Below are 60,948 nucleotides of genomic sequence, written 5' to 3' on the forward strand. Positions count from 1 at the left end.
TTAGATTAATGGATTTATTCAATGGATTTGCTTAATCTTCAAATCAGTTTTAATGTAAAGATGTCGATCGTCTTCAATCCCTGTTTTCATCCGTACTTAAATGAAAACACTGGAAGCCATTTTCATTACTATGAGTTTAAAAAGCAAAGTAAAAAAATCATAAGTCTCTTGCTGAATATATTGTATCTATTTCTTCAGAAATAAGGACATTTATTTTCACATCCATGAAATCTGTGACATATTTCGCCAAACTTAGAAGAAACTTTAACGCACAAGTTTTATTTCATGACTTGAGATAAGATGACGTGTGAAAATTTCTTACTTGTTAGTTGATATCATAGTTACTGAGATCATCTAAACACTTGATATCAACGTTAAAAGAGATAACTAAATGGATATACAGACCTTTTCTGTTTCTGTTCACTGTTGTGACAGGTTGTAGAGAATCTAATCATGGAATGATGTTTTCTGTATGTGAACGTCCTCAGGATGAGATGGCTTGACTTAAAGAGAAGGTTGAGTTCTGGGAAGAGGTGAAACATAATTTGTGAGCGTTATCTTTCGTATTATGCAAGTGTGGAAGAGCATCATATAAGACATGTTCCCTAAAAAGCATGGCTCTTCAAATGCCTTTATACCCTAAATATTTCATGTAACATTGTAAAAATCCGGGTAGGATTTTTACGCCACGTGTTCGTGTAGTCCCTTATACATCTTTCCGTGTACAGTGTTTGTAACTTTACCAAGACTTGGCCAAATTTCTTATCATTTTGATGATTCCAGAACCTTGCAATACACACAAATTCTAAAATGCTAGATGATCAACCTTTCTGGTCGATTCCACACCGTTTCTTTCACAATGCAATCGCATGACCAGAACTCAACTTCATCTTTAAATTAAGAGGTTCCACGTGTCGTTACATGTGATGTTAGGGAGATGTGAGTTGGTCTGTCGGTACGTTCACTTGGTCAGCTCTCTGTCTCCGCCTACAAACTGGCTCAGGTGGACCCCGGTTCGAAACTGAGCCACGTCTTTCGGATGGTGACGTTATAGGTCGCCCCCAGACGTAAATAATCATATCTGATTGATACGCGTTTACACACACAACACACACACGCGCACGCACACAATCACACGCACGCCCACATACACACATTTATTTGCAAAGGCCATTTTGGAGATTGTTATTTCATTGTTCTATCATCTTTACTGTCGGCAAAAGGAAGCTTGGATACAGCTCAAGAGCAGGCCAGTAACAATATTCCTCCATCTCCCTCTATTGATAAAGCGCAGAGTGCGTATTTACATGCGTCGCAAACAACCATTATGTGTTTTTTTCTAGTATCATGACACCCGCGAAGATGTCGGCATGAATTTCAAATATTTGTCCATCAACCCAAAATGTACATATATTCAGTTTAATGTTCACAGAATTTAGTTACTTATCGGAATGAAACATATCGTTAAATGTCTCCATATAGACATACGATGTGTGCTTGTGATCACTCGGCCTGTTCATCGCCTCCATTTGTTTCCAAATGCCTACGTTACCAAGCCAATCGTATTTGCATGATTTCGAAATGCAAATACACTCTGCCAAATTGCAGCAAATGAATTCCATTAATCAAATTATAGGGTCTATTATTGGAATGACACTGTATTTCATGAAAAGGATTTGTCAATAACATTCTTGGGTCTATTGGGATATTTATAAGCACATCTGAACAAGATTAAATTGCGTATTGTACCTATGTTAGCAAGACATCCATCTATTTTGTTGCCATTTTTCACTCTCATTCATTGGAGAAACAGGAATGCTTTACCTAATTAATTAGTCAGTGACTAATCACTAGCGGAACACAGGGTCACATCGCATTCTGATATTTCCCTTGAACTATACATGAATAATGACTTTTTGGTTATTCATGAAAAGTAATTAAAAAAACGATAGTAATCTGTATTTTGTTATTAAATATATTTTCAAGGAGTTGCTATTGTACCCTGCAACGCAGGAGATTAATGATTTTGAAGCTCTAAAATTGATAAGACTATTGTCATCATCATGCATGACAAATTTCTACATATAAACTTGCAACCAAGTGAGGGTAGTCTTTTAAAGGGAACTTAAATCTTGATAAATATTTTAAAATTGTTATATGATAATACAATTATTGTTGATTTTTAATTTAGCACATTTTTGGTATTGTCAGTGTGATGTAAAAAAAGAAATGCTTGAAATCTAGAACATTGGTGGTTGCTTGTTAAGACGTAAAACAGATTAAAATGTTGAGAACTGTTATGTATAGGACGGGCCCCTTACCCACAACTGATGGTGTTTTTATGTTGATAAGATAGCGATGCTGTCGTATGGTGCCTTTCATTGACCTGGTCTCCCAGAGAGACACGGCATGTGATACCAGAGGACACACCCAGCTGTGACCTATACACCCCTACCTGCGTCATCTAGTATCGTGTGAAATAGTAAGCTCAAGTTAAGGTGTATAGATACCTTCTTCGTCTATTATTGGTTATCAGCGTCTTTACTATCAAGATGACAAGAGGTAGAGAGAAAGGGAGAGAGAGAGAGAGACTACTGGAAGACTCGCGAGAAGGAGAGAGAGAGATAAAGAGAAGAGAGGGGAGAGAGGGAAGGAGAAAGAGAGAGAGTAGGAAAGTAGGAGAGAAGGAGAAAGAGAGAGACGAAGAGGGGTCAATGATACAGAGAGAAGGTGATAAATTCTTTCTCCTCAGTAATGATGACACATAGAGGAGATAGAGAGGGAGATAGAGGGGGAATGGGTGGGAGGGGGTAAAGAAAACAACCTTGGATACAGACGAAAGTTTATCAATCCGCCTTAATGAGAAGTACAAAAAGAAAGAAAATTAGCAGTGATCATTCCTCTGTTCCAAAGAATACACAAAGAAAGTGACACTCAATAATGCAAAGGAAAGGAATTGGGATCATTGTATTTATTCTGCCAAACGAATATAATCTTGTATGCGAGAAAGCAACCGAAGAAAGGAACGTATAATTTTCACCAAGCAATAGTCGAGACATGTTTTGATATTAAAGTGAAGTGATAGTATGTGTTCTTTCTTTCTTATAAGGGGAAGTGATTAGGAAAAGAAGAATTTGGAAGGAAGGAAATTTCAATGAGAACGCAAACGTCAGAAGAGGACGGATAAGACTCATGCTTACGAGCATCGATTATTGTACAAGCACATATTAAAAATAGCACTTGGTTTCAAAACAATTTCTTCCCGAAGGGTAAGTATTCTTGAGAGTTTGGCTGAATCACTTCTTCTGTTGAAAGACATACACATGCCATATCTTGTAAACACTTAGATTTTCCTTTTGCAATAGCGACTACCCCCATTGTAATACAGAGTGCACTAACGTACTGTGGATCGAGATATTATTGACAAGAATGCATCATGCCGCTATTACTATGACGTTTCTGCAATCTTTTGTAGAAAGTAAACCTCAATGCATGTTGTTGAATCATGTAGCAGCGTAGACGATATGTATACCACAAATGGGGGAAACATTGTTTGAGACTCGCAACAAATACAAATTTAACAAAAAATAGCAAAACATCTTACAGGTGTAAACAAATCTGTAATACTTGGTCTGTGAATAAGATACATTTTCATTGTAAGAAGATGGAAGCTCGAATAAACTTGTTTGTGTAATGTGACTTTAAAATGTGACCGTAACTGAACGATAATGTATACACCGACCGTGCAGTATGATAAAAGAATACATTATTTTGAGAGAAAAAATGCTTAATACATAACACAGATGTAGAATGCAGTAGTCTATTATACAGGTAACGACTGCATAGTTTCGACACGAGAATTCTTTTCCTGATGAAAATGATTCACCTGATCGCGTAAACATGTCCGAGGTACGGCAAACAGACGACTGGTGTCATAACTAGGTCTGTTTTTAATAGAGACACCTATTCAGCCATCACGCAGATTCCGCTCTCGTGATGCAATCTAAGCATTGAAACCCCAAAGGATTGTGTATCATCCACTCACGCTACATAATGCATCCATCTCTTTCTGTACCAGGTAAACAGGGGAAATGTGCCGGATTTTAGAGAAACGCATCCTCTAATGATTAGAGGTATATAGCTAGGAAAAGAGAAAAGCCACATCGTCAATCATGTGTTATGATCAAGTGTACTGCAAGTGGTTAAATGACACTGTAGTGGTCAGTGGTAGATACTAATTCGGAAGATAAGGTATGCTTGGAGTACTTGGTGGTGGAATAACCACTAAAACCAATGAATCTAAACCATGAGATGGAGGCCGAGTAGCTTTGATGCGGTATCATTGTTAGACTAAGTCATTGTCTGCTTGAATGATGTAATTATCATGTATCTATATCAAGTAGTATCCTTGGTTTGCCATAGAATATCTTAACATTCGCTGACTGTATCTCGATTACTCCGAATTCAAAAATCCAATTTGTTTTACTTCAATATTTCTACTTCTCTTACTTGGTATAGCATTTTAGTGATTTCCATGTTTCTCTCTAGATAAGAGAAGTCATAATTGCGCTATAAATGCTATCCAAATTATGAGTGGAATAAAAAATCAACTGAACAAGGTTTTGGTGTTAAATTTTCTAACAATTGTTATTTCTTTATCTACTATATAACTATATTATGTTACATATGACAAAAACACTACGATGTATATCTGGGTGATTTATTTTAATTGATACCATCTAACCACGTACAACCAAATCAATTAGAACTAAGGAGAACCTTTTAAATCACTCCCAAGTTCAAGATGTAAGTACTGTTGGATGGGGATGATGATGTGTGTGTGTGTCAATATACATTCCATAGCATAGCTTAGGCAGGTGTCTTTCAGCCCGGGACACTCATGAAATTCATATGAAACCCTACGCACGTAAAGGTGAATTTCACTTCAACATTTAATGTGTAAACCTTGTACCATCTGTCCACTCAAATTATGCATTTTCAATAGCATTGTCAAGGCCGCGGGGTTATTTTTAGAGGTTCTTTTGCGGCTTACCGTCATAATCGTTTCTCATCTAAGCTTTCCTTCGAGACGACGAGCAAACCCTCCAGCAGATCGAGAAGATACCTACCTTGCGATTATTGAATTCAGGAATGGAGGCTAGAATGACTAACTAAATCATTCAATGTCTTCCCAAGTCACATGCTTGGCAAAATCTCTGCCATTTTCATTCGAGGCTAATCACATTTTTGAATGCTTATCGTCAGCCTGGTGTGGCGGTGATGTTTGTTTTCCAAATTTGGTTTCATTTATTAGGCTTTTTAATAATGTTTTGCTGCAACAGTCCGAAATGTAAAAGATGACCTGGAGATAAATTTAATGAAGAATGAGAGAATGAGAAAGACTGAGATGTGAAAGACAGGACCCCTTTTCTCTGCTCTACTCCTGATTCCGTTTAGAAACTATAATTCGATCATTCATTATCAAGAGTTCTCGTTATTTTTTGTACTGTTTTCAGAATACTCAAAATATTTTGTACACCCTTGTTTACATTTCAACATATTTTCTATAGAAGGTCCTAACCTAAGTAAACTTTTATACGAATCCCTTAACAGAAAACAAAAATAATTCCACATAAAGTTGTTACTGACAACTGGTTGCTTCTATTCTTAAAATTCGTATCACCATAGTAATAAATCATGAAATAATAGTTTAAATGTTGAAGTTCAAAATGGGTACATTTTTTATTTTGGTCCCATGGAATGGACCTCATGACCGATCGCATGAATGAAATTGGAATGTAAATTTAATAGTTGACTCTCAAATTATATATGTGAAAGCTGTTCATGCAATCAAGTGGCCCGAAAATGTTAAAGGTAATTCTCCATTGAATCTTACAATCTCATTTCTCATTCTTGCCTATAGCGTTAGATCAATGGTCCCCCAGAAAACATTTTTCGTATTCCATATTAACCCATAATATTAATGTTTTCGTGATAGCCCCCAATATCCCAAAGAAGAATTGTGAAAGCTGTATATTAACCTATTGTCTTTATGTTTATGTTTTTTCTGACAGGTTGGTATCGTATCTCTCACCTTCCGTCGTGTCTTCTCAACTTTCGGTCATGACGATATCATCGATGATTTCTTGTAAGTTCATTAACCTCTACTACAAATCATATTCTATCTAGTGATGCTATCTTTTACCAATGCGTATTCATGATTGCTGTATCATTACAATATTAAGCTATGTTATATGGCAGGTGAAATTGTTTAAATAAAAAATTTCCTACTTGAAGTTGTTAAGTCTTTTAAAATTATGCGACAAGAAAGCTTATTCGCTATAAACTTTCAAGTACTTTCTGCATGAGTTGTCATTGCGAGAACCTCGGGGATTCCTCGATGTAGCCCTACTCGCCTTTACTGTAGCCTGATCTGTGCATTATTCAAATATAATGCAGTGATCATGAAGCTTAAACAGAGATGTAATAGAAGCCCCTCTATTCTCCCGCCATCTTATTGATTTCATGTTGGAGAGGAAAGATCGCAAGATTTGCCCGCACACCCTGCACGGTGTCATGAGACTTCTTAACCCGTTCGAAACCGCCACCAAACCTATAGTATCAGTTTCGCGAATACGTCCGGCACAGTGTGCTCAAGACTGACCGGCGTTTCGCAGACAATGCTTCATATGGGTAATACCAATGTCAGTTACCCCCTTCCATCTCTTCTGATGTTGATTTCTACAACCATGATAAGCAGTGTGTGAGTTGATGGGAGGTGAAGGGTTAAAGTAAGATAGCGGATGATGATTGGTTGAGCGTGAATCCTGTAGAGGATTTACACGTCACCTATGAGGCGCCAGTTCACACCTAGTTTACCACGTCTTAACAGGTGTACATGATATTATCAGTCCCACGATGACCCGTTCACACTCGAGATATAATCACATATCAAATCCCGATTTAAGTTCTGGTAATGACAAAAAATCGAGTTCTTTCAGAATCTAGTGAAATTTACACATAATTGTTTAAACCGCCAATATACAACTGCGACAAAACTTTTACAAAGAAAAAAAAATGTTTAGCTTGGCACTATAGTTGGGACTATGATAGAAAACGTGATGTCATTACTTTTTTGCTTTTTGCGTAATTAATCTAGACTTTTTGGTTTGTTTGCAGATTATTATACGCTTCATACTTCCTGCATTGTCAAAAAAACAGAAAATGGACACGTTTTATTATTTAACAAAAGTTCTACACCTTCTACGTAACGATTTCAAAACACGTTCCTCACATTCTGAACATGTTGTGGTATAAGAGAACATTAATCCCACCGCCAAAATAGCAATATCTTCCTTTTTCTTTACAATGAAGAAGACTAAACCATTTGTTTTCTGAGCAGAACTGATGATATAATTCTCAAGGGAAATTATATTTTCTGTCCACACAAATATAAGCGAATTATTTTGTTCTTTCAAAGATATAAATGTATTCACAATAATCTAAGTCATTCAATATGCTATTTCATCAGTAAATAATTCAATATGTCGCTAATATAGTTTGGAACGATTTTTGGGGGAAGCACTCAGGTAAACACGAAAGTGAAAAGAGAGAAAAGTAATGTCTTGTTTGTTTCCGGTGCTAATATTGTCTCGCGTCTTTATCCTTTTTTCAAGTTTGGCCCAAAAACATTCATAAGTATTACATTTTACAAGATAAAAGCAAGAACGAACTAACGATTGGTGTATAGAAGATATCTATGAACCAAATGTTGTTTCCATTCGTTAAAAAAATAAAAAGAAAAGAGCAATAAAAATACAACCATGGTTTAGCAAAGGTTAATAAAGAAGTCTCTTGTCCCAAATAATGTTAGGGGTAGATTTTGTTCATCGAATCGTGAAATTCATGGGATAATCATTCCGCTTTAAACGATTTAATCACATCCCCTTATCCAAATTGTCTGACATTAATTCGTTAGTTGTCATGGTTTCATCGTTCAAGACTCATTCTCTATGAACCGAATCGAACAGATTTTCCCTATTGGTAATGAATCTTCTTATTGGCAATGAAACATGACATAAAGATCGATGAAGATGGTAGAGGTCTCTTTGAGGAGCAGACAGATTGATCTTAGGTTATATCCATTGCCAAAGCCGCTGTGAATCAATAATAGATTTAGAGTTATCACTGGGTGGCGATTGCCATCTTGGGTTGATTTGTTGGTAACCTGTCGAGTCATATATTCTCGTAACCTACATACTTTGCTTTGTATACCATTTCACTAGTAATGCTTGACGCTCAGTAAGATTTTAGTTGCAGCAGCTAAAATTTCGAAATTCAAAACATGAGGCTTCGGGCAACCGCAAAAAGTAAAACCCGTTTTAAGAATTCACTAATCAACTTCACTTGTGGTAAATCTGAAGTGTAAGATACAGTGTGGGGGAGGTTGGGGAGGGGATCGTAGCGAATCAATCGAAATATGTTGTTTCTTCACAGGAAAAAAGTAATTATATTCAATCGCTAATACTAACGTCAATTGTAGGTATGACCAGCCAAGTCAAATTAATACTGCAATGAATTAAAAGCACGTTAATCAATTATATAAATGAAGGTAATTATATATCTTAATTATAAGGACTCTTTTCTTCTTTCGCAGTGGGAGCACATTATGTTCATTGTGAAAATAATCAAAGTACTAGATTGATAATACCTTCGATAAGTACAGAAAAGGGTAATCGAGTTTCCTTTTTTGTGTTTTGAATTAAAGCAATTGCATTCATGAAAGAAAACTTTGCCTTCTATATTCATCATTGGGAAATGTTCGTTGCACGATTGCTCCCACGTATAACAGGATAGCCATACAACCGTACATATCCAGTTCCTGTTTTCTTTGTGGATATCGCATTTGAAAAGAAAAACACAATGCCTGAACGTTTAGCTTTCAATGTTATTGGAGCAAAGGAGGAAAAACAACATCTACCTTTTGGACGATTGTGACTTTTTTACAAAATGAGGGGTTTTCTTCTTCTGACGAAAGTGGAATCAATGACTCAGTAACGTGCTAAAGAGGGTAATCGATATGAGAATATCCAAAATGCCTGCTGTAAGGATACCCGCTGCTAGCGACAGAGCCGCAAGATGTGATTGCATTTCAAACGGATTGTATGAATTGTGTCAGAAGCTGTTATTGCAACTTGCTTTGATTTTAGATGTTCTCCAAATATGAGTGACCGTTAGAAGTTGCCTGGATCACTTAGCCTTTTTAACCATGATAACAAGGCATTCAATTAGCAATAAGTCTCGGGTTCGGAGTCAGATGATTCGAGTGTAGCGGGGCGCAGTATCTTGTAATGTGATTAGACGATATATGACACGGATCTGTGTCTAAACACCACGGTCCGCCCCAAAAAGAACGCGTTTTGAACGGTCGGCCTGGTGGATGAAAATATAAAAATACAAACACAATTCAACTGTCTACAATTCATTTCCCTCTTGTGCAGCTCTTCGTATTGACTAGACTGATTGAATTCTACTGCTTGTGTAGATTGCTATGTATGAGATTTGTTTTATTGTCTTTTCACGATTTCTTTTCCCGCTTAGAATAAGAATGGCAGCCCTTTATAGCGGCATACTCGAGAGTGCGCCTATCATTTATTCTGCAAGGTCATGCATAAGAGTTGATGATGTACATAATACGTGTTATTGCTCTCCAGTAACCGCTATCCAAATCTCTTTCTCTTGGCTCTTCTTATTTTCTTTACTGCCATTCATTCTTACTAAACTCTAGTGGAAAGCTAAATATCCGTAACTCTCTCGGTTGATTGATAATGATGAATACCATTTTAAATACGGAGATGCTGAATCAGAAGGGGTACTTTGTTTTTAAAATTACAACGCAAATGCTGAACACGCTTTCACGTTTGAGAGTCTTGATTCACTATTCTATATATTCCTGATAAAATTAGAGATAAAAGCCTAATATAAAAGGATGCATACCAAAAGATGTGGTCTCGTTGCTTTGCAAATGTGTTTTGTTTGTTTTTAAATCTCGTTGACATATTACAAGAAATGTAGTGTACCTTGAATATGGTACTAAAGTTATGGACTTGTTGTGACTGGAAAGTATGATTATTTACACTAATAGAGAACACATTTAAAAAAAAAAATTGTTTTGTTCTTTAATATATATATATATATATATATATATATATATATATATATATCCATATATTTTATGTTGTATACTATGTGACTGGTTTTGTTTTAGTTTAGACAAATTATTACAGTGTCTCATTTCATTAAACATTTACAACGATTAATATGGAAATAATAAACTCATTCATTATTCATTCTGTAAAATGAATGTAAAGGTAAAAATATATATTTACTTAATACTAAGTTTCCTTCGATTGTTGTCTTGGTCGTATATGTGTTTAATGTTTCTAACTTTGTTCTCTTTTTAAAACGATTCTTTATTACTGATACTAGATAATTATCAATATAATGGATTGAATCTAAGTGATTGATATTTTGTGTTTTCTTTTCTTTTCTAGGGATAATGAGGGGTTGGACAGTAAGTTTTCAATCGAGTCATTAACAAACTACTACGACTCGAGGCCCAACTCATGTCTAGAGGATCTCTTAATTCATGTCAGTACCAAAGGTGCCAAGATTTTAGGTAAGTCATGTGACACAGACTGAGTCATGCGTCAATGTTCTTCTTATTGTAATATATAAACGTTGAAAGAAGGGAGGTAGTAAATGCTGGTCTGAAAACTCATTACTTACAATTGTATTTTTGATGCTGCTTGTAAGTGTCGGCTTGCATGGTGATGTAGATATACAGTATGTTTGCGGGTGCACCATGTGAAAGAGAGAGAGAGAGGGTTGAGGAGTCCTGAAAGTCCAAGAAAGATTACCGAGTCAGAGTCCTTTTCAGGACTCCTCAACCCTCTCTCTCTCTCTCACATGGTGCACCCGCAAACCTACTGTATAATTGTATTTTTGTATCTATAAACGAAAAGGACATACACAAGGAAATATATGTACACTTGCTTTATATTTCCTTTGCCTGTGTGGAGGAAAGTTATTAAGTGTTCCCTTACCGTATATTCTGGATGTTAAAGTGATTTTGTCTATAAATGATCATATCATCTTGTTGTTTCCGTTTGCGTTAAACACATTCATTTTATCAGATTTTTTAAAAACCAAATAACCCAATCGTAAGGAAAACATGTTTAAAGATATAGGCTATTTGATCGTATACTCATCTGCACTGCATTTTGTTCTTACATAAAAGCGTTGTTCGTGATTTGATAGAGGACTCGTAATATTAAAGGTTGTAATTTCAAGTGTGCAAGGTATAGGTGTCATTCACCACTTGACGTGACTTCGTGACTCAAGAGGGTTTATATTCATTAAGATCTACATCCAATCTGAACATGCTGACAACCATACTATAGCCACTTGACGGAATTTAACACGCTTACACTTATTAAAACAAGGTATACAAACCTGGTTGATTTACAAACTCAATGATCAACAGCTTAAACTATAATTGTTGCTTTTAATTTTATGAGCAAAACAGAATTAGACCCTGGTTGTGGGTGTTAAAGTGATTTTTTAATGTTTATATCATTTCTTTTGTTTTCTATTTAAAAAGCGGTCAGTTTGATACACCAGGTATTATTAATTCTATATTGCAACCAAAACTTGGAAAGGTTGGATTTCGAGTAAAAATAGAAATACTAAAATAAAGATGAAAATGGTAGAAATAATGTACACCAAGTCAAAGAAACTGATAAATTGATTGATCCCCCTTTTCCCGGTAACTTGTTTTTGTTATAGGACTCATTAAAATCCACCAGTCGTCAAATTAGCCTTTAAACTTTCCGATATGGCGAGCCTCCTTCTCTCCCATGACGTTTAGTCGCCAGAAATCCTGGAGGCATTTGACAAACAATTGTCATATGTCGATCATACTACCCATCAAAACAGAATTGTTTAAAAAGCTGGAGCAAGAAATTTCACGCGGGCAGGCGGGGAGCAATAATTGTTCAGCTGCTCCTTCACTGTCATAACCGCAACAGTTTTAGAAAGAAAGACCCTTTGCTTGTTTGCATGTCACTTCTGTTCTCGACAGTAACAATTTTCATCCCGTCATCAGTTATCTTGGCGACGCACGGTTGTCGTGCCCTTTCGTGGGAGGAACGAGTTCAACCGTTTTATCCATCGATGAATCTAGTTCAAGAAATGAGATTATGTTCTAATAACTGCAAAATGATCTTATTTCACCAATTTCTTGATCTTTATGAGTAAAAACAGGGTGCAAAATAAAGAGAATCACAACAAAAACATGCAAGAATATTCTTAAACTTTTAAAAAAGGATAATCATGAACGTGCCTTAATTCATTTTAAAGTAGCTCACCCCCGCAAAAGATTGTTTTAATTAATTTTCTTTTAAATAAATTAGATGAAAAAAACAAGAGAGTGTTAGACATATAATTTTAATAAATTGACTCGAGACTCTTACACAGAAGAAGGGATCACCACTAGCGTGTTATCATTGCATTTTAATATCAACCTACACAATTTTAACATATCATATTATAAAAAGTAATATCTTTAAAGTCTGCCATGATGCACAGAGGAACAGAGAGGGGTAATATGAAAAAGAGAGAGAAGGGGCATCAGTGCGACAAGCCTTTGAAGTCTGATGATGATGATGAGATTGCCTTCAAGAGTTTGTATGACTGGAAAACACTTCAAACCTCCTCAAAATGGTGCCATAAGCGTTGAACCTTCCCCTTGATATACGATCTAGTGGAATTCATTGATGAAAACAAGCACGTGGAAATTATGATTGGCAGTTGAAGTGTTTTGATAAACACCGCGGGATTTATCCGTCAATAGAATGAGCTCTCATTCAATGTTCATTGTCAGAATCTATTTACTGATCCATTCAGCGCTACACCCAATTGCCATCCGAAATAATGTTTTTCATTACTCAAATTCAAGTCGAGGAAATGCACCCGTGTTCAAGATAAAACGACCTAAACCCTTATGAAAATGAGGTTTACAAGAACCGATTACTTACGTTTCATTTGGATCTTGATTGTCGATTGACAAAGGGAAATGAGAGTTTTTACTGCACCCTCGGATTAACCCAAGCATTACAAAAGTTTTCCACAGGAGGATCACTTTCTTTAAACAACATATACTTGAATATGCCAAGATGTATATGCTCCCATTGATTTCTGTGATCGTCCAAAAGCCATTGGGGAGAAGTACATTTAGTGAAAGATCTAGCTACGTGGTATACTTATTTCAAAGTTGGGTTACAAAGGATTTCTCCTTCAAAAACAAATCTTAAATGGAATTAAAATTAATTAAATGAAATTAAAATAAATTAAATGAAATTAAAATAAATTACATCTTGATTTCTACAAGGGTCATATCTTATTCAGGGATCAGTCAGAATGTATTTGTAAACATGAAAATCATTTTATTCAGGTTGATACAGTACGTTGGCGATCAGTTACACATACGAAAAAGGACATAACAATGACTGATTTTGAAGGAAAAAAACATGTTAAATCAAAGTGGAGAACACAATATATAATCAAAATTACATGTTTCTTGCACAACCCATGACAGACAATATAAAACAAGGTCAAACGAAAAGGTACCTGTCTTTACTTCGGTTTAAGACGGAGAGAGTTTCCGTTAGGGAGCTTCAAACGGATCAGAAGTATACTGTCGTCTGTAGGAAGGAAATCTTTACTCATGGTTCTCAGGTAAAACTGATCCTCGATTTCCAAAGTTAATGTCGATGGTGTACATCCCATCACCAATTTAAAACACTTTGACATATATATATTTTGTTGACAATATGTATATACTTCGTTTATACCTTTGTCTCATAAATATTCATGAAGAGTTGTTGAGTATTTTCTGATGAATACCAACAATTTATTACAACCATGTATTGAACTAGACTTTCATTTTTTACGTTTCCTAAACAGGTTTAGAGTACACAGTATTTATGGAGAGGTTCGGAGAGGAGTTTTTCTGTCTGTGTTTCGAGCAATATGGCACATTTCTACAAGCTTTAGGCGGGTCCCTAGTCGAATTCTATAGCAACATTGATGGCCTTCAGCAACACATCACATCATTAAAGCTTACCAGTAATCACAAGGTAAGATTTCTTCTCATCTTTATTTCAAATGCTAATTTAGTTAAACATGAATGTCATTTTTCATTGTAAACTTGTATGTCTATTTACTGTTCCTACAGCCTGCAGTTTATTGTATGATAGCCATATTGAGGTATGGCTAAAAGAGGGTGTAAGGAAGGTGGGTGTAACTACCACATTGATTATTTCTGTCGGCAAATGTATGGAGTTTTCTTAGCTCTGTCGGTAAATTGACACACACTGTGAATCTTATCTAGCCTATTTGATCTTTTGTTTTCACCCCCTACTTTTTTCATTTATCAGAAATGTTGAATGAGATACACAGCTTGTTTTCTGTTTTCCTTTCTCCTTGGAGGAGCCTTCAGGCTATCCTAATTTGATGTAAATCTCCAAGCAATAATTTGTGTCGTATCTCAGCTCCTATGTATCTAAATGACACGAAATACATACAAATTGACATAATGGGAGCAATAAAATAATATTAGTATCAGAATTTAAAATGAAAGTTTTTATTGTTCTATTATACGGGAAAGATCCCGTCTTTTCCAATCGATAAAATGAAATACATTGTATATATATCAATGGTAATGGTAATGATTCGATGGTGTTAAATATTCATGCGCTTATATCCGTCTGGAGGGAAGCCCAGGGCGTGTTTAAAGCTTTATGCTATTACCCTAGATTCTACATGGCTTCTGTACAGGGTGCTAAAAGCAATCAGGAAATGTATTACTAGCAGGTACCCATTTTCTATGACTGTCTAAGAGTGACAAATGTAGGTTAATGTCTCACCAAAGGATGTTAGTTTCGCACGTGGGATTTTAATTCGGACCGGTTGATGCTGATAGAACGATGTCATGTCCAGTTGTCAATCGCCAATTTGATATTGGAGCCGGAAGGTATCGGGTTCGATAACAAGACATTTTACTATTGGGTAGGGCTAGCCCTTACCCTCATCTTCAATTAGTATTCTAATGTGATTTGTAAAGTACTAAAGACAAAGCTTTTCTGCTTGCTTATCTACAAGTATATATCACCATATATCATTTATTAACGAGTATATATATTAAGCCTTGTTTGTTCTGATATGGCCTGGTAAACCGCCGCTAATAAAAGCCGCCACGGTTTTTTTAAAACTGTAAATAAATGGCAACAAATGACTTGTGTGTATTCACTACTATGAGTCGTTAGTTACGAAAATATACAGTATATTACACTTCACATGATTTACGTCATTAAAAAGAAAACTGCCGCGGTTATGCAGTGGCATATCTGAACGAGCCCCTTTTAATTTCTCTTTGAAGATGATATCTAGATTGATATATTTTGTATCAAGGCAGGTTCGTAGGCATTATGTTGCTTGTAATTAATAAGCATTAACATTAATTAACTTGACCCGTTTTAGTCATCCATTCATTCAGTTGGTCAGTCTATCAATCGGTCATTTATTCATTTCTGTTAATGTTAATATTTTAAAACCAAATATACATATATGCAGAAAAGGGATTATCGAAACAAAAAGTTGGGTGGTCATTTCATTGCACTAGAACACCAATTTACTTTTATTTTGTTACTTTGTTATACGTTAGGCCATTTTTATTTTAAAATTATGACCTGTGTTATAAAAACATTTTAAATGTTCGAAAGAGCATTTCTCACAGACTTGACGGTAATAAATACTATTTCTTTAGGATGTATCTATATTTGCATCAAAATTAAAAGGTTTTTACCTTGTTACTGTTTATCTTAGTGCAAACTAGGTCTTTGCACTGTGTTCTGTTAGTGCCTGTCTGATTTAAATCCATTGGGGAAGCCTTTATCCAGGATTCTAATAAAAACGATTGGAATGGAAATAAATCCTTCCTCCATGCATTTCGAATAACAGAAAAAAGAAACAGAATTATCGCGAAATTTAAAGAGAAATTATGTCAATGTCAGTATTCCTGAATACAAGATATGATCTTTTATAAATTCTTATTTATTCTAGTTTTGTAACGAAAAAAAATCAAATCAAATACTTGTGGAACGAATTTGCTGGGAAGATTGAAAACGTATGAGAATAAGATTATAATCTCCCGACCAGTCAATTTTGCTCCTTTTCGATAAGCTGATTTGATAACCGTGTTCTGGAAGCTCAGCAGCCGACTTCCCCGCAATGTTTTCATACGAGGGAGCAGGGAGAAACCGATTTTTCTGTCAAAATATTTTTACTGCAGTGGGTAGAATGAGCCCTAGTGAAGCATGAAATTTGATTAGGAATTGATTAGGTTGGAAAAGGGTCCCTTTTGAGAGGATAAAAAGCTTTGAGCGTGTCGGTATGACTGCCCCTGATATGCCATTTAAATGGCAAGCTTTGGTCGGTGTAGCTCCCAATTATTCATCATGGCATATGTGCCTGTATTGAACACATACATGTGTATAGACGTGTGTTTGATCATTCAATGCATGTTACTCCGATAAACACCCATTGTTATACAATGTCTTCATTATGTAATTGATGAATTCGTAACTGTGATGGCATAAATAGTATATTTTGATCACTCAATTTAGCGCATTTATGTCATATTGTGATAACGCAGATGAATGAAAACAACCTATTCATTTATAACTGATCACCAGTTAATGCCTTCCCGTAAAACGCAACTTTTCGCTATAAATATTCAATATCTATTATGTTCTCATTTTAGTATAAACGTAGTGTTATTTAAAGGGGAATATTCAAGATGACGTACAAGTCAAAGGTCCCCGTGGTAGTTCAAGTTCAAGTTCAAGTTTTATTTATCTTTCTTTCATAACACACTTTACAAATATGACATGAATATAACAAGTTTAACATAATATGGCGTTACAATAGAAAGATGAGGTGACCTTGGTTGAAAGCAAGGCTTGTGGATTTAAGGTCCCTCATGAGTAGCTTATGAGTATGTCCTAAAAGAACAAACTCGTCAGATAAGAGTAATGCATACATTTAAATGCTGACAAACTAAACTAACTAAACAACTGAGAAAATATAAACATAAATAAAGAGAAAGCAGACGTAGGACATCAAGAGAAAAAAGTCACAAGAACATATGTTAATTTACGTTTTTATATCTGATGACCCTGCTGTACTTAAGCCCGTTCGGTCTGCCAGAGTTTTAATAAACTGGTCTCTCGCCCACTATGAATTTGCTATTTTCTCTTTAAAGTTATCCTATTGACAGGATAAATGATCTAATTCAGCAATTATCTCATTATATATTATTTGTATGTTCCTATTTTGTTTTAAATACCATAGAAGAAATAGTCTGAATAGTAAACTAAAATGTATATAGCTCGATTGAACTAGCTAAATGAAAAATAATATCAAGGTCACATGTAATCATCCCTGCGCTTATGCAATATCTAAGGATAATTTGATCCATTCAAATTTAATCATGGTATCAATGTTGTATACAATGTATTAACTGTGGTCTTATTTTGATTTGATTTGATTTATTGTAATCCACTCATTTTCATTTCTGATCTTTTATTTTTGTTGCCATAGGCACCATCGTTTCGCTGCTCCACGAGGGACGATGACCGACACATTCTACTTCATATGTACACAGAGAGCACATGCATCTCGCAAAGCATGGCGGGACAGATCAAAATGGCGTCCATTCTTTTGTTCAATTCTTTCGTCGACGTTCAAATGGGTGAACGTGTTGGGAACCATTCGGTGTACATAATCCAACCACTCCTGGATGAAACCCATCCAAACTGTGATAAGGACAGACTAGGACATCCTGTCCAGTCCATTACAAACATGTCAACCAGGAGAAAAGACGCCAAACTTTCGGTAGATACCTTTACCTCAGCCTTTCCCTTCCATGTCATGTTCAACAGACAGCTGTTGATAAAGCAACTTGGTGATACCATTATGAGGATGATGGCTACAGCTTTGGCAGCCGATGGACTCAATTTTAGCTCTTACTTCAAGGTGCTGTCTCCACCATTGGAAAAGGTCACATTTGAGAGTATTCTTGCAAACATTAATCTGTGTTATGTAATCACTACCACGTGTGTTCTGTCAGGACTCTCCAGCACGGAAAGCAAGTATTCGGTAAGTTAATTTAATCGTTTATATCCCATTAGAACTTTGCAATTTCTTAAAGTTTGTTCACTACAACATGGTTCTTCCACCTGCCATTGTGCGTGCTGTACTGCCCCTTAACATGGTGCAATTTCTAAAAGTTTGTTTACTACAACATGGTTCTTCCACCTGCCATTGTGCATGCTGTACTGCCCATTACCATGGTGCGTGTGGTGCTTCCACCTGCCATGGTGCGTGTGGTGCTTCTATTTACCATGGTGCGTGTGGTGCTTCTATTTACCATGGTGCGTGTGCTGCTTCCACCTACCATGGTGCGTTTGGTGATTCCATTTACCATGGTGTGCGTGGTGCTTTCACCTGCCATGGTGCGCGTGGTGCTTCCACCTGCCATGGTGTGTGTGGTGCTTCCACCTGCCATGGTGCGTGTGGGGCTTGCACCTGCCACGGTGCGGGTGGTGCTTCCAACTGCCATGGTGCGTGTGGTGCTTCCACCTGCCATGGTGCGTATGGTGCTTCCACCTGTCGTGGTGCGTGTGGTGCTTTCACCTGACATGGTGCGTGTGGTGCTTTCACCTGCCATGGTGAGTGTAGTGCTTTCACCTGCCATGGTGCGTGTTGAGCTTTCACCTGCCATAGTGCATGTGGTGCTTCCATTTACCACGGCGCGTGTAGTGCTTTCACCTGCCATGGTGCGTGTCGTGCTTTCACGTGCAATGGTGCGTGTGGTGCTTTCACCTGCCATGGTGCGTGTGGTGCTTCAACCTACCATGGTGTGTGTGGTGCTTCCACCTACCATGGTGCGTGTCGTGCTTTCACCTACCATGGTGCGTGTGGTGCTTCCACCTACCATGGTGCATGTGGTGCCTCCACCTGCCGTATTGTGTGTGTGGTGCTTCCACCTATCATGGTGCGTGTGGTGCTTTCACCTATCATGCTGAGTGTGGTGCTTTCACCCATCACGTTGGTTATGTTTCCACCGTTCATGGTAGGTGTGGTGCTTCCTCCTGCAATTTAAGTAAAGATGAATTATTGTTGAACCTCTTGGATTAAATGTTACTATGTGAGTGCTTTATAAATGTTATCTAAGATAATGTTCTGATATTTTTCTTAATTACCTACAACGTTTTCACTGAGTTAGCATTAAAGAAAAGACATCTTTCCTTTAAAAATCTTTCATTGCATAATGCGTATTTGATCTCAGGTAAGACGAAACTGCTTGACATGCTTGATATGCGTAATAACTTACATACCCTGGAAATAATGGCTTTTGGGGGGGGGGATTCTGAATCATTAAAGGACGTGGGTGGTATGAGGCACTGGGTTCAAGACCGATCCTCTATATATGCTTCTTCTACGTCATTACAAATTTGTTTTTGCCTGTATGAATGTCTTTTTTTCCTTCATCCTCCTAATGCCTTACGAATCAATATGTCTGGATGAAGAGTGAGACAGGAAAGCGGAGAAACAAATCGAAAGGAAATAAGTCTAAATCTTACCAGAAAATAGGCTAGTAACACATCGGAAGCCATGAGGATACGTGTAAAGGTTGAAGAATGTACATGTCAATTTTGAGGTTACGACGGTCATAATGTAGTATATATCCTCTAGTCCTTCGCAGGGCCTCTAATTTGTTTTGCAAATGTTTTGTCAGACCACTCCATTTAAGCTCAATTTGTTTATCTTTATTCATTGGAATTATACAGACATTCCAAGTGGCGAGCTATCCTAGGGGGACTCCTTTTTAGATTAACAGCTGGCTTTTTTTACATGTCGAAATGTCATGCGGCAGTCACATTAATCTAGTGTATTCAAGACACTGTCCCCTCTAGTCTGTTTTGAAATTAGATCTATCGAATGAAACGTCATTACCTCCGCTCCTTTATTAAAATCAGCATTTATTGTATTTCTTAAAGAATCTAATGACCTCATTTTAATCCATTCCTTCGGGACAATCACGAAAGTCACATCAAAATCAAACAAAATGACAGACGTGACATAACCTTAATGAGCTCCTCTTAGCTGCTAAGTATGTTATTGATCTCAATCAATTGATTTAGACACACATGACCTAATCTTGTCTTGACTTTACCTCCAATCCTTCCACATTGGTGTTGTTTAGTCATGCATGAAGGTTATCATGATATGAAGTCATCATCTTCATTATATTCAGACCATCTGTGCTTGAAATGAAATCCCATGATGCGCACGCATTCGTAGGACAGCGTTACTGTGTATAGGAAATGAAAATATTTTTTGTCTGGAAATATGCTTTCAATCAAAAAAAGTTAAGCTGACAACAGCTTAGCAGTGAAGTTTATAACAGAATCTTTTCTCCTTTTTCCTCCTAAACTTGGGTATAATTTGGAGTGATATGACTATAATCATTACCATTGCTAGCATATGTTCTTTGATAATTGGTTGAAATACCTGATATTGATTTATATGATGAAGAAATATTAGCAGGGTCATAAATATTTTAATGGTTGATCACGTGTTTCTGGTATTGGCATCCAAATATTATTTAGTGGTCAGAAGATGAAATCACACATTTTTAGAATGAGTCCCTTTTCATGTTATTTATCCAATTTTATCTAATTCATTAAATAATTTGATAAATTTAATTCGTTCTCCGATTGATGCTACTCGAAGTCACATTTGACGATTAAATTTGGATTGTGGCAAGTTTCCAAAGTCTACCCTGAGCCATTTTAAGAGTACTTTTTGATTAAAAAAATAACTTGTATAACATAGAATTAATTAGACGGAAAGATGTATTGAAATCATAACAACCTTTAAAAGTACATTTCAAAAGAATAGTGGAAAACAGATGTGTACTTAGGCCCAGAGATAAAACAATTTTCCAGATAATTGCTAGAGTGAGCTAAAGTAGATGCTCTTTAAATTCTTACCATTCTAATGACATCTAATATCAGAATTGATTTAGATACGTTACTTATTTATTCTTCGAATTAATTCAAGTGTAAACATGAAAGTTTTGACATTTCTATATCCACATTGAAAATTGGCTTTTATTTAGGGCTCAATGATTAAGGCTTATAGAAGCACTCGTTTTAGCTTCCCCTTCACTTCGGGATAGATACAGGATTTAAAAAAAAAATGACAAATGACAAAATGCATCAAAGTGACGTACTTTTATTTTCCACACAATTAAATACATCAATGCAGGATTTGTTGAACAGTTTAAAGAGGATCTCATCTAACTTTTCGAACAACCTCTTAAAGGAAAACATGACCGCAAATATTTTCGGATTTCAACTCAACGGCAAGTTTACCACCCATTTGTAATTATATCCCCCAAAATACATAATTAGCCTACGAAATACGTCATTCTCATCCTCACACAATGATAGGTGCTATTGAAAATGCCTTAGGTTCATCTTTCAAAAGCAGTTGTGATCTTGCTGAAAATATCTCCCGAATCAATACCTTATTATATTTTTGATCAATGAAATCCTGTTCAGTGATTGGTGAACATAGCATCATGTAACCAAACATAACATTTATATGATTTAACTGTGACGTCATCCATGGAATAGTGCACTATACCATGAATGACGTCATTTATATGCAATCGATCAAGATCAATGTGCTATCGGTCGCGGTCGCGGCACTGTCGTCTATGCTGCTCTCATTGCACTCTACACTACTTCAGTGACAGTGAACATTATTATTTTTTAAATTTTTTTTATGAAGGTTGGTTTGAAAATATAAAACAAATTTTGCATTTCAAGCCACTGGTGAAATTATGGATTCCTCGGCGACAGAAATAGCACTATTATCTTCGGGGCTATGCCCCTCAAAAAATAGTGCTATTCCTGCCACCTCGATCCATAATTTCAACTAGAGCCTCTTAGTTCATGGTATATATTTTGTTTGCTATCAACGTTAGATATGAACTTATTCTCTGAATGTTGAGGCATACAGACTAGCTGACTGACTGACTTCTGCTTGTCTGCCCTGATTCGTGCAATGAAGACAGATCGAAAGTACCTAGAAAGTCGGGTCGAACTAATCGATAAATATTCCCTCATTTTCAACGAGAGAATGTTTGAAATTTGTTTGGTAGCCCGCCTTGTGGAGGGACACATTAGTGTAGTCATCTGAAAACATTCCGGGCAGACAGACTAGGAGAAACGGGAAGGAGGGCAATAGAACACCCATCCTTGAGATTGTATTAAGCGTTAATTCACTCGATTATGTGCTGGTAAGTTATGTCAGAAGGAATGCAAGAATCCGCTCTCTCATTGCTATCGCAGGTGTTGCGAGGCGAGGGTTAATTCAATCAATAATTTCTGACTGGGAGAAGATTTAGAAGTGAACAGAGACATACCAATAGCAAGGGCCGCATCAAACATCACATCCTCATATTTGTCTCTCTCGCTCTCGCTCTCTCTCTCTCTCTCTCTCGCTCTCTCTCTCTCTCGCTCTCTCTCGCTCTCTCTCTCTCTCTCTCTTCTTCTTCTTTCTCTCTCTCTTTTTCTTTCTCTCTCATCATCTAACGCTCTCCCTAACATAAGCTGGATTGCATGCAGTCTATATACCAAACCATTTCACCGGTATAAAAGGATAGGTTCCCTTCTCCACTAATCCCATCTCCGTCTCTACATGGCTTCTCAGTACGACTAAGAAATATGTCTCCGTGGAGATTGATAAAGCAGTACCATCAATCCAAGTTGCTAAATATACTTTTGCCATGTGACACGTGTTTGTGTGTTTAGGGACAATCTAGAAAAATCATGGTGGCTCTTAGGTCAGCGTTCAATATCAATCAATCAACTAGTCTATTCTCAGAGTATGTTTCTACACCGAGTGTCGTTTCTGCGATTTATTGTATAACAAATCAATCTATTCGAGGGAAATAGATTTAACAGCAATAGCAGGAAGCATAAGCCCTTTAAATGGTATACATCTTTCGCGAGGCATTATAACAACTGTGTAGACTCACACAGTCCTAATAGGCCTTAATCTAGCTCATATTCACGCTAATGAAACAGAAGTGATACATTAATTGTCACTCGGCCACGCATGGATTACATTGCTCTGGAACTTAGGGTTCGTCTCAACAAAGTGACTATAAGGCAATGACAAAAACCTTTAAGTACACGCTGATATCGGAGTAGGTTTAATTATAAGTATTGTACTGTCTGAAACGACATTCATCCTCAAACAAATGAAAAATCATATGCAGCTTTTATTTCTCAAAATGATATTAGCGCATTTGTTTATACATTTATGAGTTCTACTCCTTAGCTGTTGCATTCTAGACGGAGAAATAGCTAAGCTCTTTATCCATTCGCATGGGTCTTAGTTATAACGCGAGTGTTCTTGATTGGAAACAGCCTTAAATGCACAAAATGCGATACATTTGTCAGAAAAACTGTAATGCACTGTCTCTCGTATCGGATTAAAAATCAATTATAAAGACGACTTCAGCGTACAGCAAAATGCCTTCGATCGATTGATGCTGGGAAATACCTTGCAGGCTTAGAATATCGTTTATCATAATGTGCGCTGTCATATCTACTTGTTCCTCATAATAGGACTTGTATTGGGATTTGCGTTATTTTTAATAACACTATATTCAAATTGAAAAATTAGCTCATGGTAATGTCTTGAACACCATGAAAATGCTTGGTAGGCCAAATGTAGAATTTTAAAGTTTGGTTCACCACGAATATGAGAGACATAAGGCAACTTCGTGATTTACATAAGACTTGGACTGTTTACTGATGTTAAACGGTACTTGTAGTTGCAATGGTGTTTCATATCATCAGAATACAAAACGATTAGGGAGCTCTCTCTCTCTCTAACTCTCTCGCTTCCTTCCATTTCAAACAAGATTGAATTTCACTCGAGAATCCAGGATTTCAGAATAGAGGGAAGTTTGACCGAAATTAACCTTGACTTGTATCTTCTAAAAGGAGTTGCCCCAAAATTGAGGTTGTGCTGGCATGGCATGCATCTTTTTAGATTCCACCCATATCAACCGATGACATTTTGAAGTCAGTAAAAGGTTTATTGTCTAAAAAAATAGAACAATTTGTGTGTAAGTATTCTTAGGGCAGTGCGACTGTGGCATGCAATTTCTCGCATCTACTGATCATGTTCTTCAAACGGTATTGCTGTTGATATTAGGGACTTTTAGATTCTGCACGACGAGAAGGTGGACTGCCCTTTTAAGGCAATGTGACATAACTGCCAGTGCCTTAAAAGGACGTCACATTGCCTTAAAAGGGCAGTCCACGTTCTCGTCGTGCAGAATCTAAAAGTCCCTAATGCAACCATGAATAAGCGCGTTTTTCGGTGTATAACCACAAAGTATTGCTACCTTTTGGATGATTTAGTCGTAACTCTCCATGTAGTCATCGAATTATGATACTAAAGCAAGACAGATTGATGTTATTAAATAAATCGTGACCTTGACCTTGGAAATACCAACATATGTTAGCCCACTTCTGGCGGGAAACTTAGTTAACATCGCGGTTTGATTAGCGTGTAGTCTCGCATATGCCATTCTATAAGATGAGGAACTACTCACATGCGGATCGTACATAGTTACGGTCTAAATAAAGAGAGAGAAGAAATAGAAAATATATGCTTTGACAGTATCACCCATGGAAGCTAATACTTATCTCATATCCAATGGTAGCATAAGACATCATCAGAAATTTTACCCATGCAGCTTCGTAACATTCATTGCCCCTGTCATGTAGACCACAAATGAATTAGACTGCGATGTTATGTTCTAATGCATCATGTCTACGACATAGACCAAAGTGCCACAATAGTATATTCCCTGTCTGGATGCTCCAGGTTCAAATCCCTTAGTAGTTCGAAGATTTAGTCTGTCTTTAAAACAAATAAGAATGTGCACACAATCTTAATTACTATGATTATAGCAAATTCTGAAATGAATACACGGTACAACAATTGGGAATCACATTTTCTGAAAGAATTGATGGCATTTAAGACAAAATGTGTTTTATTATGATTTATCTGTTGGATCTGGAGATCACTTTTTATGAAATTGCAAGGTGCTATATCGTATTTAATTAAAATATTAAGGTTGAATAACAAGTAATCCTATTTTTTTATTTGGTCTATTTACTTAAACATAAACAAAGTCCACATCATCATGACAATTTATTATACAATTTCCAGTAGTAATCTTCAGGATAACAAGCAGCTATACTACATGAAGAAGAAAAAATAAGAGTTCCTGAAAATCATTGATTCACAATCTATGACCTATGTTTGGTATTTGATTAAGCATAGTTAAACCTCGTTGGATCTTTAACGAAGGCAATCATTATCAGTTATTTTGGTATAAACAAGAATTTAAATGATTATAGAGCCAATAGTGAGATATATATTACACACATGCAAAATGTATTATTCTAAGCCTAAACGGTCCACACCAATTAAAATTGCGTACGAAACAGTCAACACAACATTTCCTGAAATAAACGTCACAAAAAGACTGTTTAACGTAACCAAACCTTGAAAAGAAATCAATCTTTCTTCCATCGTACTCAAAACTGTGTCAAAGCAACGAGTTTAAGTACGAACGTGTTTGTATGATAACAAGTTACCATGTTAACAAGAACGAAAGTTTACCAGACAGACTTAGACAGGAGCAATTGTCTGGGACACAAATCAACGCCATATTCGGTGTCGGCTTTGGGCTTAGCCAAATCAATTAGCTGAAATTCTCAGGTTGAAAGCAAAGGAAGGAAACTGAATGAACGGACTAAGGTTCTTTCAGCATTGCAGCATTTTTATATTAATCACTCGGGGCAACTGGAACCAAAAATAGCACAAGGAATAAAATGCGCACAGTAGGACATTAAATTCTGGCGAGCAGTAAAACCGGTTTTCTAGTCGGGGGCAAATGTTATTAGGGCCCAGGGCTCTGGCGCGGTCACCGGTGCCTCCATGCGTAAAATTGGCTTGTGTCGCTGACATATTGGCTACTGCCAAGAAGAATTGAAAAACATTCCCGAGAACCCAGGAAGCTTCTTATTTCCTTTGCTCTCGGGTTTTGAATTCAACCAAACCCTTGGTGTGGCGTCAACCGCTCTTTCAACCGCCCTGTACACCATTATATACATTGACAACAAATAAATGTAATTGGAAACCATTTCAGCTAAACAGTGGAGTGGCATTAGGGGTTGGTAACTCATTGGACTTCAACACTGATAGCGCGTCAAGAAATTCAATGGGTTTCCTACGGTATATATATTGGATGTTGTGGTGCAGTAAAGTGTCTTTTTTAATTAGAAGTGAACTCCAGTCTCATCTCGCGACTGAACCTTTCAAAGAAAATTATCCAGCAGTATGCTGTAATGTACATTTTGAATGGTTTTGTATATAGGTCATACCACTCTATGATCACGGTAATGGTTGCAGTTGTAAAGGAACACATTTCTAAAAACCTAAGGAAAATGAAAGCACAACCTTGTCGAGTTCTGTAAAGGTTTTCTATAAAGCGAACGGTCTCCTCTCTTTTTACGTGATTGTCTGTAACTCTACTCAGATGTCGGGAAAATGTTATTATTGGATAACATTTAGATTTAAGACCTATCTTTGCCAACATTGGTGTAGGGGTATATTTCTCTGAGGGGGGGGGGTGTCTCTTGGCCAGATACCAATTATTTAGTTTCTAAAATTCGCGAGCGGACGAAGCGTGCGAGCGAAAATAGTCTTCAATATGATCAAACTTTATTGCATCTTTAAAATGCTCTAGTATAGATAAGATTTCAAAATTACGTTTTCGAGCACCTCACTTCCCGAAAATTAGGACTGCAGCTCCCAGCACCCCTTTCCTCACCCTTGCACAGTACGCGTCTTGTTTGATAGTCTTCAAGACCTATCGATATTACTTTCGTTGGCAACTTTTTGGTTGAAAGAAAATGAGGTAATGAAACATATCCTATTCCCTAAACCTGTCTGAGAGATATCGGCGGTAGAAGTAGACGCTGTCATATGCTAATGTTGGCACTTAAATAGCGAACTCATAATCATTCATCATTCTTAATGCTCCTCTCCTGGGTGAAAGCAATGGTCGATTCGATTTCGAAACATCGATCCAATGTCTAGAAGTCATTCATTAGAAACACTCGACAGCACTCAGGTGAGATTTCCCAGAATTTCTTTCCAATCTGTGTTCTACTTGTTAGAAGCTCCACATATTATGAAATGCGATTCATTCTTTTCCTATGAGATTATCAGTCACATTTAATTGCTTTCCTGTTTTACATTTTACATTCATTTCATATACACTATGTGTTTTCAAACACACCATGTGTTTTCAAACTACGTTATATGAGTTGGGATCTTTAGCATCGAGCACGTCAAGTATGATATAAGAAAGTGTTTGTTTTGCACTCCTGGAAAAATTGGGTAAAAACTAGGTGGCTAGTTTTCTTGAAGGTAATTCGAAAATAGAAATGCCAAATTTGTGTGGTCATCGTTGTACAAAATGGTACTCAGTGTGGCAGGGAAAACAATTACTACAGGTATCCCTAAGATCGACAGATTGATAATAATAGATGCACACGGGCTCATTGAGAGCTTTTAAGATTATTAAAATAGATATTTTTTAAAAATGCATTATTGCGTGCATTGTTTATGTCATAGAAATCTCCTATAAACCGTTACTTGATTTGGAAAATACGAACACTTTGTTGAAAGATAAGTATCGATGGCAAAAAATAAAGGATGGTCACACATAGTATAATGTGCTTCGCTTAAGTGAAATCGCTGCGTTGCACGAGAAGCTGTTGCACTCTTTTGATAAATGTATTTAAAAAGGCGTGATACATGGAATATTTGTAAATGGACCAGACGGGACCGTTCCCACATCCATATAAAATAAGGACCTAGTTGTTAGAATGTGAGGGACAAATACCACTGCAATAAAATGAGAGGGAGAACTATACATAAATCTTACATTATCCCAAGTTTGAGAGTCGTGTTTGTCTTCTTTGACTGTTGGCTCTTGAGGTCTCGTGTCAAAGTCATCGTGTCGTGGAAGTGAACACGGTAATATGCTTCTGATAACAGGAGGATGAGTAGCGTAAAATCCTCCCACATTACCTACACAAATTATTAACGGTTGTCGTCGGGCATTCCGGCTCTTCAAGTGTACGAGGGGGCACAAGAAGCACGCGCTGGCCGTGTCTAATGCCTTTCCAATACGTTGTTATTTGACAGAATAATTCCTGAGATGAAAGACGAGTCCCTGTCATTAAAAACAAGACGTTGAGGGAGATTAGGAATGTGTGAACGATTACAGACTATACCCAGTCACTGCCATGTTATGATGAGAGATATTAAAGTTTGAAGTGTTAATTTTTGAACCACTTGATCGTGGAGAAATCGATGACGGACATGCTTCACAGTCAGCTAAACCATGTCTTCCTCTTAATATCTACAATACAATTTTTTAAAGGTCAAAACTAAACAATTAAAACAAAATATATTAAAAAAAAGCTTTATAATTTGCTTAATTTAGACGTCACCAACCATCTATTTTGAAAGCCATCTTAAAATGAGACCAACTGTTTTGTTTACAAGGTTATTTTCGTGACAATCTTTCAACAAACCCCAATCAATACGTAATCTATCCTAATATTTCCTATGAAGAAGTATAAACAAACCCCAAACTCTACTTTTTCTATATCCCAGATGAAAGTTGCTTCACCAAAATGACGCTTACTTGCAGATTTGAGACTATAGTCGTTAAGTTACAGGGTTAAGACAATAAAGCGGTATGGATTAAACTAGGCAGTCGTGATAGCTAAAATCATAAAGATCCATGAACCGTCTTAGAGAAATTTTTCTTAAGGTCATAATTGTGGCCTCGATATTTGAAAGCATATGCTTGCATGCGTTTTTAGGACAATACGGTTGAGTGAACTGATTCGAACATGCCATGAGTAGTTTAACTGGTTGGCTTCTTGCGTTATTAGTCTCTATGATGAGTCCATCCAACCAGTCAACCTTACTCCTCCTTAACTCTAGTCTACCTGCTCTCAGACATTGGGTGTTTACTTCTTCCGTCACTTCTCTCTTTTCGTAATTGAGATTCCACGACTAATTTCCTATATTGATTATCGTTTTAGAGATTTTTAAAAACATTTTGTTAAAGATTTGTTTCCTCTTTTTTGGGGGGCCATTATTCACAGGTGTTACAAATAAATATTTGATAAACATTCAACACAGATTCATAATTAATTAGTATAATTGAAAGTACATTACATACTACTCATATGAACAAATTCAACATCATTATAGTTCAGTGTATTTTAAGATATCACTTCAAATTAAATATTGAATATGTTTAAGAGATGTAGCTATCAAGCCAATATATCCCATCCAATTTTTCACAAAATGGATGTAATGGTTTTTTGCTTACAGTTCTATTTTAATTCCTAATACTAAAAGGTTTCTCTCGTTTCATATGGCCTAAATTCGACGTTAACTCTTGTGATTATTCATTTAAACTTTTATCGTAGAGTATAGGGTCTTTCCTATTATTTATTTTTGTTATTATATTCTACCATATTGGGCTCTCTTTTCCACCATCTTCTTATTATTCCGTAATACTCCTGGCAAAATTAAGCTATCATCTTTCGTACCTTTGTTGCACTTAGCAGCTTATCTGTATTCTGACTATAGCAACCTCTTGAAGAAAAATCGTAAATAAAACCTTTGATGGTATGAACATTAATGACAATTTTATTTTGCTTGATTTTGTCTTGATCACCTCTTATTAAAGAGCTGATCCATAGGAAAGACGGATTTGGTGCATTACGAATAAATAATCAATAGGCTTTGAGAATATCTGGTCAGTTTCCTGAAGTGGTTGTTATGATGAGTTTAGTAGAAGAGACTAATATGAGATGTTGAGGATGCCGCCAAGCAGAAGGGGGAGCTGTATAGGATGAGAAATCCTCTGATGATGAGGTCTTACCCAGCGTTCAAGGACAAGACTAGTCAAGTAGAAAGATATATTCAGAGATAGGCGAAAAGCATATGCGATGGACCCGTCCAGTTATACATAGCGCAACGTACAGGGCACCCGCTAATCCTCTAAATTTAGAATGTGATAGAACTTTCGCTCAATTCATGCGCTAAAGTCTCTGATTATCCCGCAGTCATTTATTTTCATTCGATGCCTCGGGTGAATGCCTCTTACTGCGATGGCATTGTCCTTTTTATGACAGTTTCATCATTCAGCTACCTGGCTAGAGATCACTGAGGGTGAACTCATCAATGGACACAGCAGCTTTGCTCAAATACCTTCGCTTATACACCAGCTTGGGCTCATGGATGTCGTCGCTGCATATTCTCAATTGATTTTTTTTTAAAGTCAAATCATCTAAAGTGATAGAATTGGAACTTCATGGCATTCGGTCAAAAAAGGCGTAAATACATTTCTAAATTTAAAAAGTATTACGTCTACAACAGATCGCTGTATAGTCATAATAGTATTTCATCTTGATTCAATGGACTTTCTTCGAGTAATCTCAAAAGGGTAATTATTGGAATTTCAATTTTGATGGAATAATACATTATTTAAAAAGGACATAACGAAAAGAAAGTACCAGACACTGGTAAATTAGTCGACTGAAACTGTTTTTTTTAGGAAACAGATATTTGAATTCATTTCACAAAAAGAATGTTTAATGCAAACAAGAAATAAGGATCCAAAAAGATCAAGGTAGGCTATTAAAAATTATTTAAAGTAAAATTTCATGGAGAATATTTTCGTAAAAATACATAGCAATACATTGAATAAAATGTCTTTTCATCATTCAACTCCTTCGAATTGATTTCAGCCTTCATAAAATTTTACAGATTTCACGACTTTTAATTAATATTTCTTTGCTGTTTCAAGTAGCAATGATTCTTGGAAATTAATTATGATATAGCCCCAGTTTTTGTAAATTTGGGTTCAGGTAATAAATTTTTCCGGTTAGTAAAGTCACTATCGTAACATCCCTTTTACAGTTTTATATATATTCATCCCTTTTTTTTAGATTGATTCTGAAATGCAGGTCATTCGTTCTGATGTAGATTGATCATGAAAATTGGGTCATTCTGCCTGTCAGCGATCCTATTAAATATGTTTTTCAAGAGGTTAGATGTTTTGATTAAAACCAGAAAAGTTGACAGATAACATATTTCTTCATTTTTCATTATATTAGGTTTTTGTCTCATCAACCGAGGCCAAACCACGAAATATCTTACTTCGTCTTAAAGTAAAAATATCACTATCACTATGTTGGCATTCTTATAGAGTTTTAGAAGTCATCCTTCCGTTTAATTGAAAGTTAAAATTGAAATTTGGGTCATTCTACTCTTCAACGTTTCTGTTGAGTATTTTTCGAAATATGATAAATATTGTAATTATGAAACTGGAAATATTGCCAAATGGTACATTTTTGCCATCTTCCATTATCGCTAGGTTAGGTTTCTTGTAGTATCAACCGATATTTAAATCCACGCAATAAACCTTTAAGGATCCCCTTTAATCTGCCATATATATGATACTTACCGTGTGCAGTTATTTTTCTCTTTTCCCGCCGGGGACTCGACATCTACCGTAGATTAATACATGTCCATGTTTATGAGGTGGCATTATGAAGGTGATACAACTATGAATTATAAGCTTACCAGATACGACCCCTTGTAGTGATCGAGTGGGAGGATCTTGGGACGTGGTGATATATTTCAATGACATAGATGTATATTTTGGTAGGACTGAAGGAGATATTCGTACCAAATTGTAACCAAAATTCACTTATGCATTTCATATTTTTATAAGAAATCCATGAAAATCTATTAGGAATAGGTTACTTTATAAAAACCTCAATGATTTGAATCATAACGCGTAGAAGGGGGATCTTTCAAGTGAATTGAGATTTGTAGGAATGTCATGCTTCTATATTGTGAACTCGATAGATGAGAGGAGTATAAAGATTGATGTTGTATGTTCTCAGCTCGACTCTCAGGAGACAGAAACATGTTTTCATGGAGGAAGATGCTCATCTGTATTCCACACCATGAATACAAGACCAGTGATTTATCTTACAGGCTGTCTACGGGTGTCAACCAGGACCTTTTGGAGATTGTACTTTTCATCTCGTATTACTGGTTCCAACGTGAATTTGTGTATGCATTTTATATATTTCTTTATTTTTACTTTCCTTGATATGAACCAGCTTTCACTGTCATTGGAATGCGCGTCAGCAATTGAACTGAACAGCAATGAATCAAAATGAAGTTCATTTCACTCCTAACCCGATGATTTATCTCTGTGCACAGTTAGCTTTGTTCCACCTTATTTTTTCTCTTTGATTAGACAATATGATATTTTTTCCAATTTCTTTAAAAAGAAAAGAAAAAATGTTCGTGACTGTGATGATTTTGATATCGTAAACTATTAAAGAAAAGGCGTGTTTTTTATTTCCACATTGCAACATATCGAAATTCTGACTATATAAATCGTGTAAGTGCACGTGACGCAAAGTATTTCAATACATCAGGCGCCAGACAATATTATTTTATTGGAATTGATTTGCTAATTAGGCACCATAATGTCCTCTCTCTGTCATCTTAAGTAAGCACTCGAAATTTTGCTTCTTTTCTCAGCATTTCTTGCAACCAAATATTGTAATGAAATTTGGCGGGGAGTTATGAAAACGATACGCCACGACCGGTGTAAATTGGATATTCAATGACAAGCAAATTATCTTGGTCTCATCACCTAAGTAAACGTGTGTGAACTGAGCGGTTAATGGAACCATGTCAAGCAGTCCGGAGTGGTTGGATATTGGTTAGAAGGTGAACAACCAAGCAGACCCCTTGAGGGGAATCATACTCCCAACACTTGGCATTTCATCTAGCCAATTTTGATTCGGTTTAACACCCTATCCGCTCCCTCGACCTGTGATGTGCTCTTTTCAGCTTCAAGCACTCGGGACGATTTAAATTGACGCTACAGATATTTTTTTTCTTTCGATTTGAAGAAGGGTGCATCTGCAATTACGAGTGACCATCATGTTAAGCCCGATGACATGTGAGATACCGTCCCGTCTCATCTCCAGGGTCTTATGACGACATACCTCCTCAAAATCTACCGATAATTAGATTAATCACAGTCTTTTAAAGGGATAAGCTTCTTTTTTATCCTGAAATTGACACAATTTGCTTAAATATCAGTCATTAGGCCAGATGTTTGCCCGCAGAGGCAAGCTGAAGTCACATCGAAACGTCCTCTGTGCTTATCTCTTTCTTCTAAATCATTGACAAGACGAGGCCCTTTATGCTTTGAGATTTATGCCCTGGAATTGTGCGATGTATTGTGGTAAATGCCTGTGGCTTGGCCTGCACACGTGCCGAGCTGCCATTTCCTCTTCCCAGATCTACTCCGTTTATACGTAAACATTGTGATCGAACTTGGCGCTCTTAAATAACCCCAATGTTTGACATTTACCGGCCAGTAATCTAAACTGTTTCGTCTGCTTTTCAACCCATCCACAGTCGACAGTAATAGAGCAGATGCTTTCAAATTTCTGTCGTTTCCTTTTTTACGTTTGGTCCATTATTCTGTCCAATCGAGCTTGAAATCAAAATGACCACACATAGTAGCAGCTGTGTTAGATCTTGATGCCACTTTCCGTACAAGATATGACGTATATATGGTTCTTTTTTATGTCATATCTTTTGGCAGCGGGTACTATTTCGTTGTATAGAAAAACCAGAGTTTTTACTTTTACGTGAAATCAATCAAATCGATGAGAATTTAGAAAGACTTAGCATAAATATTCATAAACAAGCATAGCCATGTCAGATTGGTTTATAAAACGGTATTGTGACAGATGAGGTTAAACGTAGAGCTATGTAAACAATAAACAAATTAATAGCTTCTGACACCCCAAAAACCAATTTACACCTGGGTAAAAAGTGGCATATGTGGAAACCTCAACACTTAGATTGAGAGACAAGCTAATGAACAACTATACCACCAAACTTCCACATTAAGAAGTCGATTATGAGAGATGTGATTTAACATCATTCTATGAATGTCAAGAAACTTAATTTGTTATACTAAATTCATTAATTGCCTCATTTTAAGCAAATTAACGAAGTCAATAGAGCATCGATTAATTCAAATTGTATTATGTTTTTTTCATATATATCAAACATTTCTTTTTGAATAAGTACTGTTAATATAATGTCAAGCAATTTGAGCCTTAATATTAATTTCCAGGTGCAAGCCAACTTATTCTATGTTAATGCTGTATTTGCGATTGATTTAGATGAATCAAAACTTTGGTTCCCGCGTTTGAAAATACATTAAACTTTATCCCGCCAAAATTCATGCCAGATTAATGTAAATTGATGCATGGTGTTTGTTTTGATCCATCGCCTTACCTGGCTTCCCAATCATTTCCCTGGCATCCCGTGTCTGATCTGCAATCACTGGGCTAACCTTCCAGTCAGGGGGCTCTTAAGAATCGGACAAGGTCTGAGGTGTAAATGACCTGGACATTTTGGCGGGAATGCCTATCGATGTGTCGTCTGTCAGAAGACACGTGGACTAAAGCGAGCAATAATCCCCAGCGACATTGATCGGTCGATGGCCTACAATCGACACCAATTTGCATCTAAAGAGGTTTCCAAGTGTCAATTTGCCAATTACGATTTTTTGTTCCCATCTAATTTTCCACGATGCACTAGGGAGAGAAAAACAAGAACAGCCGAGACCCGAACAGCCCGAGTCTGCGGTCTTTTTCTACTTTTGTTTGTTTTGATAACTGGATGGAAGCAAGTTTTGTTTTGCGCCAGATTTTGTAGTTTTGCTTTCCGCAACGGCTGTGATTATAGATCATTGCTTTTTAAGTTTTGATATTCAAATTTTCTTTTGAGTTGGGATGTGTTAAGAAACAATTACTCTATCATCTAATTATAAAACTGGTTTAGATGGCTATTTCAGAATAACTGTTTTAATAAATGTTTCTGGATAAACTGAAAAGTTTTTACTTTAATATGATTTTGTCTAAACTTTGTAAACTTTTGTTCTTTTCTTTCTATGTTTGGTATCATACTGTTTTATATGATTTTTATAGAAGCGCAATCTTTATTCGTCCGTACCGAAAATGACCGATGATCGCGTGTTTCTTGATGGTAAATCTACTAAATGAGAACAGCAATATGTAAAATGCAAAGATAACATCAACAAGAGCATTTTTTCATCCATTTCTTGAGTTTCCTATGTCGCAAGATCTTACTATAATTTTTTTACTTTGTTTATACAAACCTTCGTAGATACAAAGTTTGGTATGAGCCAGTGGAATGTGGCAAGTGTGTTGCTTAGAAAGATACTAAACGTAATGCAATCAAATGGGCTCGCTCCTTAAGCAGTGCGGAGTTCTCCGGGGACCGTTTGGGTTTAGGGACCTTAGTCGATGTCAGATCAATTTGTCTTTCCCGTAGACCTCAATTTAGCAAAGGAAACACCTCTCTAAACGTCGTTTTATCCATTCCAATTTATTTCCGTGTCAAATAAACGTGAGAAATGGGGAACGCGTCTGAGCCGGTGGGTTTACGTGTAAAGTGATCACATCAAATATCATTGAAACTGTCTTGTTTCCTTAGTTTACTTTTACTTTTAAATCAGGCAAGATTTGGCATTCACAGCTTAGTCGCATTCTGGTGTGTATGGTATACCACGGAATGTGAGTAATGGTACTTTATAAGTGGTGTGTTTTGGCATGATAACAACAATACTTATAATGATAATAATGGTGAAGGGGAAGTCAGGTAAAAGGGAGGAGAAGGATAATGGTCCTTCACCTTCATATCATTCTCCTTCATATACCCGAGTGTTAGTGTTCCTCATGTCTCGCAGTCGCAATTATGAATCGCTGTGTCTGCCACTTCTACTATTGGGTTCATTGACTCCTTAGTTGTTATGAAAAACAAATGATACTTTTGTTCTTTTCTATATTTCCTGTAAATATTATGCGACAATGAGTAAGCATTGACAGCTGCTAGTTAATAGTATAAACAAAAACTGCCCCTGGATAAAGCGTTAGGTGTTACCGAAATGTAATCAGGATCAATCATTTACATCACATTTCTTAACTGATACAAAATCAATCTATCCCTATTTATCCTGATCGTCATCATGTTTCATGCTTTATGCATGGTTTGGAGAAACATCTGTGCAGTTCATAATTATATTGTATACTTTGTTTTTCGGAAATGTAACCTAAAGATAGATGAATTTAATTGTTCAAACAACTTTTTGAACTGTAAAAGTTCGAATGCAAGAAATTAGATCTAATCGTATGTAAATGTCAGAAATAAAAACACCATAACATGTGGTAAATCTCATCAATCAATGTTGAAGAAGTAATTGTACATTGCAGAAGTCATAATATGTTCATCATCAATTTATGTGACGGATCTCTTGTCTCACACTCCAACATTTCTGACAATTTTGCAATGAACATTGAAACGATTACTTCTAAAGAGAAAAACAAACTTAGCTATTTTCACTAGCACGATTCAAAAGCCTATTTACACCCTACATCCATAAAAAGGTGTCGTATCATAGGAGTGAACTTGAAAGCAAGAACAAAACTTTTTCGTTACTTTTGTTAAAGTTGTAAAGACCTTAGTGTGAGATATCTTTAACGATGTGAATATTATGTTTTTAAAGTCATAATACACTTTACATCTATATCATAAGTGGTATTTTTGGTATTTCGTTTTGTTGGACAAGGGCGCCTGTTTCTGATTGAAGTATTACTGTATCTAATATTGTTCTATCAACACAGAACTGTACAGCGAATTCGTTTTGTCATGCATTCATGCAATTTTTCCTTTTCAATTCTTCTCCTACTTATCTTCTGCAGGCGATAGAGGTAACAGGTCAGATGATCTATGTCCCCGAGAGTGACTGCATCTTGTTCCTTGGCTCACCAAGGGTTGGTAAGCTGGAGGAGTTGACTGGACGAGGTCTTTACCTCGCTGATATCCCTATCCACGATGCTACCAGAGATCTGATCCTGGTAGGAGAGGAAAGCAGGGCTCAAGATGGTCTCAAGCAGAGGATGGACAAGCTCAAATCACAGGTGGAGGAAGCGAGTGGTAACCTCGACTCAGAGAGACAGAAGAACGTCGATCTTCTCAATCTTATCTTCCCCGAGGCTGTGGCCAAGAAACTTTGGAGGGGTGAACCCGTACCGGCTCAGACTGTCGAAGGTGTGTCCATGTTGTTCTCTGATATCGTGGGCTTCACTGCTATCTGCTCAACCGCTACACCCTTCATGGTGGTGAACATGCTCAATTCTCTCTACACTGAGTTTGATTCTTTCTGCGGAATCCTTGATGTCTATAAGGTGAGTTATCAATGTTCCCCAATAGGTCGTCAATTTCTCTATGGTGCGATTCTCTACGCAAAATGTTAAACATTGTCAGTATTCTCTTTCTTTCTCTTACTCTATATATTATACATGTATACTCCCTCTCTTCTCTTTTTTCTGTTAATTCTTCTTCTTCTTCTATTTCTTTCCCTTCTTCAAACCCTTCTCCTACTTCTTCTTTTTAGCTTACTTCTTCATCTCTTCTCTTTGACTTGTTCTTCCTTTCCTTTACGAATGTCTCCGTCAAAATGTAGGGGTTGAACCGTTAGGGAACCTCCAATGCCCATATCATTCGACTCCTACAAACGTTCTATTCGAGTCGGTTTTACGTAGTTCAACATTTCTGAGATTCTTTGTTTTGACATTATAATAGTGACATTAAAGCACCCCGCCTCTTATATGGAGCTGAGGTGACTAAATTTCCTTCGTATAACTGACGATACTTATGCTACTCCTCACACTTCCCCCACCGCTATTAACAGCACCTTGAGTTCTAGTGTTGTCATTGAATCTACATCTCTGGTAGTATTTCCACTACGTTTCTCCGTCGTACTATCAGGGGAAAATATTTGGTAACATAATCTGCGACGCGTTATGTTTATCCCATTGTCTAACAATTTAGTTAAGTCATTGTATCGGTTACATGTGGGTGAGTCATTGGGAAATCGAGTGGGAGCACTTACGAGAGATTAAACCAATTTATTCTTGACACGTATTACGCGAAGAGCTTCGCTGTAATCAATACCCCTCACGCAATTGAACGCACTTTATACATCTAATGTTACACCTACCTATTTTGATTCCATTTTCGAACATGGTCAAATCATCTATGATGGCATAGATCAGGATTAGAAGGCTTCGATCGGGATCGAAACATCAATTACAATTCAACATGTTTTGCTGAGAGTCTGTAATGCGTTGCATCTGTCGTGGTAAACTAGTACAGGGGACGTGTGAAGGCTCGTTTAGATACGACGCGCAAAACCGCGGCGGTCAAATTTTCATTCATGACGTAAAGTGTAAACGTTTCAATTTTCTGTATCTTATATCATAAATATGCATAGAGCACAGTTAATTCGCGCAAGTAATTTGTTGCGCGCAGTTTCTATTCATTGACACGTCAAAAAACAACCGCGGCGGCTTTTGGGATGGGTTTACCGCGCCGTATCCGAACAAGCCTTGAGTGTGATATTAGGTCAAATTAACCCTCCTAAAACACTGCAAATAGACGTGTTACTTATTACCTACCAGATGGTCGCACTAGGTTAGTATTGTCTATAAAAGTTAAGAAACCTACGAAACCTACCTAATTAGATATAAATAAATGATCAATGGTCTGTGTTTGTGTAGCTGTGCTGGACTTTTTTTTGGGGGGGTGGTGGTGATTCTAAAGAAAAAACTCTCTTGATATGCTTTATTCTGATTTGATGTGGTGTGATGTGGTGTTTGCAGTTAACTTCTTTTCCATATCATTATATGCGATCTCATAATTACTGTGCTACTCAGTAGGCCGGATACAACAACCAAATATTTATCTAGTTCTAGCTTTGGGTCGCACAGATAAAGCAATAGTTCTTTTTTGTACACCCCCCCCCCCCCCAATTTCCCTCTTTGTGGCTCGATGTTTCTCACTTTTCTGTAAGCCTTTCCCTCCTGCTCACTTTATCCGTGTTCTCTGTTTTCTTCTTCCCTCACCATCTTCTCATCCCTCAGCACCCGTCTTCTTTTACTTGTTATTTTCTTTACATATTTTATTTTCTTTGTGGTCTCCGTCTCTCTGTTGCTATCCGTCTCGTTTGCAGTATTCATGAAGAATTATTCAGAAATACGGGAAAATCCTCAAACTGAATGCCTTAAGGAAGAGTTTCATTAAGTTTGGTTAAAATTTATGTTACAAAGAATATATAATAGTAAATTCCACTTCATTATATCAATTTAAAATCCAATCCCTACCTTTCTAAATATTTAAAATAAATCCACTCTCTGAATCGTTTCCTCCATTCATTCTTGTAAACTTATATTATGACAAGATGTTGTAACAGGTGTCATTCAATAGATCTCCTTTTGCTCGGATTGAATTACTTTTTTTTCTTAGATGGATATGTGTGATATATACATGATAGTAAAGGATATCAATAGAAATGCGATGCCAATCCAAAAGACATAGCTGTATACAAGGTGTTATAGGATTGAACACTACTTCCTAAGTGATGGATTGATGACTGACAATTCGTGAATAGTCTGTCAAAAGGTGTCCTTTTACATTATGTGATATTGTATAATAAATGAAATCAGTTTAATACGTTATAAGATGTAAGCCTTTAAACCTTCATTTCGATTAAATATTCAACATAATGCACAGATATTGGGCTTTCTATTGAGGACAGCAATCCCGAGGGCCACACAATAATGAAGGAAGTAATAAAGAAGAAATACAAATTAGACTACAGAATAATACATGTTGTGTTAAATTACATGACTACTGTATCCTGTCCTGTCATTTTTGTTTGTATACAACAGATAAGCGAAATGATTATAGTATGAACTAAAAGCAACCTTAAAAACCAATTATTTTATTTTTTGATGATGATGAGTATAATCTTTAATTGAGTTGAGTCATTCAAGAAACCAATTTCCAGATAACTAAAAATGAATCAGTGTCCTTCTCAAAGTAAAACAATAATAGTATTATAGTTTTCATCATACTATGTATCTAAAATGAATATGTTTTCTTTAATATCATATGAGCTAATCTGTAACGGAAAATAAAAATGTTCGAATTGGTAATGAACTACCAATTTTAGTTCATAAATACTTAAGTTTTGGCTCAAAAGCAACTCAACACCTAACATAAGCGACAATTGTCCAGAATTCTTTTTTTCTTCATTTTATTCATATATCTCTTTTAATTTACAAACATATTCATGAAATGAGTAGCAATTGATGATATATTATTGATTGGTTGGGTTAAGATGTTCCAAATATACACAGTTTCGACGACAAGACCATATACTTCAGACATGTAAAAGGAGTGAATCTGATGCGGTTATTATTTGTCTAAAGTATACTGAATAATCATGTGAAGAGAGAGAGCAATGAACCAAAAATACCGGCAGGTGCAATTTTCCCCTTTGAATAGAAGAGGAACAATATTGTTGTATAAATAAATGAAGATAACTTACGAGTGTATAAGCAGGAAATACATTTTGTAATGGATTTCCATGTAAGTGTCTTCATATGGATTTACTTTGGAGATTTTTGAAACAGCTTTAGTACAACAATATCCCACTTCTCCCTCCTCTTTAGAAGATCCCTTAAAACGTATACTTCGTTCCCCAGTAATCTAATGCGATATACTTATTTCTCTTAGTGTTTGTGTTTCTTTTCAAATCTGTGTGGGGTTTTAGGCGCTATCATGATTCTCTTTATGGCTCTTATGTCGTGGAGCATTTTGACGAATGCTTTAATAATAATCAAAAATAATAATAATATTTGGCTCTTCTATAGCGCATATCACATTACTAACGTCTCTATGCGCTTCCAAAGAGTTTAGCAAATTATTACCCTAGCTTTAGCTCCGGCAACCGTAATCAGCGCACAATGCATTTCAAGGAAATAGAGAAATATTGCTCAACATAATTGCCAGAATGATTTATATTTAGATTACGATTGAGCTATTATGTTTTAATTGAGTGACAAATCAAGAAAATATAAATTCCCTTAGAAATGTGATGATTTTTTCTTTTTCTGACATGGTAGTAAAGAAGTAGAATTAGAGCTAATTAGTTGATTGTGTCATCAGCTGCTCTGTACCTAGGCACAATGCATCGTACAGCTTGACGTTACGAACCATGGCGACAGTTTGCTTGTCCTTCCGGCGTGTCAGTTCTCCCATGTTATACTAACTGACATGTTTAGTTTAAACTACATACTAACACGATGTAACTTAATCGTGTTACGTTGTTGACGCAGATACACTACAACAAGGAACAGTCTGCAATCTGATAAGTTCATCAAAATACCTCCCAACCGAATTAAACAAATAAAATGGCCAAGTTAGCCTTTACTGCCAATTTATGGTCCGACAATGAGTATGAAAAGAAATCTGTATTTAAGGTTAGATATTCATTTCGGTTTATTAAGATAAAATTCCATGTTAAAACAGTCGAGAGACTGATCAATACAAACAAAGATTACAAAGTTCAAAGATATGTATAAATGATTGACATCACCATAATTTCTGAGGTTCTGTTTAAATGTAAAACAAAACCATGGGGTTTCTGAAGGCCTGTGAATCGGAAACACGTCTCAAATTGGCCTGAAATATAAAAAAAAAACAGCAATGTGCAAAATTTCGTCCGATTTGCAGCCGATTGGTCATTTTATCTCAAAGAAATGCGCTGGAGGGGTTAAATTTCCCGCTATTTTTCTAGCTTGAATATTATATGAGAAGTCTCGAGTCGGCAGATGGGGCATTACTCTAATTCTAATACATCATCATCCGCCTACGATGCTATTTTTCTCTTAGTTATGGTAGTTAGATCATGCAGAATGCCAAAGGCTTTCGACTGCACGTCAATTGATTAAATGACAAGAGCTAGGTGCCGAATGTCTATATAGTTTTATTTAAGCATAGCAAGTGAGAAATTCAATACTTAATTCGACACATTCTCTCTCAGCCTACCTCCTATTATCCTAAACAAAATCCGATTATTGATTTATTCATACTCGACCCTACATCACATTCTACCGCCTATTATGAATACATGTATCTTCCTAAGTTTAACCTTTCAAAGTTATTAAAGGTACAGTTCTAACAGATCTCCCAGCATGTTTTCGTTATTGATATTTCGGGAGAGGTAGGCTTTTTATAACGTTATCTATACTCTGATAGAAATAGGTCATCCTGCATGGGATTCAATTTTGAAGCAAATATGTTTGTATTTTCAGTTGCCGTCCTCCTGCCCTATCTTCTATCCTATCTAATTTGACATGGATTTCTTATTCAGACCGAATGATGTGGGTCATGTCTTCAAATCTTTCCCGTCATTTCATTGTGCCTTGTTTACTCTCCCGCCGTTTTAAGCCATTTGAGAAAACAATGTCACGTGATCGAAACCGTCATTCTGATGCAAAATACGCGGGAACTTGGCGCCACGCAAAAACTCTGCTAGCATCATTCTGCTCAGTTTGATCGTCTGTATCAGACAGCCTGAAGACCCCATCGTGATCTCCTGGTTGAGGAACAACGACAAGGCATGTTGAAATGAAGTGGGTGGAAGTGACAAGCCACAGGAGAGGTTTCACGGAGCTCAAAAAAGCAACCAGAGAGAGGTCGCAATTCGATGACCAAGATGCCTGAAGGACACACTACCAATAATTTTGTAGATTGGGTTTAGTAGATATTGGCGGGTCATACGGGAGACGAGGATGTCATTCAACACTGACGATTATCCTTGACTCATTGTCACCTTCCAATCTCTTCTCAACGACGGCTGGGAATTCTTTGCAAGCATCTTTAGAATTCCATCACTAATTTTGTTAACATTGTCTGTGTCTTGCAATTATTTTCATTTAAAATGACGTATATCGTGATGTATTGCCCCCAAGGTGGCTAGACCAACAATGCAATTCTTGTCAAAGTATGATGAATAGTCTCTGTAGATGTAATTCACTAGTAACTTCGTTAACTTACACATTCATTGTCAGGTGCAGTGGAATGAAGAAGAAAAAATATTAAATTTTATTAATAATGCCATGCACTTCATGAATTACACAGCTTAAATCAATTTCCAGTAGTACACAAAGTTACCCTACAGGCTTATTCAACCAATTAAAAAGCCTAATAAACCACACGGAAACGCATTTACAATGATATTGGCAATGTAACATTTTCTTAGGATAGGGGTGGGAGCATCGATATATCGACCAATAAGATTCAACCGCTGCATGGATGGCCTCACATGAAATTAATCATCCCTCGTTCGTTGGTGTTTACTGGAGCATGTCACCTATGCCAAAACAGGCTTGTATTTTGTACATAGTTTAGAAAAAGGGCTACTTTTTAAACTTATCACTCTAAGAAAACATTAGATAGAGAGTATTTGCACATAATTTAACCTCAATAGAAATGAATTTATAGAAGAATCCGACGTCACAACTTTTCAAACATGAATGGTCTGGGTAACGTAAAAGCAGCAACGTCGTCCACTTCATCGTAAAGTTAATTCTTTTTCGGCCGCTTGGCCCCTACTCTGTAAACCGATGACTGACGCTACAAGCCCTTAGGTCCGCTCGTAGTCTGTCAATGTATCTCCTTAGTATGAGGTCTCAAAGGGCACAAACCGCAGAGGATAGAAAATGCAAATTAGTAGCCACTTTCAATGGCGGTGTGCAAAGAGTAGACAAGACTATATTCAGACTGAGAAGCCAGCCGTCGGTCCCCATTCAAAAGTCTTTCTTCAAGGCTTTTTAGATGCGATAAATGTATTTATTCAGCCTGAGATTGATTGGCAGGTTGACAGCATCACCCTCGGGTAGGAGGAGTAACAAACAAAAAATCGCTTCTTTTCCTGAAAGGGCGCCAAAGCAAAACGACGATGTACAGGACGTCAGCTTTTTGCCCCAAATAGGCTTAAGCCTTTGCTTTAATGGCGTAAGGCTTGTTTGTTGTTCTACGAAAGTAAATGAACTCTTTTTTGTTTGTATACGCAGATGCTGACATGCAAAGCTAAAAGTCGCTTAGGAACAATTTGTTCTGCCTTTTCCAAATATATATTGAGTACAGCGGCGGTGAGATACTAGGTATTTATGAAATGCATGTCATTCAGATACCGTTTGCCAAATGACTTTTTGGTACCCTTTCTTCAAATTGTTTTTAATTACTCATGTGTGAAATATGTATCAAATGAGTTGCATCAATGAAAGAGGAGGATCTAAGCTTTACAGGTATGTGTCATTTATTAATTATAATTTTGATTAAGTTATGATAAAACATCGATAATTCTCAGTTTCGTTTTTTTCTGGAACGCACTGTATATAGACATATAAAATACTTACAGAACCTCCCAAAGTTCCCCATTTGTTTAAGTAGATGAAAGTTGCCTAGAGAAGACAGGTATAAATATACAGGCTAAGCTTATGAACTGTGAAGAAAAGGTCTTGCGGACTCGCGTTGAACCGCTAATGATTACCTTCGCCCCTTGCCGACCTGGGGCTAGCATACGAGTCAGGATAGGGTCAACCGCCTCAAAACCTAGGATGGACAAACAGAGGGAACATATACAGCCACTGTGACGTCTTCGTGCAGTGTTTCTTAAGGGCATCTTTTCAAAATATCCTTTTCACTTTTTTTTCTATTGTATTTTCACGTATCCATGGCGTCATCACACTTGACAAAATAGTTAACAATTTTACATTGGTTGGTTGGTAGATCACGTTATAACAAATTACTAAGTCAAAAATATTATATTTTTAGTAAATTGTGAGCCATTTAGCCATTGGCTGCTAATCGTGATTTGCATCTACTCTACCGGGACAGGATTTATTTTAGGGCTTTAATTGATCGCATAATTATTTTTCTTCAAATCGGTAACAATAATATTTTCTTTAGTTGTTACATCGGTCAAATAAATATAATGTAACATTGGGAGGAGTATTGTCGAAAAAGGGAAAATGAATTTTTTGATCAAAAACACAATCATTTTGAATCTCTCAACGTGTTGCCAATTCAAGATTTTGAAAGTTATTTTTCCTTTTAAAATTCCTTGCATCAAAAGCAATATAGTCATGAAACACAAATGAATGCATTGTGCAACTGTTTGTCTTTTCTACTTATGCATCTGGCATATTGGTAGGGCTCCGAATAAAACGATGTGTGGAATGATTGTCTCGAAAGGGTTAAATCATGAATAAATGAATTTAAATAAACATTGAATTCGACGCCATCAATGCCATAAAGATCAAATAAAATGAAACGAATTCTTTTTATCTAATCACCTAAAAACAAATTGACCAATCAGGGAGCGAGTATCAACCTCTCGCCTCAACACGCAATCCAAACATCTAGGGAAGTTTTTATGTAATTCGTCGTCAATCTTCCGATTTCCTGAATAATTTAGGTGTTTGGATGCCTGGTTCGATCGAGGGGTTTCCCATCTCGCCCTCTCATTGGTCATACGCCGGTCACACTCATTCTATCGACGCGAGACTGACAACAAAAAGACAAAATAATTACATTAGTACGATGTGACAGAGGTTTAAAATTATCAATTAAATGTGTAACACGCATTTTAAATTACACAAGAAGGACTTATCAATATGTACAATGTATCAAGGTGATTAAAACGGGAACGCCGAGGAGCGGGGAAAAGGTGTAATAATGGCGGAGTTTGAAGTCACGATGTATAGTTTAATCACTTTCTCTTTGGATTAAAAATGTACCTCGCAAAATTATCTCATTTGTCTGATTGCACGCATGATTGTTTCCCAATACACACATACACACACTATATAAATATATATATATATACACACTTGCACAACACACTCACAAACTCATACACAAAGATCGTTTGAACACTTTTTCATTTTAAGGTTTACCTTAAGATTTTTTTTTTTTTTTTTTTTTTGAGGCCGCCATCCTTGTCAAGCTTTGCTTATGATTGCGGTCTCCTGCACTTTTCCATTTTTTTTTCCAAAGTTCGGATAATACTTTAAATTTATGATTATATGTTATGGAAATATTCAGTTTCGTTATTATATGTACTATATTATGTAAAAAAAAAATTTGACATGAAGAAATTATTGTTTGTTTATGTTGTATTATACCTTACATTTATATGTTCTTTGTTATTCAGTTATATTTTATATGGAAAAAATGCAGAAATAAAAATCAAATAAAAATCAAATCAAATCAATATCGCCACTCTCTTAATGTTTTAAGTTGAATACGTTCGTCTTTCTCTCTCTCTCTGAATTAATTATTATCTTATCACTATGATATAGAATAAAGACTTGGAATGAAAAGAGAATAACGGGAGACAAAAAAATAAAAGGACAGTGAAAGAAGGGAAACAACAGGAGACTGAGAGCAATTTTTTCCTCTAAAGAGTAGGCTTTTTTAAGTGGTAATTTAAATTTCACGAAGTCTTCTTTAAGAAGAAAAAGACACACTAAGCCCCGTAGACAGTAAACATTTTACCATGCGACCCAAACACACCATCATCATGCTTTTGTCTTTGAAGCATAACTACTTTAATTAGTCATTTTAAACAGGAAGTAATGAACCATAATATGATTGAAATGTAATCAGTTACAGTCATTGACTGGTCAATGACACTGCCCACTGCGCAGCTTAAGTCCATCCTACATAACTCTGGCGTCATATGATCTGTTCACATCCGCAACTAACATGTTCTTGGCCCCGTCTTTTAAAGAGTTACGATTGATCCAAATCAATCGTAAGTCCTCCAATCAATCGCAAGTTTTCAGTCTCCCATCTCCTATGTACATAGTTGCGATTAATATCAATCGCAAATAAGTTGCGATTGATATCAGCTCTTTATAAGACGGGACCCTTATCAGATAACATGTCTGCAGTACAATGTTGCTGAAGAAACATTCCATCCCAAAGGAAGATCTTAGGGGCACGTATTTGTTAAACCTATGCTACATTATTCATTGTTTCCATGTTTTCTTAATGCACATGTTGTTTAATTATGCAAAGTGTCTGGTCTGATGGATACCTTTACCTGAATGTGGGTCAGTTGGGTATAGTTCAAATTCCGGCAGCGGCACTTCAGTGATGTCCTCGAGCAAGACATGAATCTACACTGACACTCTTTACTTGGGAAGAAGACGTTTCCTGGAATGCTTAATGAGCGCCTCGGTTCATGGAAGCTCATCAAAGTTTCAGGCGATGCGATATTGTAGAACGTGGACGCGTTGTCCTTGATACTTTGACGGAGAAAAAGCAAACAGAAGTGGAAGCAATGATTGAAGGCGTTATCGTATCTGTAGGTTTCTGAACTGCTGAACATAGTGAAGGCATTTTATTTTATTTTCTTAAATAAAAATCTTGTTCTATTGCTACGCTCCCTGGTCAGGAATTACCTAGACCTTGGAATGGTTAAGTAAATAATTATCATAGCCCTGTACAATTTTATGACAAACACGAACTGTTCAATAAAAACCTTAGTTTTCATGTTTATTTTTGTTTCATGAAGTAACTTGAAACCAATCGTTACTATTTATTAATTCACCTTTTACGTCACACCAATAGGCATATTCACCTGGAAATGTTCTTAAACAAGATACAAGAAAAATTGCTCTTCCATTATTTTATGTAAAATGTTCGTATTTATTCTAAGATGAAAATAAAAACAAATTCTAAGGAAAGAAGTCTAAAATAGTGGATATTATTGAAGTATTCAAACAAATGATTTTTATTTGTAACCTGTTCACAGATATGCGAGGGTATTCTTTGGAACTATAGTGATATCCCTTTCCTTAAAACTATTCATTGTATGCGAGAGAGTTTCTCCCTCCAAGGACTTGATTTACAAGCGCAATGGGCTCGTCAATTATCGTCCTTCAATCGATATACTGATCACGAGCCTCTCAGTCGTCACCCTCTCTCTGATCTTCTGCCTTCTGCCCTAATTCCGGTTCACCGGCTTTCGATTATTCATGAAATATATTTCAAGATTCTTGACAGTAGCCGTTAGCCAGGTTACCAAAGTAAGGCCGCATGGTCTAATTCCTGTATTGTCTCCTGAAGACCTTCTTGAGACATTACCATGCTCAAGATTCACCTATCAACGTTCATTAGCATGATCGTGGGTGAGAAATGACATATATTACAATGTTCCAATCGATCATTTTTCCGGTCTTCGGGCAATCTGTGCCCTTTTTGTGGTAATATTTCAGTCAGATGAATGAGGTTAAGTCTGAGCTCAGTTTGTCTCCATAGAAAGGTAAGCATAATAGTTGGGAACATACCAGAGAGATGAGCAGTGCCTGGGGGAACTGATGATCTACAATATATCGAAGGACTGCAGTCATATATGAAAACACACTAACCATCATTACAGGCATAAACTCATCCTCATACTCGTCGATCATTATTTTTAGGGAGAAAAGTTGTTTGGAGCAATATTTTTATATTTTCATTCTAAAAGTGGCATTAAAGAAACAACGCATTATGTTTAAGGGGTTATCCAATCCAGAATTTGTGAATGATTGTGTTGAGGTGTCGTGACATAGTGGTTCATTCATGTGACTCTATAGGGTTGAGGGTTCGAATCCACATTTGCCATTCTCGACCAAGGTGTTAATATGTATCTGGCAATTGAATGGGGGGATAATGATTGCAGAACCCCAGGAATGATATCATTGAAGCGGATGAGGCTTCCCTGGGAAACAAAATTATTGTTGTCTGGCGAGTTGAATGGATCTAAGTACAATCGTAAATTTATAGTTGAAAATACGGAAAATATCGATATGACTATAAATGTATGATATCAAAATTATATGGAACCTTTCTCTTTCTCGTTCTTCCTCTGTCTGTCTCTCTGTCTTCTCTCTCTCTCTCTCTCTCTCTCTCTCTCTCTCTCTCTCTCTCTCTCTCTCTTTCTCTCTTTCTCTCTCTTTCTCTCTTTCTCTCGTAGGTGGAAACGATTGGTGACGCGTACTGCGTTGCCTCAGGACTTCACAAATCTTCCAACACGCACGCGCAATTAGCTGCAAAGATGGCGATTAAAATGATGGAGGCTGCAGCGGCTGTAAAGTCACATCAGGGAAACGCACTCAGGGTAAGCAGCTAATTATTAACACTCAAATATTTTCGAGAACCCCATAAAGTTGTTGAAAATTTGACGCCCTTTCATAAAGGGCACTTTTCTTAGTGTTCTTGTTGCAGGAGGAAAAGCCGATGCACGTGTGTGTGTGTGTATTTTTTAAATGTTTTTTATTTCTATTTTATAGGTGTTCAGGAAGGGGGAATGTTTCACAAAAATCATAAGTTGAACTTATCGCTTAGTTGGACTTAACAATTATAGAAAGCCGTTAGAATCTTTTTAAATATTTTGTAAAAGTTATTTTTAAAGGCATAAAATGTTGATCCGAATCACTCATATTGTCTATTATCAAGGAGATTTCATGTTCTTGTTGTGGAATGTATGAAAAGTCTAATATACTTGATTTTCTGCTTTTGAAAATATTTTATTTCAAGGCTACATAATGTTACATAAGGCTACATAAGGCTAAATAATGTTAAAGTCCAACTTAGTGTTAAGTTCGACTTAGGATCTTTGTGAAACACCCCCAGGTCTAGTAGACAATTCGGTATCAACTCTTTTCTGACTGAAATCTTAGGTCATGGTATTGTCAGGGTTCAGTAGAAGCAGAATTATCCATACGATACACAATTTGTTAAAAGTATCCTTACTTTACGGTTGAAATAAACTGATTTTAAAAATACCCCACTAAATAAATTATTATACTTTTTTTTTGAAGTGGGAAGTACCGTAATCATCATACATATACTATAATTATTCACTCTAGGTTATGTAGAGCTCAAACTTTCACTCGCATTGCGACATGACTACCGTACTTTCCGTGTTTAACAAACTTTTTTGTTAACCATTGTCTTTAAGTGGTTTCCAATCAAACTTAAACTATAACAACGGAAGGGTTTTTGAAATATCAAATAAAATGATAAGGCGTTTAAATATTGAATCATCATAAACGGCGTATATATAAATGATGATATAATTATGATGCTGCTTATATTGATGACGTTGACTATGGTTGTGATTATAAATCACGTTGATTATGATGATGATGAATGCGACGATCGTGATAATAGTGATGATGATGATGATGATGATAACAATTTCTTTGGATTACCATAGAAGCTCTTTTTTCATTTGATATGCTAGTTTTGTCAAATGAAAGTTGAAACGAGAATTTCATTATGAGAACATCATTAGTATTTGTTAATATTATTACTCAGAAACCTGTGTATACCTTACCAGATCTTAAAGATAATCGTACTGTTAGAATACATGTTATCACTATGGTTTAATGAAAACACCTCCCAAAGACCTCTGACTTAGAAGAATAAAAAAGCTTTTTAAAAAAGAATGTTGAGCCAGTATCAGACAGATAATCATGTTTCCTCTATACCCTAAATGGCCCTCCTAAAGTCGATAAGGTAATGTCTCTGTATGTGGCACTCTTCGTCAGGTCTAAACCATTCTCTATCTGATGTAGACGAAATCCTGCCCTGGTAATACCTATTGATTTCATAATAATCATTTTGAGGCTAACACCGTTGCAAAGGATGGTAAAATGAACGGTTTTCCGAATAAAGTAATAAAAGGTCTACCGCCGTCCTACTACACCAAATGAAGGCTGCGGTGAGGATTCCTTACGCGTTCTGAATACGCCTTCTTGTCTGTGGTTTATGGTTTGTAGGTACTGTGGAATCTCTATGACATCACATTACTTCTTGGTTTCGTAATCTTAGACAGATCCTGGCCTGTAAGAAATAAGTATCCATCTTAAATGAAGCGTAAGTACAGCCCATGCGTAAGATCGTGACAAGGAATGAATCCCTGTGTCAAAATGGAAGCCTTGATTAATGCTTCCTCACGACTCCACTCCATTTCATTTGTTTTACCTCATTACCCGCCTCTTTCGCCGCAAACAATCATCAAATCTAAAATTGCAAATCGTGCTGTCCCGAATAAAAACGCGAGAGACTCTTCATCAATATGGGTATATTTCCTGGAAGAAAGTTGGCATCTTCTTCAACTTCGTAACACATCCCATTTTTCTGACATTGTCCATATTCCTACCATCCACTGGTGAATGACGACTTCTTTTGTTTACCTGACTACTAAGAAAGTATGTGTATGCTTGTAAGTTAGAAATCATAGGACCGACGACTTTAAGTCCTTTCCGAGGGACTAGATACTGAGGAATAATACTTTACCAAAGGACAGTAGCGCATTGACTTGGTTTCGAACCCTGGTCCTCTCTGTTACGAAGCCACTGCTCTACAACTGAGCCTTCGTGCCTCCTCAAATTATGGGTTAAATTCAGAACTTGTTTTAATGAGAACCCTAAGACATGCAGGGCTGTGTTAAATCAAACACGCGATTGACAACAGAACTTTCAATTACTTTCAGTTAGCATAACTATCAAGAAGACACAGGAAGAAACAAATCGAAGAGCGGGATGGTGTTTACACTTTAATATTTTCTTTAAAATTTCTTGGTACCTCATCGAGAAAAAAAAAAAGGTTTTTACATTTATTTCTAAACTCAAGCGCAGTAGATTACAAACATTGGCTTTTGAAATTTGTATTTCCAAAGGATGAACACTATCAGTGTTTCGATACTCACCGTTTTAGCATCTTTCTTGTCATTATTATACATGGGTGTAAGTAATAAAAGGCACATCACTATTTTTTTCTCCCGCTCCCATTCACTTTTCTTTCTCTTTCCAGCCATCCCCCTTCTCTCTGTCTCTTTCTCTCTCTCTCTCTCTCTCTCTCTCACTCTAACTCTCTCACCCTCACTTGTTCACTTCCCCTTGCTGCCTCTATATCACACCACCTCCTTCCCTTCCCTCTTTCTTTTTTTCTCGTTCTCTCCCCTTCTCTATTTATCGGTAGAAATAGAGATGGGTGGGTACTGGTTTCATGTGTTTTATATTTTAACCAAATGAATTTAGTCATAAATAATGAATGGAAATGTAACAAGCTATCAAAGCTCTGCATGTGCCTTCTAAATCAATTTCTTGGTAAACACTGTTCTCCCCACAGATACATAAATATTGAATAATTCATTATGAAGGTTTTACCGCCCATTCCCACCATGCCTACGGCAACCTTTCCATCTCAGCTTGCGAAAAATGCCATCTTTTAATTATGGATTCTACCTTGCGTGAAGAGATAAGAGATAGGATTAAATTGGCAACGTGTGAAGATGCGTTATTGCGGTAGATTTAATATCGGCTTACTTTAATCCTGTACACAGGCTCTGTATCCCAGGCCATTACTCTACCTGAGCTGAGTGAACGGTGCGTTATTGCCTCTTCTATGCTTCTCAGACGCCAGTCGCCACCCCTGGATTATTGCTTGCAAATCATAATTTGTCGATCAATTATGAAAATTTCACTTGTGTAAGAAAACAAGCTGTCAAATGTAATGGAACAAAACTTAAACAAAGTCAGTATTGTGTTTCCTTTCCTTTATATAATGGAGGAAATATTCCTAGAAATTGCCATTTGGAAACATTCAATAACACCCATGACTAATTTGAATTTTATTGTTATTCCCATTTTGATTGAATTATTATAGAAATTCACGGTGTTAGATACTTCGCCCAGAGGCATAAGGGAAGCAATAAGGATATCAAATTTGATTAAAACTTATTTTGTCCTTTATAGTAATGTTGCTATGAGAAGACTCTCAGGGGGATTTAAGGGAACGAGTATTCATTTTATCCGAGGAAAATTGAATTATTTTTGGAATCATTGAAGCTTTTTCAAATCAAATTATACGGCATCAATAAAATATTTTACGTTTATATAGCACATGAATTGGTTATTATACATTGCCCCTGGCCCTGGTTCGTTTTTTCCAGAGGTTCATAATTACGACGGTTCGTTTTCCGAAGGATTCATAATTCCGACGGTTTATTTTTCCGAAGGTACAAAATTATGAGGATTCGCTTCCGAATGGTTCATAATTACGACGGTTCGTTTTTCTGAAGGTTCATTATTCTAATAGTTCGTATTTCAGGAGGTTCATAATTCCGACGGTTCACTTTTTCGAAGGTTCATTATTCCGAAAGTTCGTTCTATCAAAGGTACACAATTCCGACGGTTCATTTTTCCGAAGGTTTATAATTCCGAAAGTTCATTTTCCCGAAGGTTCATTATTCTGATAGTTCGTTTTCTGAAGGTTCATTATTCCGACGGTTCCTCACAGACATAGAACCCTTAATCGTTTTCCGGAGTAACAAACCTCAGGAGTAACGAACCCTAATTCATTTTCGGAATTATGAACATTTGGATAAACGAACCTTCACAATTATGAACCTTCAGAAAATCGAGTGCCTCCCTATTCGACAACCGGTGTCTTTGTCCACTAGACAAGACCCAAACAGATAATGTGAAGATAATGTTAGTAAGATAAGTCGTCGTCAATGTTCTGAAAAGAAGTAAAACTAGCATGATGACCTTAATCCTCCCTAATGCTAAAACGTCCGTCCATGACACTGAATATGATAAATTAGATTCGACAGATGCTTTTATGTCGTTTTATCCTATTCCTACGAAATGCATGGGGTCTTGAAACTGCGTAGAATCTGCCATGGTTGATTAAAGATAAAATGACTCAATGAATTCGTATGTAATGGCTCGTAATGCATATCTAAACATTGCTTTGTATGTTGAGCCATTCCTGTAGCCTGTGTTATCTCCATCGTTGTCAAGTGATTACATATACCGAAACCATTCCAGCATACTTATCATTCACATTTTTGATGAGCTCACTTCTGTACAGCCATGCCTGACGGGAGCTGTTTAAAGACCATACCCAAAATGAAAAATTAAATGGATGAATTATATATTAACGGAAAGCTTTTAAGCCATAGATTACAATAATATCAATTAAATGCAATGTTAGTGTCTGTCAGAGGAGCATGAGCTCTCTGAAAACTCAAATTCCAAGCTTTGAAAATCGGATTGTGTCGACCCAAAAAAATTGCTATCGACTTGATGACATCATCTTATGTGGAGTAGGCACATTCACAGTGACTTTGCATTAATTAAGCACGGCTCATCGCTATATCATCAGCTATATATGTGAACCGATGGGGTCCACGTGTTATGTCGTCACTGTAACGTCGGTAAATTTGACCGCTGTTGACCTGTAATTTGGAAGGGTGCGGATATCAAGTTTTAATTTGCTTTTGTGCAATAGTAAAACTGTAAATACTTTTTATTCCTTTATAATTTTATTTTACATTAATTCAGTTCTCCATTTATATCAAGTTGTATTTTCTTCGGATAGGGTCTTTAAACATTTGTTTAAAAATCTCCAGAGATGTAACGACTTTCAGGAATCACTGATTTTTTTTAACCATCTAGTGTTTCTGAACATTACGTGTTGATTGAAATACTCCAGCATATCAATTCTATTTCTTATTCATCAGAGTGTCATAATGATAAACAAAGAGAAAGACCGCGTCCATCTCGTATATATTGACATTCAATAATTGCATAAAATTTGTAGTAAAACAAATATGACGTATTTGCCGAATATGTGTCATAATAATGTAACATGTATACTAGCTGAAGGATAGGCCAAGGTGGTATTAGGTCTATCTAGATAAAGATAACGTTTGAAAAAAGGTGCGATGTTCATTACACATTCATGTTGGTTCTATGCAATCTTAAACACAGTTTCCTAGCTTATCATGTAGTTTGTAAATATTCTTATAATCTGCATAACCAACCATTGTGAATATCCTTTTATGTTTGACGAAATGAATCTGGAAATCCAGTATCATTACTAGATATCGAGTCGTTTATTTTTTATTTCATTTTTTCTAAATACCATTCACTATCATGCCCTCATTTTCAGCAACGTGGTTGACTATTTTGTGTATGTCTTTTCTGTTTGTGCTGTATACAGATGCGTATTGGACTGCACACAGGAGAGATTGTGGCGGGAATTGTCGGTCAGAAAATGCCCAGGTATTGTCTGTTTGGTAACAATGTCACCCTAGCTAACAAGATGGAATCGCATAGTGAAGCACTCAAAATCAACGTTAGTCCTACTACACACGTGTAAGTATGACAATACAGATATCTGAAATATACGTATCTGAAATATTTGTTAAAAATGTATGACAATACACTTCGTATTACAAGAGTAACTCCCCTGGTACTGATAATATGTCATAATAGGGACTTTTCGATTTGCATGACGACAAAGTGGACTGCTACGTGTGACCTCCTTTTAAGGCACTGGCAGTGCCTTAACAGGAGGTCACCTTGCCTTAAAAGGACTCCACACGTAGCAATCCACTATGTCGACATGCAAATCTAAAAGTTCCTGTTATCTTGTTTGAGCGCCAACGATGGCTATTAGACATATCGACGTTTTTATGATAATTTGGATGACCATCTTTGGTATTGTTTCCTTCTAATTTAAAGCATGATATTTTGAGCTAATTATTCTTAAACCATTATATCCATTTTTATTTTCCATTGTGTATAATTTAGTTGCAAGTTTAGAAGCCAATACTTGTGATAGCGAATGTATTTACTACAATGCATTGGTTTAGCACTTCAAGGACCGCATTTGTAATTGGAGAGATTAATTCACACTAAGCTTATCTTTTCGAGAGCCTGTTAATAGAACCCACTTTTGATTCAAGAAGAGGAAGAAACTATTGTAAAAATCCAACAATTCTCTTCATACTGTCATAATTAGGGATTACATTCGTTAGAGTTGATTCTACTTCAAATCATAGTTGAGTCCACTATGAAGTGGTGGACGAATAACTTTTTGAGAGTGGATTTCACGATTCCGAGCGTGGATTTCTGCTCCAAATGAATCAAAGCAGTATATCACGGCGCATTTCGATCAAATTTGGCAGATATATGGTGCGTAGGAGGGGGGGGGGGGGTCGTCATTCTCCTACCTTCAAACACACTCTGTGGTGTTTGTAGGTAAATAGATATCACTTCATCCAACCACACGTCAAGATGCAGCCGCGTATCCATGGCGGGAAAAGAAACCTCCTGATGGTCCCTCTGCGCTGAAACTATTTATTCTAATGAAATTCCTAGCCATCAGTGGAATTGCAAAGAGCGGGGAAGAATGCGAGAAAACGTACGAATTATTATCAAATAAAGATTGGGAGCGGGCTTTGTAAGTGAAATCTACTTACTTTAATCCGTATTTAGATATGTAAGGGTGTTTGGGTTTCGTCTTTCTCGTATTAAACGCACGGTGTGGTGTACGATCGAAGCTCGTGCTTTTACGACCGGGGGAAATGGAATTTCAATTTTTTGAATTAAATGTATGTCGAGGTAAGGCGAGCTATTGAACTCTGTATCAAAGAAGTAGATCCCTGTATCCTGATTGCGTAAACTGGTCTGTATTGAATAGAGACATGCCCATGATTTCTATGGTTAAATTATACCCAGGAGTTCCATTTTGAGGCATTTCGTCTGTAGAACCTCGTACAATCATGTCACTAAGGTGGCTATGTAGAAAGAAAATGTTGTTATTTCGAATAGGCTATTTACCAATACATGTGTGATGAGATATTATATCCCAAGATGTTGTGGGTGACATCTCTATTTAAATTTAGAGTGTTTTGTCTATGAAATTTAAGTACACAGTCTCGTGGATGTAAAACATGCAGATAATGCGTCATTGAAAGGTTCGAACTTAGATGCTTGGATTCTTTTTTAATACAATCACGTGTTGAAAGTTGAATTAGAGATTTACTTGAAACTGATTAGTTTCTTCATTCGATCTATTATGAATATCCCACAGATGTCAAATTCACCTATAAAAATTTATTTTAAAAACGTTTACTTCAACAAAAGTAGATTAAAAGGAAGAATAATTTATTTACAATCCTTTAATAGGACAACAATGAATCAGATGATAACGATAATGATAATAATATAATAATAATAATAATAGCAATCATTGTCATGATAATAAGAACTATAAATATCAATCATAGACCAGGATATCATATCAGTAATAATGATACTGGAATCCTGTATATTGCTCATGTCTTCAACATTACCACTCCTGACGCTCCATTATTATTAGCCCAGATTTAGCACGTCTGCCATTACAGTGCTTGAGCTTTTTAATGAATTAAATCCTGTTACGTACCTATTTATCTCACCTGGTTGGAGTGCAGCAAAATAATATAGATTAATGTTTAGCCAAAGAACATTAGTGCTGCGACAGGGTTTTAAACCCCTTACATTGTGGCTCACAGTCCGGAGATTTACCCACAATACCATAACACCTCACCTAAATTAATTGTCTGGCCAGAAAGAAAAGAAATATCGTTTTGCTCTTAGACTAAAATTGATAAATACACTTCACTTTCCCATTGATTGATTTCGTACCTTGTCAGTTGTGATGGTCGATACACCCATCGTAAACCAGTCCGTAACATCAATTTTAGTATTACAGCATATGGGACTACAGTAATTATTTCGCGTCGCTATACATATCCACAAGTCTACGTTTCTAACTATTATGAAATGCTGAAATTCGTATTATATTATCATTATACATTTTTGATAGTGTGGCCAGGACTTTCCAGTCTCCAGTTTTACTAATCGTGGGCGGATATCAATCATAGACCACGATATGTCTCACCGACCACTAACCTTTAATTTATCTATTTGAAACAATCAGTGGTTTTACCGGCAAATTGCATATCAGTATTCACGTGGTAAAGAAAACCACACATTTTTCATAACGTTACCACAATGAGAGAAATATAGAAATATTCAAATGAAATCCACATGGGTACCACTACCACATCTATCTCGGTGAAACTGATATGACTAGAAACTGCTGCTTGGGTTTTATCATGGGATATCTTCCCATTTACAGTATGACGTACAATCATCATTAAAAAATACAATAGAACTTACCATTTGAAGGCACAAGTGTATTCCTACATGAATGGTTTATAAGACTTGTTTGCGTTATATATAAAAATATTTATATTTACATGCCTGTGTTATTACGTGTCGGCTTTGATTATATTCAAGGAATTATTTACATTCAAACCTTAGCTCATTAGTTCAGCATTGGTACTAATGATTTTGATTTAGATATATCGGCAAAGATCCTTGATTTCATATCCATGTTTACATATTTTGTATTGTATATGTAGCCTATCCCATATAGTTGTGTTATAATAGTGTTATTGATGCATTGTAATTACTTAAAATTTAAAAGGTTGTAGTAATATATCCATTGCAGTGTTATATCAGTGTGATACTGTGTTGGTCAAACGTAATCCTCATGTACTCTGAATTGTGATAGAAATGCACTCGTCATGAACCCGTATGTAGACATGGTGTAATTGACGTTTTAGTGAATTATTGTGCGTGACTTCACAAAGGAACGATGCTTGAATAGTACCCTTCTCGTCGGTGTAAGCACGTGTTTTTACAGAGCTTGCAACTCAACCCCTATTGGAAGAATGGTCACGTTTCTCTAAAGATTCGTTTATCTAAGTAATTACGGGAATTTTGACTATCACTGGACTATCTTCCAAAGGAATATGCGAAGTGTACTTTCTAGTCTGTCTATATTACTGGTATGTGAATTAAAGTGTCGGGACAGCAGGTAATATGCTATGTCAGGATACTACCATGGAAAGATTTTTTTTGTCTTCAATAGAGCTGTACACAACTGTTCCTTCATCCCTTTATCATACCAATGAATTTATATGGGTTAAAAATCTCTGTTCAGAGCCATTCAACCCCATAGGGTTAAAAGAAATTTGACTCGGGAGGATGTTTCATCGATTGCTCCTTCATTGTATGCTAATCCTTTTTTTTTATTCCCTTTTAATTATTTGAAAGGAGTAAAATATGACAAGAATGGCTGTAAGATTCATAGCTTGTTTTATTTAATGGTATATTTATTACAAATCTGCCTCGTAGCCTAGGCTAAATTATACATTTTGTTAAACATATACAAAAACAAAATGCATATAATAATAAATAACCATACTTTATGAACATATTATTATGAAATACAAAATTAGACGCGTTTGACATGGTAAATGTGGCCGATTGACTAATTAAAACAAATAAAAATCAAGATTAGAAGTCACTTAAAAGAAGAGAAGAGGAAATGAAATAGGTAAAACAATTTCTATTTACCTTTATGATTAAAAAAAAGAGGATCTTTTCGATGGCAGTATCCTGAAGTAAAATATTACCTGCTGATCTGACACTTTAATTCACATACCAGTAGAGCGTAATATCAGGTTAAGTATATGTATAGGCCCAAAATAGGTTAAACAGATATACACATCTACGAATTTAATGTAACATTGTGTTTTTTTTGTACAACCTTGTGAAAATAATGTGTAAAAAAAGGATATTAATGGGGGAAAGCTGTTAATCATTTGAACTATGCCCTGATGTTATTATCACAGCAGAAAAATGATTAATAGTATAATAAAAATCATCCTTCTTTCTGTTTTTCTCTGTTTTCACAGCCTTCTGGTTGAATGTGGTAGTTATCACTTTGAAGAGCGCTCTCGGGAAACTCTTCCCGCCGCCTTTCCAGCCACCATCCTAGGCAATCCTTTCTTTCTCTATGGCTACGATACTAATCCTGAAGAACCCGTCGATGCAGAACTCTGGGGAGACAGTACTCATGTTGAGATACCCACGTAATCAAGAGGAATCTAATCCCGTAATCCATGTCAAGATGTGATCTCATCAGAGCAAGGTAGACAATACTTATCTTGAGGATTCAATTTGACATTTCATTTATACCATTGTCTTCAGAAAATCAGGACTTTACTTGCGTCATGGAGATGTTTCTTCATCTGTAAATTTCCTGTTTTTTATGTAATGGCTGACTTTTAGAACTAAGCTTCTGTTAATTGAGGATCGATTTGGATCTTGATTTAGCTACCAGCTGATCCCAAATTAAAATAAAAGTCGAAAGTAATATGTCCTTTATGGTTCCGTTCATTTGTTAAAAGTCATGTTTGGTATTAACAAATGTCGTTATGGTCAGGGAAATATCGTAATTACGATCATGGTGAAAAAGTTGATCACAGCTAACATTTTGAAAATCCATAGTGAAAATATGTTATAATGACGAACAAATAGTCAAGTTTATTATGATCAAGTGTAATTGATAATTCATTTAGCTTTCAACTCCTTATTGACTCAATAATGGAGACTGTCATTCAGCTTTCTCGCTATTTAACCAAGTTAAACCAAATAAATGGAACAACTTTTTAAGTTTATTAGTTCTTTACTAGGCCTGAAGGAGTTTGACTCATAATGTATTCTGGTTTCCTACAGGAAGAAGTTAAGAGAATGTTACCGCACATTGTGTGTTGTAGACTAAACATGCTAATGAATATTGATTTTGAATTGTTTG

The 60,948-nt window shown here is 36.3% G+C and overlaps 1 protein-coding gene across 1 annotated transcript; it reads left to right on the plus strand.

The window, feature by feature from the left end:
• Positions 1–3,900: 3,900 nt before the first annotated feature.
• Positions 3,901–60,515, plus strand: LOC100889569 (guanylate cyclase soluble subunit alpha-2-like). Its single transcript, XM_030980229.1, has 9 exons — positions 3,901–3,909; positions 6,075–6,148; positions 10,554–10,678; positions 14,026–14,198; positions 17,722–18,279; positions 37,227–37,712; positions 49,406–49,549; positions 55,450–55,604; positions 60,047–60,515. Exons 1-9 carry the CDS (start codon positions 3,901–3,903, stop codon positions 60,225–60,227), a joined length of 1,905 nt encoding a protein of 634 aa, XP_030836089.1. The 3' UTR covers positions 60,228–60,515.
• Positions 60,516–60,948: the final 433 nt, after the last annotated feature.

Source organism: Strongylocentrotus purpuratus, unplaced genomic scaffold, assembly GCF_000002235.5.
Source record: "Strongylocentrotus purpuratus isolate Spur 01 unplaced genomic scaffold, Spur_5.0 spur5_scaffold_11, whole genome shotgun sequence".
Taxonomy (NCBI): domain Eukaryota; kingdom Metazoa; phylum Echinodermata; class Echinoidea; order Camarodonta; family Strongylocentrotidae; genus Strongylocentrotus; species Strongylocentrotus purpuratus.

Bases quoted from the DNA above. Each gene is read 5' to 3' on its own strand.
- LOC100889569 (XM_030980229.1), top strand. The intron at 14,199-17,721 runs GTAAGATTTCTT...TTGTTGCCATAG, and splicing joins AGCTTACCAGTAATCACAAG to GCACCATCGTTTCGCTGCTC. The intron at 18,280-37,226 runs GTAAGTTAATTT...TATCTTCTGCAG, and splicing joins GCACGGAAAGCAAGTATTCG to GCGATAGAGGTAACAGGTCA.